General features: G+C 40.7%; 1 protein-coding gene across 2 annotated transcripts; it reads right to left on the reverse strand.

The window, feature by feature from the left end:
• Window positions 1-249: 249 nt before the first annotated feature.
• ATP1B3 (ATPase Na+/K+ transporting subunit beta 3) lies at window positions 250-47,021 on the reverse strand. 2 transcript variants are annotated; one of them, XM_054983700.1, is made up of 7 exons: window positions 46,717-47,021; window positions 29,570-29,698; window positions 23,011-23,118; window positions 16,747-16,931; window positions 15,131-15,181; window positions 2,080-2,166; window positions 250-1,359 (listed from the first exon to the last, which is right to left on the reverse strand). In XM_054983700.1, exons 1-7 carry the CDS (start codon window positions 46,823-46,825, stop codon window positions 1,189-1,191), a joined length of 840 nt encoding a protein of 279 aa, XP_054839675.1. In that variant the 5' UTR covers window positions 46,826-47,021; the 3' UTR covers window positions 250-1,188. The 2 variants fall into 2 exon arrangements, with proteins under 2 accessions (XP_054839675.1, XP_054839674.1); XM_054983699.1 differs by lacking the exon at window positions 46,717-47,021 and adding an exon at window positions 41,168-41,351.
• Between the last annotated feature and the right edge of the window lie 3,981 nt (window positions 47,022-51,002).

The raw sequence follows: 51,002 nt of genomic DNA on the forward strand, positions 1-51,002 counted from the left end.
CAACAGAATTCTTAATTCCCATTAAAAAAAAACTTTTAGCAGAAAGTCTCTGGAACACGTGGAGTTCTTTCCAGATCAACTCTCTTTAAATTCTATGGCTAGTTAATGCTCTCACTGGGTTGAGCGCCATACATCATTTTCCAATATAGCTCAGTTTTAGGAACTACCAATTGTAGTATCATTAAAAACAAAATAATGTAACAGCATGATTTCATACACAAGTTACACAGAATAAAACTCATCTGAAACTTTATAAATTAAACAAAGGAATGTTTAATCAAGACAATCCTTACGGAGGTTTAAATTTTTAACAAGCATGTCTCCATTCAGGGTTTTTTTAATTGGAAAGTGTAAGTCTACTCCCACATAGTGAGGTCTTTTCATTCAAGCAGCTTTGTAGTAAAATTGTTACCATGTTTCTAAACCATAAACCAAGAAATTGTTTCATACTGATAGTTCTCAACTAAAAAATTAAAAAGTGACATTGTATTGGTTTTATCTGTGCTCCACATACAGTAAGCAGTTAACAATACAGCAACAGTCAATTCTTCAACTAAAATACCAAATCTAGACCAAACATTACATGTACACACAATACCTGCACAATGACAAGCACAATAGACTAGTTCAGTACTTAAATAATGTCAAATCAATACTAACACTTAAAATCCATTTTATATTTTCCTACTACCCTACCACCCAATACAGGAATTAAGGTGTCTCCACACAAATACAATTCACTATTTTGGGTCAGGTAGTTTTAATTCTCATATTTTACTCGTAAAAAGTGTGTTGGTACTGATATGAGAGTTAAACCAGTGTTAAACCAATACAATATTTACACAGCACAGCACATTACATTTGAGACACTCACTTGGGGATAAAGCCCACATTTTGGAACAGAACAAAGACCGCCATTACTACATTTCCAGAAGCTATTTACAGGTCCCTAAAACGACAGTGTGTCAGTACATTGATCCAACTGGGCAGGCAAACCCATGACAGGCAGTTACTTTGTGAAGGTTTAAAACATGATTTGGAAGCACATTATGCTACCCTGAATGCCTTGTTCCACCCCAAGCTTCTCCAAGGTGGTCTTGTCTCCCAGAATGGCAGGTCCCGCTGATACAAAACAAAACCCCAGATCAATTCCCCCAAAGGTTTACTTTGTGAAGATACTGATAACTTCTATTCAGATATCAGAAATTTGAAGGAAACTCGTCCCAGAAACTTGTCACGATCATCTTCGTTTCTTAAATTTTCTGATCCCATGATCTTGCAATCAACTGTCACATCATCTTTGGTACTGGTTGTGTTAAATGTTAGTTGGACAGCCACCAGTGGCTGTAAGTAGTCAGGCTAGTTTTAAAAAAGAGAAAAAACAGCATGTTTATTTATTTTTCAAGGTTCGTTTAACAACACGAGTGAAACAAATATAAATATGCAATCTACATATTTAGTTATAGGTAAGTCCCAGAATGTTTAATGAAACTGATTTCCAAGCAAGTCAGCATTAGGCTGACAAAAATAATGACCACATCTAAGACTACTATGTATCTGCTTAGGACTGCATTGTTTATGCTCTTGCTTAAAGATTTGCTTTAGAGAATATTGGTATAACACATGACACACTAGCTTAATTTTTTATTTATGTTTATACTGCTCAGTGGCCCACTGTGAACAGTTTACTGAACGCTATCCCCCTTGATCACTGTCTTTTGCCTCTTCTGTTTTGTCTGGCGCTCCCTTACTGACCCCTCCTTTTTGTTTTTAATTGCTGGTTTTGGTGCCTTAGTCTCTGTTTCATGCTCTGGCTGGGTTTTTAATGGTTTATGCTTGTTTCACTTTGTGAGCTGCCTCCAGTTGGTTATCTAGAAATAAATATATTCTTATGTTGCTAATACATTCAAAGAAGTATAGAGAAATTGTTACAGATTCTTCAAATTGCTTCATGGACAAATACAACAGATTTTCAAATGAAATGCAGTCTAGCAGACTGATTAATGAATAATGTTCACTTTTTAAATTTTTCTAAAACTAATGTGATAAGAGTTCGTAAGAAATGGCAAGAATACTCACGTGTAAGCGTTTCCCGTAGTATGGGAAATACATTAGATCAATTCTTCCTCCAGAAGGAAAATAAGCTATCTGAGCTTTGTTTTCTTCCTACAGATGAATAGGCAACACAAATTAGGTTCTTTTAAAAAAATACTATGACAGGATTCTAAGAACAGAAATCTTGAGTTTTAAAGCACAAAAAACTTTCCATGTAACTATCCATGTAACAAAACTCCATTTGTCTAGCCAGACATCAACTTTTAAAGGTTTAAGGTGTTACTAATTTCAAAGTTATTGAAATTGATGCATGGATTCTTATGAATGAATGGAATGCTTCTTCCATATCCATTGAAATCCAAATTATTCATTATATACTGTCTTTTTGCTCTTGAGAGAGCATTAAAGGCATCTGGTAGTTCATATATTTGATCCTACTCTTCCACTTTCTGGGGCAGTTATCACCCTTCTCCCACTGTAAAGCTCCATGTCACACTCAACACTGTTCCTGGGAGTTCCCTGAATCCCCCAGGGCAACTAGGAAAGTTCTGTTCTTTGAGCAAAGGGTGCTCAAAGATCATTGGTGCAATCCATGGTCATATATAAATTATATGTATGTGCCATCAAGTCACAATTGACTTACAAGGACCCCAGCAAGAGGCTTTCAAGGCAAGTGAGAAGCAGAGGTGGATTACCAGTGCCTTCCTCTCCTCTGCAGAGTCTTCCTTGGCAGCCACCGATCCAACTACAGACCCTGCTTAGAATCGGAGATCTGACGAGATCAGGCTATACCACACCACCTTCCCACATGTATATAAATATCATGGCCTGTTTTGAAGGTGTTTTTCCATTTACAGCCTTTATTAGAATTTGTGAATACTTAGTACCTTTAACAGGCTGTCATATGTTACAAGGATACTTGTGACACAAAAATAATGACCGCATTTCAAGTGAAATGTAGAATATCAATGCAGACAAGAGAATATGACACATTTCAACTAAAGCATGGTTTTAGATGCACACATTTTACTATGCTGAAACAGGATTAGCAAGGACACTGCTCTTGACAGTTTCTCTTGAACATCCAGTCACAAAATTCACACTTTGTGACAAGAGTACACTATTCTTAGCAACAGAAAACTGCAATCTTAGAGATACAAGTGGGGGACCAGCAAAGACTTGTGGGGGACATCTCATTTTCCCCTCTCCAACCATGTCCTCTTTCCTTTGCCTGCACCTCATAACCTCTCCCCCTTTTCCCGCTTTTTTCTCCTTCCCACCCATTGTTGTCTGCCCTGCCTTCATAATCTCCCACTATGGCCCAGTTGCATGGGTTGAGTCTGACCTAGTTGCATAGTGGAGAACCTGCAAGGACTTGCTTAGGAACCTCACTTTTCCCTGTACCCCCTCCCCCACACTGTTTCCTCTTTCCCTCCTGTTTGCAGCATCTGTATGCTCACATTTCCTTGTGTCCTTCTCTCCTTCAAACCCATCAAAACACTTTTTTGCTGTCTCCCATCTTCACCAATACTTCTTTATTTATATATTGCCTTTCTCCACCAAGGAGAACTAAAGCAGCTTACGTATTTCTCCTTGCCTCCAATATTATCCTCACAACAACCCAGAAAGTAGGCTCAGCTGAGCGAATGACTGGATCAAAGTCAACCAGTGATCTGCCACATCTGAGTGGTGATTTTAACTTGGGTCTCCCAGATCCTACTCTGAAACTTTAAACATTAGCATTTTTGTTGGGGAGGGGGCTGCTGTTGAACAGCAGCAAGCAGCCAGGCCCAAGTGAGTCATGCACATCATGTGGTATCAAGCCACTTAGGGGTTGCTGGAGGACCTGACCCCATGAGTTGTCATTCAAAGGCCAAAACAGCCCAGGAAAGGGCCCTGCCCCCTTCCACTGCCTTTCTGTGTTTTCACATTTTTCTGCAAACCTGGGGCATTTTTCAGGTATATAGGAAGATCTGTTGTGTCTGTTGATGGCTCCCTCTCTTGATTTATGTATCCACAGATTAGGGCCACTTGGTTATCAGTATATAAAACAAGTGGGGACACACAAGGGCTTGGAGACATCTCCTTTCCCTCTCCCCCACCATGCCCTCTTTCCCTTCCCTGCTCCCCACAGGGTCTCCCCTTTTCCTCCTTCCTTCTCTCCTTCCCACCCACCTTTATCTGCATCCCTGTCTTTACCTTTTCTCCTCCCCCTCGTTAACCTCTCCCATATGGCTCAATTGCATGGTGGGGAACCTGCAAGGACTTGGGGGTACTTCCTTTTCCCCTGTATTCCCTTTCCTACACAATTTCTTCTTTCCCTCCTCCATATGATCACCTTTCCCTACTTCCTTCTCTCCTTCAAACCCACGAAACAACTTATCTTTCATCTGCCCCCATCTTCACCTGTATTTCTTAATTTACTTCATTTTTATACTGCCTTTCTCCACAATGGGAACAAAGCAGCTTCTATCATTATCTTGGCTATTAGTATATGATATTTAATACTGAAGAAATTGCCACTGTAGAGATTCATGAGTTCTCAATTAACACACACAGATTCCTCCCACAATTTGGTAGTTCTCTGTGGCAATGTGTTATTCTTTAATTCACACAGATGTAACCAATGAGATTTTTTAAAATACTTTGCTAAGATGATTTTGTTAGCATATTATCAAGAGTGAGCAGATCCATGAATATCACTCCTATCCTGCAGTCCCTCCATTTGCTACTTAACAGTTACCATGCTCAGTTCAAGGTATTGGCTATGACATACTAGGCTCTTCACAGCTTTGGTCCGGCATACCTACAGGATAACCTTTCTCCCTATGTTTCTCCAAGGCAGCTTCGCTCATCTGAACATTCTCCTGCAGATGCCACCCTGCCCTTGGGTGAAATCAACAGCTGCCCATACACGTGCGTTCTCTGTGGTGGCCCCTGCCCTATAGAATGCCCTGCCTGAGGAAGTCAGGAGAGCCCCCACTCTCCAGGCCTTCTGCAATGATGCAAAACTGAATTATTCAAAAGGGCTTTTTACTCAGATAGGAAGGCTGTATTGTAGGGAGGTGGTCTCAAAGAGATGCTTCACTAAGGGACCACAGACTTCACCACTATGTTGCCTTATGTACTATCTGTTGCTTTAAGTATGGCCCTACTGGGTAATTCTATGTTGTCTAATGTCCGTCCTAGACTTGCTCATGCTCTGTTTCAGAATTTCTTCTGTATCATATTTTTGTGAATATTATGTCTTGGTAAACTTGCATTTATTTACCCTATGGCATTGTTTATTGAAATGTCCTTGAGACTGTACTAATTTCACACTATGTAATCTGCCTTGAGGCTTAGTGAGAAAGGCGGACTATAAAGGACATAAATAAAATACATTTAAAAGAACTGGCACTGTTTCACCTTTCCAGAGATCTTAAAGGGTTATCATTATATCTGTCAATCTATATTTTAGATCAAACTACAGAGGGAAAAATGTGGTTCCAAGAAGTTAACATCTAGCATACAGTATTAAATGTTTGGAAATAATTTACTGACAAAAAACACTCAATCCATCTGCAGCAGCTGTTCTGTATAAAGATCCTAACTGTAAAGCCAAGGTTCCTGCAGGGATGGCAGTGGCACAAGGAGATGAAGTCAACATTATTAGGTCATACAAGGAGCTGCATAAGCTGCCAAAGGAAAAGTACCCAACAGAATTAGCTCAAAGACTTTGCCATGGGAGAATGCATTGCAGTTGTAATGGCCATTCCCATACTTAAATGCTCTGACAGCCAGTTTGGTGTAGTGGTTAAAAGCGTGGGACTTTAATCTGGAGAACCGGGTTTGATTCCCTACTCCTCCACTTGAAGCCAGCTGAGTGACCTTGGGTCAGTCACAGCTTATAGGAACTCTCTCAGCCCCACCCACTTCACAGGGTGTTTTGCTGTGGGGATAACAGTGACATACTTTGTAAACCGCTCTGAGTGGGCATTAATTTGTCCTAAAGGGCTATTATTATTATTATTATTATTATTATTATTATTATTATTATTATTATTATTATTAAAATGACTTTAAAAATACCAAGCTCTTAATAGGTTCTTAGCTTATTTCTTCATGTACATGAGAGTGTATTAAACTGCTTTCTTCTGATCCCTGCCCAAATAAACAAGCTGTTTTGTAGCAAGCTGACCTAATTAAAGAACCTTGTGTGCTTTTGAATATACAATCTTTTGTACACAACGGGTTTCCTGTAATTTCAGGGAACAATATGCATAGAGACATGTACTCACAGATAGGGTTCCTCTGTCAAAATGAAAGAACAACCCATTCTAGGGTGGGAACTCCACATATGCATCGATCAATGCTCCCGCAACTGGAGCAGATTGCTAGATTGAGGGGGCGGGGGACTGTGTGTGGACATTTTACAAACCCATAATTACAGCTGGTGTAGTATAGTGATTAACAGTGCAATCCTATGCAGAGTTACTCTAGTCTAAGCCCATTAAAGTCAATGGACTTAGACTTAAGTAACTCTGCATAAGATTGCACTGTAAGAGCATCAATGAAGAAGCCAGATGGTTGGTTCAAACAGAAAATTGATGACCAGTCTTGGGTAAGCAACTTTCTTACTCCTCAGTGCTCTGTCTTCTTCCCCCATTAATTTGAAAAACGGTGTTGATCTGCCTGAACAGAGTTCTTTTATGGATAAGAATGAGAGCAAGAACACATTTATGTATCACTTTTCTTAAGTTTTATTAAACCACAGCTCTCCTACCATTTACTCTGAATATCAAGAACACAAGTAAATAAAAAGTAGTCATGTGCAACTTATCCATTAACAACTATCTAGAAGTATAAATGGAATACTTCCCCTAAAAATTAGAAGCCTGCATTATTCATGAAAATTAAGAAATCAGACTGAAGAAGAGTGTGTAAGATAAGTAATAACAAGAACATATATTATTGGCAAAGGAAAGCTTAGCAGCCCCTAATGTTGACTGATTAACTCCTACACTAGGTAGTTATATAAAGGAAGTTTTTGAAAGTAATAAAACTGCCATATCAAAAAGGGTTAAGACACCCACCTTTTTGTTGTTATTGTGAAAAAGGCATTTGATAGGATAGAATGGCCATTCTTAAAGAATAATTAAAGATAATTGGCTACTGTTGTCAACCACAACAGATCTAACATAAATATGTCGCTGCTACTTATATGATGATTAATGACAAAATGTTTATATTTTCAAAAGAAGCTGAGCAAGGTTGCCACTTTCTGCCTCAAACGTGTGTATAGAAATCCTAACAACAGTAGCATGAACATAAAAGGGTTCAAGGGACAAGAAAATGTATATAAGCTGACACTGTGGGGGATGATAGCTTTAAAAAAAAAGGACACATCTTCAGTGAGCAAGTTAACTGCCATTAATTTAGAAAGACAGCATAAATTAACAAGTCAAACAAAGTAAATTAATTAGGTATTAACACAGAGCCTGGAGGATAAATATGAAATTACTAAGCTGTATAGTGCTAAATGAAAGAAGAAAATCACACCTAGGGGTGTGCACCAAAAAAAATTTCCGTAAATCTGAAACATTTTTTACTGAATCAGAGAAAAAATTCAGAGTTCCCTGAATTCTGAATTGATTCTCTAATTTGGTTCAGGTATTTCTGAAAACATTGGCCATTGTAATGATATGCAGAAGGGAAATAAGAATTTTTTCTTTCTTCTTGTTCAAGATAAGGAATAGAAATAGGTTAGAATCCTCTATAGTATTTTATATTTATATTAAGGGCCATGTTAATCAGTTATATTGTTAATAATTGTTATTGTTAAAAATGGGAAGGATAATTTGGAGTAATAATAGACACTGAAGTAACATAGACATTGTGGGCATTACAGAAACTTGGTGGGATGAGGAAAACCAGTGGGATATGGCAATTCCTGGATATAAATTATATCATAAGGATAAAAAGGAAGGGTTGGAGGTAGGGTGGCTCTGTATGTCAGAGAGTGTATATAGTCCTGTAAGATTGAGAAGGTAAGAGAATTAGATTCGCTTCTGGAAATGCTATGGATTAAAATAATGGGCCCAAAAGGAAACTTAATCCTAGGAGTTTGTTATTGCCCACTGGATCAAAAGATAGAGGATGATTATAACATGATGAAAGAAATAAGGATAGTGGCTAGACAAAATAACTGTGTAGTAATAGGTGATTTCAATTACCCACACACTGATTGGGTCAACGTGTGTTCAAGTCAGGAGAAAGAGACTGAGTTTCTAGACACTCTCAATGACTGTGCTATGGAGCAGATGGCTGCAGAACCTACCAGGGGAGAGGTGATCCTGGACTTGGTCCTAAGTAATGCCCAAGATTTGGTGAGAGATGTAAAAGTGGTTGCACTGCTTGGGAACAGTGACCATGTTACTGAGTTCAGCATTTGCATAAATAGGGAGTTGCCCAAAAAGACCAACACAACCACTTTTAACTTTAATAGAGGTAACTTCTCTGAGATGAGGGGGCATGTGAAGAAGAAATTGAAAGGAAAGGTCAAAAGGGTCAAAACCCTGGGGTAAGCTTGGAGACTATTTAAAACTACAACCCTAGAAGCTCAGATAAAATATATACCACAGGTTAGGAAAGGCACAAATAGGTATTAAAAAAAGGCATGCATGGTTAACAAACAAAGTAAAGGAAGCTATAAAAGGTAAGGTTTCCTTTAAAAGGTGGAAAGCTAGTTGGAGTGAAGTATATAAAAGGGAACACGGGCTGTGGCAAAGAAAATGCAAGTCTGTGATCAGGCAGGCAAAAAGGGACTATGAGGAACACATTGCAAAAAAACATAAAGACCAACGATAAACATCATACATACAAAAGCAGGAAACCAGCCAAGGAGGCAGTGGGGGCCCTGGATGATCAAGGGGTAAAAGGATTACTGAAGGATGATAGGGAAATGGCCGAGAAGCTAAATGCATTTTTTGCCTCTGTCTTCACTGCAGAAGATGAGAGGTGTTGGCCCACTCCAGAGCCACTGATTTCGGAAGGAGTATTGAAAGACCTGAGTCAGATTGAGGTGACAAGAGAGGAGATCCTATGACTGATAGACAATTTAAAAACTAACAAATCACCAGGCCCGGATGGCATACAACTAAGAGTTCTAAAAGAACACAAATGTAAACTTGTGGATCTCCTAACAAAGATATGTAACCTTTCATGAACATCTGCCTCCATTCCTGAGGACTGGAAGGTAGCTAATGTCACCCCCATCTTTAAAAAGGGTTCCAGAGGAGATCCAGGAAATTACAGGCCAGTCAGTCTAACGTCAATACCGGGTAAGTTGATGGAAACCATTATTAAAGAAAGAATTAGTAGGCACATTGATGAACAAAAGCTTTTGAGGAAGGGTCAGCATGGGTTCTGTGAGGGAAGATCTTGTCTCACGAACCTGTTAGAGTTCTTTGAGGGAGTGAACAAACATGTAGACAAGGGGAAACCAATAGATGTTGTCTACCTGGACTTCCAGAAAGCTTTTGATAAAAGTTCCTCATCAAAGGCTACTAAGTAAGCTCAATAGTCATGGGATAAAAGGACAAGTCCTCTCGTAGATCAAAAACTGGCTAATGAATAGGAAACAGATAGTGAGTATAAATGGGCAATATTCACAGTGGAGGATGCTAAGCAGTGGGGTACTGCAGGGCTCAGTATTGGGTCTCGTGCTTTTTTACTTGTTCATTAATGATTTGGAGTTGGGAGTAAGCTGTGAAGTGGCTAAGTTTGCTGATGACACTAAATTGTTCAGGGTGGTGAGAACCAGGGAGGATTGTGAGGCACTCCAAAGGGATCTGTCGAGGCTGGGCGAGTGGGCGTCAATGTGGCAAATGAGGTTCAACGTGGCCAAGTGCGAAGTAATGCACATTGGGGCCAATCCCAAATATAAATACACAATGATGGGATCCAAACTGGCAGAGACTGACCAAGAGAGAGAGATCTTGGAGTCGTGGTGGATAACTCACTGAAAATGTCGATACAGTGTGCGACAGCAATAAAAAAGGCCAATGCTATGCTGGGGATTATTAGGAAGGGAATGGAAAACAAATTAGCTAGTATCATAATGCCCCTGGAAAAAGTGCAGAAAAGGGCAACTAGAATGATTAAAGGGATGGAACACTTCCCCTATGAAGAAACGTTAAAGCGCTTGGGGCTCTTTTGCTTGGAGAAATGACAACTGAGGGGTGACATGATAGAGGTTTACAAGATTATGCATGGGACTGAGAAGGTAGAGAAGTATTTTTCTCCCTTTTTCACAATACAAGAACTTGTGGGCACTCAATGAAATTGCTGAGCAGTCGGGTTAGAACAGATAAAAGGAAGTATTTCTTCACCCAAAGGGTGATTAACACATGGAATTCACTGCCACAGGAGGTGGTGGCAGCTTCAAGCATAGACGCCTTCAAGAGGGGATTGGATAAACATATGGAGCAGAGGTCCATCAGTGGCTATTAGCCACAAGGAATAGATGGAACTCTCTGTCTACGGCAGTGATGCTCTGTATTCTTGGTGTTTGGGGAGGCAATCAGTGGGAGGGCTTCTAGTGTCCCTTCCCCACTGGCAGACCTCCTGAGGACACCTGGTTTTGGGCCACTGTGTGACACAGAGTGTTGGACTGGATGGGCCATTGGCTTGATCCAACATGGCTTCTCTTATGTTCTTACGTTCTTAATAATGAGGGTTTTTTTACTATTAAATAACATGCAGGAACAGGTTTGAATTCTGTTTGTGTTGTACAGATGGGAAAATATATACTAGTTAGGCTTAATAATTATATTAATTTCTATTTTAATATTTATAAAGGTTATGTTTTTTGAACTCTGTATTTTAACAACGCTTGTAGCACACAATCTTCTAATTGTTTTGATTTCCCACCTTCTTCCCCCTCCTTACTGTACCCCTTTTTTTGCTTTAATAAAATTAAAAATTAATTTTTAAAAATAAACTTCAGCCATTGTTTTCCATTGGAAAATAGCTCTGGGAGATCCGGTGGGCTGGAAGGGTAATTTTTCAACCAAACATCACCAAATGTGTAGGGGACCTACTCTTGATTGTTTTCTAAAGATCCCCCAAGTTTCATGACGATTTGCCACTGAGGGCCAATTTTATGGGCCCCCAAAGAATGTTCCCCCACCCAACTCTCCATTATTCCCTATGGAGAAAATATCTGGAAGTTATCCGGGGGGGCTAGGAATGGCATTTTTCAGGCAAATTCCATCACATTTTCAGAGGATCTACTCCTTACTGTCCTTTAATGAATCCGCAAGTTTCAGGAATACTGACCCTGGGGACCAATTTTATGAGCCCCTGAACAAGGTGCCTCCAGCCACTCCATTGTTCAATATGGGAAAATAGTCAAAGCTGATTTTCATTGCAGAAACACATTGGGGCAAGGCTGCCATGGCTAAGGCATGCTCCCAAATGCAAGCTGAGCTCATCCCAGAGTAAACCCAACAAAAGCAAACTGAAGCACAAAAATGAATCCCTTCAGAACCAAAGTGAAGCAAGGGGACCAACACCACATCAGAGAATCATATCCATTCCTCCCAAAGAAGAGGCATGTCTTCTTTGGGGACCCATAAAATTGGTCCCCAGGGTCCAATCTTCATGAAACTTGAGAGGGGGGCTTTAGAGAACAGTTAAGGGTAGGTTTGCACCAAATTTGGTGGTTTGGTTGTAAAATGGTCTCTCCAGCCCACCAGAAAGCTCCCAGAGTGATTTTCCTATGGAAAACAATGACCAAATTTTAATAATTTTTTTTTGAAAATTTGGTAATCATTTGGGAAACCTGATTTTTGATTCGGAATACCTGGATTTTAACTAAATCAGCCAAAATTCAGTATTTTAATTCAAATTCCAAACGAACTGCACACCCCTAATATCACCTTATTGTGGAACTGTCTTTATACAGACTCACTGATAACTGAAGAATTCAGTAAGTTAAAGACACTAAATGGTCAAGACTGCAGTGACCATTTTATATGCAATAATAAGATTCCAAGAATCCAAAAAAAAATTATGACGCGGAAGGCATTAGAGTGGTCTCACAGAAATCTTTTATAGATACCTATGTACAGATTTACTAACAGTGTTTTTGTAGCCAGCACTGTTTGCTTTTTGCTTTTTTTTCTTTTGTTTTGCACTAATATAATTTTTAAAAAAATTTAAATAAAGTATGTGGTAAGTGTGAGTGGTTGCCATCTTAAGGATACAATCCTTAGCTGGAGAACAACAACAGAACTATTTGTTTGAAAGACTGGGCCATATCAGAAAGTATAGACATTAGAGATGGGCAGAAAACGAACCACGGAACATAATTCCGTTCGCAACAGCTGGTTCGTTTTTAAAGAAACACGTTCCGAGCAGCCACATTTTTAAGGAACAAACGAACTTTCCTACTGTTCCGTTTTCCTGGTTTTAGCAGCAACACACATTCATTCCATCACCCAGGCAACGGTGGCAGTATTCAGGTTGCCCTCAATCTGAAGCCTCCACGTTTGATTGGCAGTTGTCCTTAGCAAGTAGAGAGCTCTCAATCCAGCCAGGGAAAGGAGGGGAGGGTTAGGATCTCTAAGGCAACTGAGGAGATGGGTCTTCAGCAGCCATGGTAACACCAATCTCTTCCTCCAAAACCATGTTAGGCACCTTTTTCTCCCAACCAGAGTGCTCCTGTGTTGTTCTAATCTTGGCTTTTTCTATAAGTATGGAAAGCCATGTGACCTGGTTTCATTTTTCTCCTGAGTGGGTTGTAGAGAGCTTGCTGGCTGCCTGGCTGGCTGTTTTGCTAGGAGAGGATCTGTGGCCACTTCTTGCTTCTTGGGAAGGCACTAAAAATCCTCTTTTCTCTTTCTTCCTTTTCTTACTGGGGACTGGGGGAGGTTCTTGGAAAAGGGTGCTTTTTTCCCTTTCTTTCCCCACCCCATTCCAATGCTAGCTTTTCACACACACACCCAGCCTAGTCCTAGGCCTTCGAGTGGGACTGGGTTCTTGCTTTTCTAAGTGAGTTTTATTTGCTTTTTCTCTGTTTCTCCCCCTCTGCTTTTTTGAGCTCCAATCTTCTGGTTTGGTTTCTGGGGGTTTGTGGCCCCCCTTCCCTAAGGAGGCCTTCTTTTATTTGCTTTTCTTTCTTCCTCTGCTTATTGGAGGGTCTGTCTTCTGTTTTGTGTGCCCCCCCTCCAAGGAGCCTCACTTGGAGGGGGGCACACTGCGCAGCAGCCAGACCCCCCGCCCCAAGTTGGGAGGTGGCCGGCTGCCTCCCAACACCCGCTTGCAAGGAGGGGGTGGCTGCCTACATGACCCACACACTAGGTGTGCAGTCACTTGTAGGGCCATGCAGGTCGGCACAGGGTGCCGCCAGCCAGCAGCAGAACCCCGAACTTGAACTGGTGTGTGTGGTTCGGAAGTGGTGTGGTTCGGAAGTTCGTGGTTCGTGTTCCGGCAAAATGAGTGAACCTCAAACCAAGTGGTTCGGTTTTTTTCTGTTCCATGCCCATCTCTAATAGACATAGCTTTGGCTAAGAGGTAATGTCATAGATATTGCAGAAACATACTTTATATGCCCCTTCTTGAGGATTTTTCTGATGGCATCCAATAGTTAGCTATTAGATGTAGTAAGTAGAATTGGGGTCCTGGTTTCCTCTGATCTACTTAAAAGAATTTTTGTGGCAAGAAGTGTAATTTCAGGATAGGGGAAAATGTTGATCTTTGTTCTAGTATTATTCAGTAAGAGTAATGGTTAACATTTGATTTGAAGAAGGTAAGGGCAAAATTGGGCATCACCTTTCCTATGATAATAATTGTCAAGTCCAGAACTGGTGGCAATGTAGTTTAACAATCAAATTAAGATAATTTTATCGCAGTGTAATAGATTTAAAGGATTATCAAATTTGTACAGTATCTTCATGGGTATAGTTCCTCAAGATGATACCTTCAGGAACGATAGGAAAGCAGTTTGCAAAATTAGCATACCAGACAAAAAGACTGAAATTATATTTGTAGGACAAGATCAACTGAAATGCTAAATGTGACGATTAAAGGAAAACTCCTGATCATTTTATTGCATTTTTTGTTCAAATATAAATAGTGCCACTAATACATATATCTACTTTTTGTATTTGTTTTAAATTAATACTACACATTTAAAACAGCTCTGAGGTCTGGTTCAGACTTAATTCTGGTTTGGGAATTGGGATAAGTTATGCTCACCCTCTTCTGGCCAGGTTGCCTATGCGTGAGAGACCACCCACCAACTCAGTTTACAATGAAACCAGGTATACATCTAAACCTATTTCAAGAATCCATTTTTTAACAAAAGCTCTCCAAATGAGTTGAGGACATACATGGTTTCATTTTAATTTAGGTTGGGAGTAAATCACTGGTAATGACAAAACTGCACATCTGTGGAAGAAGGCAGTATTTGCTTGAGAGAAGGCAAAGTGAACATGTAAGTGGTTTCCAAAATCAGAAATAATTTGCTAAGTCTGAACTTGGACCTCTGCATTTAGTTTCTCATTTAAATGTACAGCTACAACAGAAGATAGATCTGCTTATAGAGAAACAATGCAAACATTAAGATTTTTTAATATTTCAAACTATTTCAATGCTCATTTCTTACCCATCATTTATAAATTGTCTAAGGTGCATTTGCAGCATGGAGAAAAACAAAACAAAATGTTTGTTATGAAATGGAGCAAAACAAAACTTAGATTAAAATAAAACAAAAGTAATTATGAAAAATGCAACTTATTGGTGAACTGATCTACTGATGAAAGGTGCTGTTTCTTTTTAATACACTAATAAGTACTCACAAATATAGCATGTTTTTATTGGCTGGACTGATTTCTTTTTACTGTCTGGTGTTATTTTATTGGGTTCTTTGGTGTTACTTTATTGTTTTAAGTTTTCTGAAACACGTCTGGAGAGGCAGCATACAAATTTTCAAAATAAATAAGTAACAATTTTTTGTTAATGTTATGCTTGCATTTCCTTCCCTTTTAAAGAAGCAAGTATATCTGCTTATATATTTTCAAGTGCTCACCTTAGATTTGCACTCAATGTATGGGTTTCCTTGAGGCTTTAATCCAATTATCTGAAACACAGAAAAGAATCACTATTAAAACTTTTCTAGGCAAATGGAATTTTATGCATTTTCAACAAAATACAATTACTCTGTAAATTATATTAGAAATCTTAAGAACACTTTCTGTACTTAACAGTTGAGTATTTTTATAATTCACTTTTAGTTTGCACAAAAAGTGACTTTCCTGACTTGCAAGCTTGTACATATATTCAGAGTTGGAAGAAGTGGAATGAATAGCCACTTTACATGGGCAACCATGCCAAACTTTTTTACTTTCTAGTAGGCATGGTAGGCATTAAATCCAATAATGCACATATTAAAATATCATTTTGAATACATGTAGAAGGAACACTTCCCATTCCTTAGCATCACTGCCAGTAAGATTTGAAAATGTGAAAATTTTGTTTGATACAATCTCATTCAGGGATCGGACAGTTTCTCAAGATATTCAGCGTATTCAGACCTTAATTATTAGCTGCCTTGAGTCTGCACTGATTTTTTTTCTTTCAATGGCATGGCTCCAACCATTTTTGTGCTTGTAAAAAAGGAAGACCTTTTTGGCCACCAAAAAAAGCTATGATGGGAAGTATGGGACTTGCCTATACAAAACCCATGTGGGATGAGGGCTGTAGTATGCAGCAGAATTGGGTGAGACTGAGCAAAAAAAGTTGGCTGAACAGTTTCACTCTCACTCTTATTGAGAGATCAAGTAGCAATTGGCAGGTTCAGGGATTTTAATATTGTCCTATTTTGAAATGCAGTCACAACAGCACCCAAAGGGATCTATTTCCACATGACATTTTGAACAGCAGCAGTTCATTACTTCAAATTAGGCATGTAACGTTAATGGCTGAATCCAGATGGCATATGCAGACAACATGTCACATAACATGCAGTCAACTACTGAATAAGGAAATACTTTGACTGCAGCATGATTTTCAAAACTCAGCTTATAGGTTTCACCTTCTTTTCTGGACAGACACAGTAAGGAGAGACTATGCATTTTTGTGAAAAATACTGCACGCCAAGTTGCAGGTTATTATTATTAGTCCACTTTTCTCACTGAGATCCAAGGCGGATTATACTGTGCAAATGAAAACACAATATAATCAACAGCTAGGACATTCACTGTGCAAAGTGTCTGTGTAATGCTGGCAGGCCTCTTGCTCTATAAAGCAGTAGTATTGGCATGTAACCAAAACACAAACTGTTTGTAATGTTTGAAGCACAAAAACTACATAGTTTCTTATGCAGGAAGGGACAGGAAAGTAGAACTTGAACAAGATGCAACTCTTCTATGCAATAAAGTCTTAATATAATCATTCTGACTCAGGGGCTCTAATGTAAAAAGTAGAAGCAAGCAAAGTCTTTAACAGTGATTTAAAGTTAAGGGCAGCTCCATGGATGCTTGACTGTTGCATCTGCAGAGCACCCCACCGAAAGAATCTATGGGAATGCTCTGCTCACTGAATGGCTTGGAGTTATCCACTGTGAGAAAAGCCATCCAGTTATTTCAAGCTCTTATTCACTTCAAGTGTGGAAGTCTTAGGAAGCAAAAAAGTTATCATACTTACTCTGTTCATTTTTATAACAACACATGGTGTTCCTTTGGCATAACCAAAAGTTTCATCTTCTAGTCCAGAGCATGGTCCCAAGCTACTGCGATTAAAATAGCATGCTTTTTTGACAGTCTCCTCCTGATCAAAGAGTTGTCCTGGTATACACGGAATGTTTTTAGATTGTGCTGAATCATTATAGACTGGGGGGGAAATGAAAGGGATCACATTATGTCCTAATTCAATTAAGTAAATACATAAACCACATAATCATTACTCAGATTAAGAACCTCATTGGTTTCTAAGAAGAAAATGCTTTGCAGAATTTGAGATAAACAAGTTACATAATAAATTACACACATTCTTCCACATTTATTACTAAGTACTATTTCCCAATGTTAAAGATTCAAGTCCAGTCGCACCTTAGAGACCAACTAGATTTCCAGGATATGAGCTTTAGAGTCAAAGCCCCCCTCTTCAGATTTCTGAGGAAGGGACCTTTGACTCTCAAGAGCTCATACTCTGGAAATCTAGTTGGTCTCTAAGGTGCAACTGGACTCTAATCTTGCTCTTTTACTGCAGGCCAACATGGCTACCCAGCTAAAACTATTCCCAATGTCAAGTGAAGGATGGAAGAAAACAGGAAGAGGTATTACACACAGATGCTTTTCAACGCTATTGGAAACATACGTTACGAGAGACTGGGTTAATGTTTTTCAGCTTCAAGAAATAACATTTCTAAAATAGACGGATACTTGAAAGAAATCTGACCCTAGTGACGTCCAGAGAGTCACATATAAGCCTCAGTGTTGATGGGACTTAGAACAGACTGAATATTCAGCACTATAAAGTTGGATCTGCATGTCTAGACAGTCACAACGCAAGATCTTTGCTTTATCTCTCACAAACTCATATACTGTCCAGTTGCTGTTACAGAATTTGTCAATGATAACAAAAGCAAAGCAAAAATATATACAATTCCTTATCTGCACATCTCAGGCATTTTTTGTATTTGGAACTTAAGAAAGCAAGTATGCAGGCAAAGGCAACAGAAAAGAGGGCTATTGGTAAATGATATGATAAAATCTTTCTACTAGAAACAGACAATTCTTCACATCCTCACAATCTGTAAAGTTATACATGACTTCACCAAGGATATGAAACTGCTGAAACTGATGTTATTGACATGTTTTACAGTTCAAGGTAGAATTTTTCAGTTTTGACTCATACTTGAGATTCTTTTGAAAAAGATGTTATTCACTTTCAGTTTGTAGTTCTGCTGTTTTCTCTGGAGAATTTGCCTCTCTCTGCTGCTGGTGAATGGCAAATTGCAATTGTATCCTGGCCTGTCCTCCCTCCACTCATCTCCAATTATGTTGCCGTAGCTATCCCAGATGCCTGTTTTAAAGCTGCAGCTGGTGGTATGAATGTCACTAATACAGCTTTCCTCTCTAAATTAAGCCACAGAAACATGTCTGTCACACACACCATTCCTTCTCCACCTTCAGTATAAACAGCCAATAGTTATTTAAGGCAGAAGTACCCAAATGGCAGTCCCTAAGACAGACCTAATGCTTGAAGCACAGTTATCTAGCTGTATTTTAAATTATGGTATATCATTATTCCCTATGGGGGGAAATATCTACTGAACACTGCCCCCCCCTCAGCATTATCTCAAAGCTTGGCTTGTAGCCTTGCAAAAGGCAGAACTGTGGCTATGGCATTACCAAGGCAAGGCAGCGGGGGCAGACATTCCTGAAACTTGGAGGTCATTGGAGGACAGTCAGGAATAGGTCCCCTGAAAATTTGGTGGAGTTTGCTTGAAAAATGCCACCCCCAGCCTCCCAGATAGCCCCCAGATATTTTCCTCATAGGGAATAATGGAGAGTGGGCGGGGCACCTTCTTTGGGGACCCATAAAATTGGCCCTGGGGTCCAATCGTCATGAAACTTCGGGGATCTTTAGAGAACAGTCAGTATTAGGTTTCCTCCAAATTTGGTGACATTTGGTTGGAAAATGACCCCCCCCAGCTCACCAGATAGCCCCCTAGAGTGATTTTCCTATAGAAAATAATGGCTGAATTTTTTAGAAATATCCTAACTGAATTAGAGAATCCAAAATTCAGGGAATTCTGATTTTTTCCTCAGATTTGGTGAAAAAAAAATTGGATTTACCAGGAAAAAAATTGTGCACACCATTACTCCAGGCTACTATCTGGATAATACAGTATCCCAAGAAATACAGAAGCTGCCCCTCTTGATTTAATGTTAAAAGAGAAAGTGACAGAGAGCTATACAAGTAGTTAATATAGCCCAGGGGTGCCCAAGTGCAGCTCGCAAGCTGCATGCTCTTCTAGTCTTATCATGTGGTTCCCAGAAGTCTCTGAGTGTTGCTGTGGCTGTAGTTTATTTTAGCAGGGAAGGAGGGGGGAAATAGGCAAGTTTGCAAGTTCCTCCCCTCCACCAGAGGTTGCGGGGGTGGGGGAGTAAAAGGAGAGTGCACAGCCACACAGATCAGCAAGGCTCCACCTGCCCAGCTGCAGCATCAGCAGAAGCAACAGGAGAGCCGGGAAGCCAGACAGCCGGCCAAGGCACACACATGCTCACTCCTTCCCCTTCCCTTGCCCGGGCTGGGCAGCTGGACTGGAGACATGGCTGTGGCATGCGCCAGAAGGCAGCAAGCGGGCAGCAATGTGTGTGTGAATGAGTGAGTGTGGAGGGGAGAGTCTGATACGTTTTCAGAACAAGGTGGGGTTGGTGTGTGTTTCTTTCCCTTCGCTTGGGGAAATGCTATGAGGTCGAGTTGGTGACTAAGCTGCTTTTTTAGGAACTCATCCGAGATTTCTGTGTTGCTCCTCCTAGCTTTTATATCCCCCGCCAACTATGCCTTTTGATCTTCTTTTCGCTCCCATTTCCAAGCCTTTTAAAACCTCTTTTCTCCTCCTCCCGCCACACATGCTTTTTAATATCTTTCTTTCTTTCCATGTCTTTCATATTTTCAATAAAAACATTAAGGTTGCCAGGTCCGACTTTGGGGGAGGAGTGCCTAGCAAGGATGTGACATCACTTTTGTGATATTTCCAGGTCAAAGGTCAAGTGATGGCAGTTCCCAAGCTCCACCCTGTTCCAATGATGTCACTTCCAGCATACTGCACCAAAACCCCACCCCTTCCTGTGATGCCTTGTGACTCTCAAACATCTGATGTTTATTCTTTGTGGCTCTTACATTAAGCAAGTTTGGCCACCCCTGATCTAGCCCCACTGTTTATCCCAATTAAAGGGAGAAAGTCAGAATCTCTCTCTCTCTCCTTCTCTCACACATCCCTGAGATGATACCTGACATTATTTCTAGATTGGAATGTGAAGAATGGAGCTATTCCAGCTTCCAGTTTCAGATTTAAATGATCAAGCCAGAGTCCTTGGACAGAGCAAAATGCTAGCAAGAAAATAGTAGGATCTGAGTAGCAAACACAAAGAACAGGCGTTTGTGTGGTTGTTATGTTAGCAAAACCTTGCAACAGATCATGAATACTATAAAAGTTAACCTGGACATCTAGTCTAATAAGGGCACTTCATTTTTAGTTTCACTTTCCTTTATTTAACTGTGAGAACTGCAGTTAAATAAAGGTGCAAAGGTGTGTAACGGGGCCTTGGTAACTCCAAAGCCACAACTCTGCCTTTTGCAAGGCTATCAGACAATGCTTTGGAATAATGCTTTGGCGGGGGGCAGTAAAAAGGAAGTGAGAAGGTTGCTCTTCCTTCTTTTCCACTCCATCAACAATAATGGTATGGGGTGATCGGCCTATAGCCTTTGTAAGGCTATTTTGTATTTCACCATAGTACTTTTGTCAACATGGATTGGGGGAGGCAAGAAGCTTATTCTTTGTACCACTAACTTTGTACCACTAAGTCACAGCCAAATTACATGCACAATGGCAGCTCGCTCAATGGCGTTATGTGCCATTACTTTGATTCACCTTTTTGTAACTGCCAGGAAGAAGGGGATACCAGAAACGGGATTCCTCGCTAGCAAACCCGTTGCGGTTACATTTCACTGAATTTTGATAAAATACTTTGGCTTCTAAGCTTACTATTTGGTCAGTCACCTTGTATAAGCCATGCAATTGCTGTATATGAATTTTTGAATGTAACCTTTTATAGCTACTGTTTATTTTTTGTTCATGTACTCTGTGGTTGTTGAAGGTAGCTTTGTGTTGTTTGCGAGCAATTGGTTTTCAAAGCGTTGCTGGTTGTAGCTCATTCTCACATTGCACCTATTAGCATTTTGTACCAGCTCTGACACCACTCAGAGTTCACTTTATTTTCATTTAACTTTGTGATAAAGTAGATTTTGTATCTGTCTGAAGATGCAATTGTTTATTCACTTTTAGTTAGTTGGTCACGGCTATTTTTGTGTTTGGTTACCAAATCTTTACACAGCATACCTAAGCCGGCCAATAAGCAATTTCTAAAGCAGCTCGCCACTTTGGAAATTGCTTATTTTTGACTTTTTTCCCCACTTCAGAAATTCCAAAGCACACAAATCGAATGTTTTTTTCTTGCACACCCCTAATAAGCACCCAACAAAGTTATAAAGATCCATATAACAGATGGTATAAACATATGAATAAACTAAAGGGTAGCATCTAGGAGAAAGAATAATATGGTGTCAAGTGCTTTCCAAAACTCATCTTACAACTGCTACCAACAACCATATTATTAGCCTTTCAGATAAAGTTAGCAAAGGATTAAACCAGGCAGTGGATGAGTAATGAGTATGCAGCCTACTCAATAATAGCCCTGTGTATTATCAGCCATATACAACTGAAGAAATGGTTATAACTTCAGCAGATAGCAGCCAGAAGCCTGGTTTTTCTTCCCAAGGAATGCCAGCACAACAGAGAACAGGGGATTTGGAGGAAGCAAAACCTGTACTGAACGACAGGATCAGAATAGTTAGCAGTGCTAGTATTGGCAGGAACCAAAAGACCCAAACTATATATACAAGCTTCCTAGCTAGAAAATGTTGTTTATTATCCTGAGCAGCTTGGTACAAAAGATGCTCATAAGATGTTTTAGAGATGAAGCATGTATCAATTAATTCTAACATTTTATGCCATATAATACATTGTAGACCAGTTAGGCAACCCATTGGCACATGTGCCAACAGCAGACCATTTTACTTGGTACCCAGGGCCAGGTCTCTGCTCAAGCAACCAAGGCATTGGCAGCATTGCTGGGGCCATAGGTGTGGAATAAGACAACAGTTACGGCTTATGCCCATCATCACCTCCCAGTGCAAGCCAAATCCCTGAGATGCTGGTAGCACTGACGGTGTTGGCTTGGTCCAAACACATCTAACTAAGTACAATCTCTTATCTCTCCCCCATTTTGTTTGCTAGCCCACCAACAGCTTCACAAGTAGACACTGCATTTTTACCAGCACTTGGGCCAGAAAGGTTGCCTGTTCCTGTTTTTAGCCCATTCCTCATCAGACTCCATTATGGTAACCTTACAAGTGCATTTGTAGATGCTTGATTATCTGTCATACATGATCCAAGGCCTCTTTCTCCTGCATCATCCTTCATAATGCAACACCAAGACCATGGCACTGTATACATTCCAACCTCCCTGCAACAGCTAGGAGGTGGGTAGTATTCCATATCAATTAGGGTTTAAGAACCATTTAAGGATAGTCCCACAAAGAGTGGGCAACTCTCAAACCTGTAAGAGCCTCATTCCTAAAGAATGGTTGCAGTGAACATAGCTAATGAGGTATGTTCTAAAAGCTGGGCAAGGTCCAAGAGCAATTCTAGGTATGAAATTTAGGAGGCCATACAGAGAATTTGAGTTTTCAGCACAGAGTTAACACAACTTTGATTATTGCCTTCGAACTTGTAACACATGCAGAATTTTCCTAATGAACAAAAAGTCATGCAGGTTGTGGGGGAGGGCTTATATCCTGCAATTTCAAACATAATCCTTCTGACTATCACAAGGGACTCCTTGGGGAAGAGGAACCTGCAGAATATCTGTGTCTGCCAGTGTCTTCTGCTGGGGTTTGGACAGATACAAACTTATGTGTAGACTGACTCAAAGAAAACTTGGTACACAAACTGGCAAGAGTTCTCAAAAGCCCTTCAAAAATAATTTATGATTTTAGAGACAGAAAAATATATTCTATCATCTGCCAACCTCCAACAGATGGAAGGAAGTTACTAGGGTTTTTTTGTTACATAGTAGTTTAAATAAGTTACTTGTTGGACAGATTATTTGCACATACCTCCAAGAAATTTCTTAAGGGATTCCACATAGCGTTCATAACTTTGGGAGTTATTTTTGTTTAACAAAAATTCCAGCGCTGTTTCTGGCTTCGGTGAAATCATAAGCCCTATCAAAAGATAAAGTTAGCCAATTAGTCCATATATTTCTCGGGAAGAATTATTTCTATTACATAAACAGAGGGATTTAACCTTTATCAAATATCATACAATCACACAGAAATAATATATGGCAATTCGTAATACATACCAAATCTTATAAGCAAATATTGATGATTAATCAATATCAAATAACTGTAAAATCGCAAAATTAGCTTTTTTATTTCAAGTTATGTTTCATTGTGCACATTTAAATTGTGCCTTAGTCTCATATTTTATGCAGGAGTGATAACAGAGCCACCAATGGACAGTTTTCATTCATGTTATGAGTACGCACAACTATTCAGTCCAGCAGAGCTTATCTACTGGTGCAAATCTGGTTCCAACTGTAAGACTTCAGCATCACAAGGTCCCACTAAAAGGGATTAATTATGGGGGGGAGAGGGAAAATATGGTCACATAAGATGTTAAGAACTAGTTTATCACATTATCTATGCAAGAGTAGGAAAGTCCTAGCCCCAGACTTACGTGGGGCCTCAGTTTTCTGCCTGTGAGGAGAGGGGCATGGAACATGGTAATTAATCTGGTCCTGGTGGCTCCCAGCAGCCTCTAAGAGGTGGTGTAGGACAGCCTGACATTTAAAACGCCTGGCCAGCCAATTGGCAAAAGATTGGTCAGGCATACATTGGTGAGGACTCCTCAGCTGGTAGACCTGGAAGATGCAGTCTTCCCTGTGGTCTGCCAGCTGCAGTAAAACTGCAGAGCCAACCAGGCTTTCAGCACTCTGCTCCCAAACTGACTTCCCACCCATCCCACTCTTGTTCTAAGGATTGTTGGGTTTAAAAAAATCTCTGCTTGACGGTTGACTTTGGGATCTATAAAGTCTTGGTGTCAATGTGGTTTTATGTTCTGGGGGATTTTATTTCTGTCACCACTTCAATACGAGCTGTTGGACATGGATCCTTTTGGGGGGAAAGATGGCTACTAGTCCAGTCCTGGCATGTAAATTGTGGTATTTGGATTTACATCTAATATCTTCCAGCCTTTTATTTTTGTTACAATAGGATCATATCAGTTACTGACACAGTCTGCATTCAACTTCACGTCAGTGAAAAACAGCTCAAATTTCTGGGTTGTGGGTGGGGTGGAAATAAGACATTCTTATCAAGAACAATTCACATATGCTAAAACACAAAAAGGCAAAGCATTTAGCCAGTGATGTGTTTTTTCCAGAAAAAAATATGAATAGAAAATTTTCCAAAACCCTAAACAGAGCGTGATCTAATTTAGCATATTTATATTGACCTACATTTAGTAAACAAAAGGTACCCTGTGTTCATTTTATGACCCAACATAAAAAATACTTTAACTGAAATATTTGATTATGGAGAGTGATTTAAATGTTATATTCAAAGAAATGCAAAACTTTATATGGAAATTATTTTCATTAGAACAATAGTTAGAAGACAATATAGCTCTTATATTGTTTAGATTTAAGGAACATGTACTTCTCTTATATTGTTTAGTTTAAGGGAAAAAACCAAAGGAACTGAGAACAGTAACAGTGCAATCCTAGGAAATCAATGGACTCAGGATTACAATGTAACTTTAAGCATACTCAAAGTGCATAATATGCCACAGACATAGTTGCCCATTCATCTATTTCAACAGAATTTAACTCTTCCACTGAGACACAGTTTAACCATTACCATCCATGGCATCACTTTCAGCACTTGTTAGCTTCATATTAGATTGGTGACTAATTTAAAAATTTATATTAATAACCAAAAGTGCTAGGGATGGATCCAGATGGATGTTGGCCTGTATAATTTTGCTAATGTTTTAAATAAATAAATAGTTTGCAAAAATACTTCTTTCCAAATATCTAAGATCTATGAGCCAAAGGTGCTTAAAATAAGATTTGATGCATTTGTAATCATGCTGATCTGATGTACTAAGTTCTGAATTTCATTTTTTCTCAGATTAATTGTTGATTATGCAGAAGAATGGCTAAAGCTGGACTTTTGCTTTCCACACTCTTCTGTTTAGGCACTGTGGAGGCAGATACCCACTGTAAAACTAGCTTCCTCTCATGCTAGGCACATTGGGACTCATTGAAAGAACTGGAATTGAGCAAACTGAAGTGCCTCGTGTGAGATGAAGCAAGCTCTGAAGCAGAGAACTGCTTCTGCATTGTCCAGAGAGAAGCATGAATGCAGGAAAGTATAGAATCCAAGCCTAAACCTGTATAATTCTAGTTTTTAAAACATTGTTTATTCTGATTATAAAAAGCAGGAGGATTTAGGGTGATTAGGAATAAAAAGTGTACCTTTTTTACAGCTGATGGTAGAAACAAGATATATTAGGGGTATAGAAGAGTAGATGTTGTTGTTTCCACTGAGATCCATAAATAATCTTTCATTTTTATTAAATAGATGGATTGCTTTAACAAAAATGATTCAAAACAATCGTAAAATTGGTATTCTGAGCCTCCATTTTTGATTTAATAAATTTAACACCTTTTCTGAGTCTTGTTTTTTTCCTGTATGAATAAATTAGTTTCTGTTGCCCTTTCTTAAAATGATTTAACCCAATAACAATGGCAATAGTCTGGGGAAAAGCTGGATTTTTATAATATTACAATCATCATCACCAAATCTATCTAACCATGATAATTAACCATTTTGCCAGTTGGTTAAGTCTTCTTTTCATGGTTGTCACTATGGGATTAAATTCTAATTTCCTCAGCTGCAACAATACTTCTACAAATTTTTACCCTTAGGTATCTATTATGGATACTCAAGCTACACGACTTTTGAAATTCTAGTTGTGTGAGTTTTTTGCAGGGTGGGGAAGTGTTCATTGAAAAAATTTCTGACTTTCCATAGCTGACTTCTAATCTTAACATATTTTTAAAATCAGATAAAATCTGAGCTCTGGCCAGGATGCCCTAGGATCCATGAATTAAAAAACCATGCCATCCAGAAAGATATTTATGTAGATTGTTGATGGTTAAATCTTGGATTTGGTCTTTTTCTGGACTGATACAGTGAATGAGACTACAATAACAGTAATAAGAGGCATCCTTGTTTAGTGTGAATAACAACTGGGATTATTTGTAGTGACTGTAGTCCAAAAGATAATATAAATCTTTCTGATTTGCCCCCCATATTCATGTTAAGTCAGCAAGGTAGTTACCAGGCCATTCAAAAGTATCAAATACTTTATGAGCATCTACTGAACCAACTTGAAATTGTGATGTGGGTAATGAATGCATTAGTCCAAAAGTTCAACTTTAGTTCAACTAAAAGCTTTTTTCTCAACCGGCAGCTGTCACAGTAAGGGCAAACTTCTTCCTCCTTTTCCTCACACAGAGGAACTTCAGTCTGACCCTCCCTGGTCAGATTCCAAGTTTACACTCTCTTGTGACAATCTTGTCAGCGCCACTTTGTTACCTTCTTGCTGGCCAATCACAGAGAGGTGGGAGCAGCATGCCAATCATCCTCCCTTCAGGCAGTTGTTTTAATCCTCTACCTGTCTCTCTCTGGAGGCAGCATTTGGTAATTCTTGCATTTAATGCCCATGCCGTAACAGTAGCACACACCCTTGAAGATAGGGATAGAATTCAACAAGATCTGAACACACAGGAAAAGTGAGCAGATTCGAATAAGATGTGATTTAACATAGATAAGTGCTGGGTTCTCCACCTGGGTAACAAAAATGCAAAGCATGCATACTGGGTGAGGGATACACTTCTGAATAGGAGTGTGGTGAACAAGATTTTTGGACATGGGTCAATGGGAAGCTAAATATGATGCCGCAGCAAGAAAGGCAAAGGCAATCTTGGAGTGTATCAACAAAGGCATAACATCCAAATCACAGGATGTCATTGTCTCACTATATCCCATGTTGGTCAGGCCCCACCAGGAGTATTGTATGCAGTTCTGCAGGCCTTATTTCAAAAAAGATATGGACAAATGGGAACAGGTGCAGACAGCAACCAGGTTCATCGGGGCCTAGAGACCAAGCCTTACGAGGGAAGACTGAGGGACCTGGGAATATTCAGTTTGGAGAAGAGCAGGTTGAAAGGAGACATGATTGCTCTCTTTAAATATTTAAAAGGCTGTCACTTAGGGGAGGAAAGGGAATAGAGGACAGGATTTGCAATAATGGGTTTAAACTACAAGAAGGAAGGTACTAACAGGACATTAGAAAAAACTTCATGTTAAGAGTAATTCAACAGTGAAATTGGCTGCCTAGGGATGTGGTGGGTTCCCCCTCATTGGCACTCTTCAAGGAACAACTGGACAAATACTTGTTGGGGATGCTTTTGGCTGTTCCTAAATTGGGTAGGGGGTTGGAATAGATGGTCTGTAACACCCCTTCCAATTCTATGATTCCAGCCAACTTGAGTCGAAAAAGCTGAACCACTAACATTACAGCAATTCCTAGAGAAGGAATGGGGAGAATCTCACTTTAAAGTGAACATTCTAATGCTAAAAATTCGTATCTCTAATACCTCAAAGATCAGCTCCACATTTCATGTACTTATTACTGAAAAGCTATGCAAAGCCTTCATTCTGCCTGAAATTAGCAATATAAGATACATTCCACCTATCCTTTCTAAAATTGTTTCTACGACAGGACGGTGTGGATGACAAATTTCTTCCTCTGTGTTTGGTTTGCAGTTCATGCATGTGAAACGCAGCTCAGGAATTATTTACCAGGAAATTCAACAGCCTGCTATATCAAGCAACTAGCTAGGTGCATATTCATGAGTAGATTCACTAGCAAGAAGGGCTAGGAGGAACTCTTTCTCAAAAACAGATCCTAGCAGCAATGTACTTGATTAGCCAATTTCACACACAACACCAAGTGAAATAGTATTTTGTTTCTTCAATGAACAACTTATTTCACAGCACCAAACCAATCTTAAATAAGCCATTGTCTAGGATTCACTGTAATTTTTCAATGGCTATCGTTGAGACATATCCTGACAAAAGCAGCATAGAGCAGTTGTACTAACTAATCTATACTGAACATTTTTGAAATCTTTCAAGTAACATTTGAAGAATTCTTCAGCTGATTCAGGGAAGCAGATTTTTAATACATGCAAAGATATTCAATTAATCCAAGTGAAATTGTACAAATTATTTTGAAAGGATTCATGCAGTAAAATATCACATGCCTATGGTGGAGTAATTGTTCTATATAAATGAGCCAGAATTTTAATAAGCTGTTAAAAAAACCCTTAAGCTCTCAAGACTGAACTTGCTGTTCTCCAAACACACTTCCAGATCTTTAATGTATTAAGGCCAAACTATAAGATATGGGGTTTTTTAATGACTTTCCCCATGTCCATACAACAACTGCAGAGAACATCATTTGGAGCATCTGCAGGGGCCTGATTCAGACTGGAACTGAGGTGTGGGGGAAGGAGGGGCTCCTGCCTTCCCCCATGCACAATTTTTCTGAGGCAACAGCTCCAGAAGTTAGTTACCTGCCACATTTTGTTGCTCCACATGCAGCAGCTGGAACATGGGGCAAATAATTCCCCCTGGCCATTTTTGCTGACCAAAATAGCACAAAGAGGAAGGCAAGAGCTCCTCTCAATCCATACTGCAGTCCTGAGTTCAAATTGGGCTGCAGACTTTTAATATGACATTCCCCAAAGCTGGTGTGTGCTTACTGGGAAAGTGAATCTGTTCCAGTTTCGTTAAAAAAATGTATCATGAGGTTTCACTCTTAGATGCACCTTTCAACTACAGAACCTAAATGATCAAACCATACAACGTACACAAAAAGCACAAGGTAGCATGTAAAGAGTCATTTCTATGTTAGCACAAGATTCAAAACACATACTGATACAAACATGAGATTTCTTCCATTAATTCTATTTCCTTCATTTATGTAAGATTATCACATCTTCTCTCTGTATGTAAAATGTACCATGAGAAATTCATACAAATTCCATACTCTTAATTTTGTACAGACTTTAATCACTATGTGACTAAAAGCTTTCCTTACAACTAACTTTTTGGATCAAAAGACATAGAATTGGTTACCAGCTATAGAAACACCAATTCTATTTATGAAAATTGAAAACCTGAATTACAAAAACAAAGAAATTCTCAGTTCATTGTTCTTTATACCACTTGTTTACTCAGATCTTTTTCACCTTTAACTTGTATCACTGCATGAAAAACACAGCCCATTAATTTCCTGCATTTCTTTGCTATTGAGATGCATTAGAGGAGATTAAATGTTTACTGTGTAGCTCAACCTTCCCTCAGATGCAGATACTTTAAAATGACAAGAACTAGAAAACTGACATGCTCATAGTAATGATGACAACTGTTAACACTGCTAATTTAAGATTAAGAAAACTGCCTGTTGTCACAAACCTATATTGTTATTTTGTTTGGAACTGAGTTTTATTTGAGAAGAACACCATGTACTTACCTGGACTAGAGATCCGATCACGATATTTGGGTATATCACTACTCAACGTCTGCAGCATAACCCACATTGTGAATGTGAAGAGTGCAGCTAAGAATCCATAGAATACGAGATAAAACAGCAAAATTAAACCTGGAAAACAATTGAACATCAAATTAACAATGTATTTTCAGGGAAGCAGATGGAAGAGAATCATAATTTGATTATTTATGTTTGAAAGAAAAACATTTGAAACTTTATCCTACAACACTGAAACCAGTAGATCGACACACAATATTAAACACACAGTATTATGCAAGTTAACTTCCGGTATTCTTATTCTTGAACATTTTTACTAATTACATTGTTTAGAATGGAAACAGAGAAGTGTTAGTTGGACCTTTTGGTCTGCTATAGTAACATCCTTACGTACTGTGCTCAACAACAATTCTATCCCCAAGTTACACCTGCTGGGTGGTAAGGACACAATGAAATTCCTCTACATCTGTAATACACTAAATGATGGCAGCCTACCAATACAGTTTCTGTAGTGGAACTCTTATGCCAATGCTATAGTGTTGGACCAATAAGGAAAAATGGATGGAGTGTGGTGAGAAAACAGCAGGACCCATCTTATACCATCTAAGAGGTCACTCCCACTCCCCGTACAAATAGGTGGAAAATATTATGCTATAATATTAAACACAATGGTGTAAGTTTTGAAACTCCCACTGGAGTCAATGAAGAACTCTGGTGGGGGGGTTCTCCCCACCATTGCACTTGGTTAATTTATTTCATTATTGTTTTGTATGTTGATGTTAGTATTGTTGTTTTCTTGTTTTTATTGATTTTAACTTGTTCACCACCCAGAGCCCGAGGATGGGAGGTATATAAATTGAAATATAAAATAAATATAAAAATATCCTCCCATCTATTGCACATCAGAAGACTAGTTATTGATTAGTAAGTACCCTACTGGAACACAGAGTCAGGAGCATATAAGAACCATGAAGGGAACACAACTCACACATCAAGATATATGTTTATAGTGCTACTTCACTCTGTCTCCACGTTTAAAAAACTCTGAGACTTTGGTAAATAATTGGTTCTGCAACATTTCATTAGCATTCTTGGTATATGCAAAGTAAGATGAGCAGATGAGTAACACTTGTAACTTCAGACCCCACCTTAGGACTTCAAATACCACACATCTATTTTAAAAAAACTCCACTAGAAAAATGCAATTGGAACTACACGAAAGGTAACCCTGTTACACACAGGTAAGCAAGATGGCTCCACACTAGAGATGGGCACGAACCAGTAAAAAACCGAACCATGCGTTTCATGGTTCGTCAAATTTCACGAACCATGAACTTTCATGAACCGGCTCGTTTGGTTTGTGAAACCACCACAACCAGCTCAGAAAATCATCACTTCCAGGTCAGCAGAAGGTCTGCAGGAAGTCCATCCCCTGTTGCCTAGGAAACTGACTGACTGGCACCAGGCTGTCTGCAGTCACGAATCAAAAAACGAACCAAACAAACCAGCCTAAAGATCATGGCGGTTCGCAAGAAATGGAATCTGACGAACTGCAGTTCGCAAACCACAAACCGGCGTGGTTTGCACTTAATTTTGGTTCGTATTTCGGTTCGTGCCCATCTCTACTCCACACCTCAAAGTATGACTCTTGTATGTTTTCCATCTCTCTCAGAAGCAACCCCTAAAATGGCCAGAGTACTGCTGCCATCCCAATATAAAGAACATGTTACTCTTACTTAGGTTGTAGCAGGGAGATCGACCAAGGCAACAGAGGATAAATATCTCAGTTTTCCAATCTGCAGTAAGGTTTCCTTTGCTGGCCATACACAAACCCCAGGAATGCAAGGTGGAACACAATCACTACCGATGATAGCAAACCCCAAGCATTCCTCTTTGGTCATTGCTATGGTTTGATAAACATTGCAGACTCATGTTTGATTGCAAGGTCACAGCCACAGCATGTAGAGCATAAGTAACAGTAACCAGACACAATGGTTGGGAAAGCATTGCATCAATGACATTACTCTCTCAACAGGAAACCCCCTAAAAATCAACATGAAGGTGATCAGCAGATGAGCACACACCCACTAGAAAGGCAAAGGAGCTGGGCTGGACTATATGGAATGAAAACTGCACCCTCTCTCAGTTGCTCAAAGACCACCTGTTCACAGTAGAGTTTGCTGCAAAATAAGCTTTTGTGCATCACTAGCCCTGTCTTTCATAGGCTACTCCACAGGCAAACAAGCAGCAACTAGCATCGTGTACAGAAAATAAGGATATGCTGCATCATAGCATCAGCAGTGCCCAATGAAAAATTACCTGGTTCTATGATGGCTTGCCACATCTTTTTCTCCCCTAGCTGCTGTGCCATTCAAAAGTACATGGCATATGGAAATACAAGAGTTATAACTTCATCCCTGTTCAAAGGACTGAAAAACTGGCAACCCTCATTCATCTGTGATGCTATCAAAACTTATTATCAAAAAAACTTAGTCTGCCATTATTGCTGTTCAACACAAGACTATTTCACCTGTTTGCTCTCATAATAGTTGGCTAATACCCATACACATATACCTGCAGCCTGACACAAATATGATCCTGGAGAGCAAGAAAAATGCACTGTCATGATCTCGCATGTGTCCACTGCCTCATTTCAAGTGTGCTGCTATGCATGCAATATTGCTACACCTACAAAATTTACATAGGTGGATGATCTCCAGCATGCTAAGCGTGCACGTAATCACTGGGAGCCTTTTTTTAAAAAAAGAGATGCTGGGCATATGAAAGACCATACAGGTGAATTCTTGCCTGCCAGCACCATACTTAAATCAGACTTAAGATGTCTCTATAACTGGACACTCAAAGGAACCAAGGACAGTGCAGTATGTTCCCCATCACAACATCCTAGCAGAACTCCCTACATCTTGCCCACAGCTTTGCTTCTAGAGCACAAGCAAAGATGAGGGAGCAGGCCCTCACAGCTCAATGCCTCCATCATCCCACCCCAGTTACTACTGCTATGATACATCAAGCAATGGTGCTGCAAGGAAATGAGGTGGGGAGAGAGAAAACTAAACAGGTATACTATGGAAATAACCAACAGCAGAGGAAAATGTGGCTACATAGGATGAAGGGGGCTATGCAAAATGAGACAGAACCTGGGATATAAGTCAGTTTACCCAAGAAAAACATGAGCCACTCATTCTGAATCTTCCAAAAGGTAAGCTTTGCCTTTTTGATGCTATATTTAAATCTCTCCAGAACAGGACTTGAACCTCTATCTCCCATTGCTTTATGCTCTCCTACTGAACTACCAGGCTGTTCACTGTCTCTAAAGCCCTAACTATTAAAGCTCTCTCATAAATGGTTTTATCCCATGACACAGTAATCAATATAAACCTGCTATGGGAAAGCTTATAAACAGCTATCTGGAATCACTGGTAGCATAAGGGGGCTAAGATACTTTTCCTTGGGAGCCTGTAATTTTTAGGATCAGCATGAACACCCTTTAACCACCAGGTGAGGGACATCTTTTGAGCAGGAAATGAGGGTTCTTCCTGTCAACTCTTTTTTCCATTAAGAAAAGAGTACCTGAAGAACTGCTTATTGAAGCTGCGATCACCTATGTAACTAATCTAGGAGGAGCTGTCAGGGGAAAACCTGCTACCAAAGCAGCGTGACTGTATGTTGATCAGTACCCTCCATACTTCTGCAGTGTGGCGGAAGTCACAGTGTGTGCTAGGGATATCATGGGAGAGAGAGCACTAATCTCTACAGATATTACTGTTTTTACTGCACTGATAGGAGTAGATAGAATTCTGACTATTTAGTTGGATCCAACATTTCCACTAATGGAAAGCCCTTCTGTCAGTGGCACAGACTGTTCCTGCCTTCTCCATCCAGCTGCAACTCACTGATCTCCCTGAAGTGATGATACTGTGGAAAAGGGGACCTCAGGAACAGCTTAAAAAGCAAATCAGGGAACTTGGGTCGGGGGGGGGGGGGGGTTCAGCAAAAAAATACTCTCCTCTAATTCTGTTAATGGAAAACTTAGGATTCAACCCAACAAATGAAAGAGCTTTCTTTTTCTTTCCTAGCATGAGAAGCTAGGGGTGTCCCAATTAATGGACAATAATTTCAGGACAGATTCCCCAAACACAACATTACAATATAAAGTTTTCTACTGAAAGATGTTTCAGTAGAAAATTTTAAAAGGGATTTTAAAAGGGATTTAATTTTATTGTATTTACTACTGCTTACTCTTCCATCCTTGAATTATTATGCTTTTTTTACTTAACTTCCAGGAATACATAGTTGTACATAATCAGGTATTACCATAATACAGATTGAAATTTGACTATTACAAAATGCACTTGATTGACTGACTAGACAAATACCAGTCAAACATTTAAAGCATTAATTTATTGGAACAAACAATTACATTTCTTCAACAAAACTGTAGGACCCAGACCAGGGATAGGCAGCTCTTTTGTCCTGAGTGTCAAAAGCCACAACATTTACCTGTGAAGACATTGGTGTACTAGCAAGGGGAGGGGAGTGACAAGGGTTGGACTTGGCCAAGCACAAGGCATATGTTGTTTTTGTTTCTATATGGGAGTCAGGGTCTAAAATAAGACCGCTTTATATAAGTGCCTGTATGAAATGTCAGGAATGTCTAGTCCTGAAAGATGCTTGGTAGGCAAGGGTCTAGTGAGATCTTAGGATGCTGACAATCAACTTTTCATTCTTAGAATTTGCACACTCTGAACTGGTTATTGCTGTTCCAGAGAAAGGAATCCCATCTCACGAAACTACCTTTCGAAAAGGAAATGGCAGTAGCACTAACAAACCCCGTGCTTGTTTCTTTACATTAATTATATTATTCCTAATATACTAAGGGCCGTGTTATTCTATTACTCCTTTCTTACCCTTCTCTGAGTATGTTCCGTTCTGGCTCTCTAACTCACTATTTGGCATGTTAGAGTCTGAGCCAGTCCTGATTCTGGCCGGAAAAAACATCCTCCGTGATCACTGTGGTCAAGACCAGCAACTGTTCCCCTATATTCCTAGCCTTAGCCATTACATTTCGGTCTCTTCCTCCTCCCCACATCTGCCTTGGGCCCTCCATGTGCACAAAGCTTAGCCAGAAAAGACCACCAGGCAACACAGGCCCTGCTGCATGCTCCCTCCCTTCAGCAGGGGGGAATGTGTCATGGATACCTTTTCTCCCACAGCTGATCTGAATTGGGCCAGATAACCAACAGTGGCCCTTCCTGGGGCAGGACCAAAAAACACCAACAGAGACCACTGCTCCAGCAAAGGAAGTCATAAACCTGTGCTCAAATACACTCTGCTTTGGGATAAAGTAAGGAACTTACTCTGTCAGGAAAAATGCTCTGGTACCTTGAAGGTTGTCTTCTGGCAGCTCAGATCCTCCCAAAGACACATAGCCAGACTCCACTATGGGAATTTATAACTGACTTAGAGTTGCTACTTTTATCTACAAAAACTTTGAGTTGAGGACTGCTGGACATTTGTAGAATTATACAAAAAGGGGCAAGATTTTTTTTTAATGGACATTCAAGCAAAATGATCCTAAGCATGTGCTTTCATTTTTGTGAAGGCATTCTTGCCTCTAGACATTGTGGGTTGTAGTCTCCTGCCATGTGTCTGCTTACTGAAAATGGCAATGACCCCACAGATGATGTGTTGCCTTGAGAAGTAGCCTAAACACATATACAGGTCTGCACACACACTCCTTACCAAAAGCACCGTTCAAATTGGTTCCAGCAACTTTATTAGTTCTCAAGGGCAAAACTGCATAAGGCACACAGTAGATGATGTGCAACAGAAGCATGAACCCTTTAGAGAACAGACAATGTGTATTACATACAATCTGCCTTCCTAATATCAAAATTTGGATAGTTTTATTCCCAAATTATTAACTTAACAAAAGATACATTTTATTAGCTTTGTCTGTGAGCTAGTAGTAGCTGTTTCCGGGAGAAAAAAAACAGACCCAGCCATTATCACACCTCCTTTAATACATAGATTATCCATGCACTACATCTCCATAGGTAAACATGTCAAGTGATGAAAAATGCAGCAGCTAGAGGTGTCTACCACTGTGAACATGTTCAAACAATGAACGTATATAATAGTTTGTCAACTAAGTTGTGTATGTGTTTGTTTGTTTGTTTGTTTGTTTGTTTGTTTGTTTGTTTGTTTGTTTGTTTGTTTGTTAAACTTCTATCCCGCCCTCCCCGCAAGCGGGCTCAGGGCCTGTTACAACAGTAAAACATAATTTACATAAAAACTTCAATAAAACCACAGAATTAAAACCACCCCTAGACAGCAACCTTATACACCATCCCTGCCAATAATGCACAAACAGGTGGGCAAAAAGGAGGGTGAACAGGTATTTCAGTCAGCTCTAACTCATATGGGGCGGCCAGATGATTTTATGGCCCCCTGACAGAAGGCTGGTTGGGAGGCTTTCCAATGACTATTGGACCAGCCTCAACCATATACCTGGTGGAACATCTCAGTCTTCCAGGCCCACCGGAAAGATAGAAGATCCCAGCGGGTAGGAACTGATAGAAGATCCTGATGGGCAGTAAACAATTTACACACGGGATGTTAACTTGACTTGTATTTTCATTGCAGAAATCAAAAGCTTGGCTACAGAGATCACAATTCTTTGGTTGACCTCCACCAATAGCACTCCAAGCACCCTCTGTTCTGAGAACTATTTTTTTATCACCCAGCACCAGTTCCAGAAAATTTGTGTATGCTCAGACATAAAACCTACAGTGATATGAACTAATGACTCAACTAGGTTATTGGAACAGGGGGAAATCTATTATTAGAAGTAATATTTTAATACCTCCCTGTCAACAACGCAGTGAGAAACACATTAAATCTGGCTAGTGTAAAAGTGGTATCTTGGGAAAGTTAATATTGATAAGTAACACGTGTGTTGGTGTGGGATCACTGGGGCTAAATCAAAAAGGAGAACACACAGCACAAGCTTTAGTGTTTCTTGGGAATCAGTATCCTTCACATGAAGGATACTGGTTTTCAAAATCACAATTATTTTAAAAAGGAAACTGAAAAGTCTAAGGAGGTAAATTTCTTACCTATTGGGTTAAACCAGAATAGAGTATGAGACCCATCATTAGGCTATAAAGAAAATTGTTCTGATCATTAATATATAATAGACAGGTTCTGTATCTGAAGGCTGCTAACTGCACCGAATTTGTAAACGACATAAGGCCAGTTTCTAAACTAAGGCCCATAGAAGGTATATATCTAGGCACTTTTAAAACTGTTCTCAAGAATTTTAATTTAATTCAATTGAACGAGTAATTGCTTGCACCCAAACTGGTGCTGAATATAAAAACTGTTTTAGTATCTTGGTAATACACACTTGAAGCATCATAGGAATATACTGTGCGCCTGCTAAAAAGTAGAATATTACACTTGCCCCAATTGCCCCTTTGGCTTTAGCTACAATTGCTTCAATATGCAACTTCCAGCTTTATTTATCATCAAAAATAACCCTTTGATATTTATATGACTGAACTCGTTCCAATTTTTATATTACCTGTCATCCAGCTATTTAGAAGGTACGTAGCAGTTCCAAAGGAATTCATTTTAGTTATATTGTAGATCATAGATCTACAATGGATTGTAGATAAATATGTATTAAGTGTTCAATTTATTTCAATGTAGATCCAAAATCACCACCATATCCATTGTTCCACCTTGAAATACGTGCTTTTCACAACAGTCATGTTACCACTGTAGCATTTTACAAAAAAAACCCCCTAAAATCTTTAGGCTTAAAAACGTTTACATAAAAAGTATATACCTAAAAAATAGATGCTCTAATCCAACAGGGAATTAATGAAGCAATTACAAAATTGTGAAAGTGCAGCTGAGTCACTCACATAGCATCAGTTTAAAGACACAATTCTGAATGTTAAGGTTTTTTATGCTCTAAAACGTGAATACACATTAACAGGTTACATTTTCTATCATGAACTTTATTCATGCCAGACTTCTACATGTCAAAAAAGTATGAGACTGCTTTTCCTAAAGCAATCCATTCCCACCCCCTCCATCTTTTAAATGTTGAGCAGACTTTGAGATAATGACATTTTACTGCCAGAACAAACTCTTGTAGAAAAGTTCCTCTTACAGGATTTCTTTGTAGCTCCATGATAGGTTATCAGAGCTTCTACAAAACAGAAAAAAGTTGTACTTTCTGCCATTTCTTTCCTGAAGAGGCTGACATCACTTTAAAGTTTCAACACAAATATGATGTTGCAGTTTAGTGCAGTTACAATGTACTTTAGGCCATGAATGCCGTTTTCATTCCCCGCTCGGGGAAACCCAGTGACTCTGATGAACCTTTTTCCACTACAACATCTTCATGAAAAGAGAAATGAAAGGAAGTCGAGAGCTTGGGGGCAAGAGGAGGTACAAGTCATGATGGTAAGAAAAGGTGTCACAAATAGTTTCTATCCAAACAGTATGCCCACCAGAACAGAGTGAGAGGGGCTTTCAAAAGATCTTATTTCTCTTGGAAGCCACAAGTTATTTGAGGGCACAAAATCTTGGAACCTTCACTTCTATATAAAGCATAATCTTATGTTCATCTTTAGGACAGTTAACTTTCTGATTCACAGCCATAAATATCTTGAAGAGTTTAAGGTGGGTACTTGAGAGGTGGGTTCCGGAAATAACCCCCTCTCTTCCCTGCTGAGCACACTTAGATACCCCAGGAAAGGGTTATCAATTGACACTTTAGTTGGGTAGCACAGGCAGCAGAAATCACCAGAAGTTTTGAAGTCACAGGGAATAGTTTTTTTTTCCGTTAAACCCCCCCCCCCCCAGAAATATGCAGTACTTTCTTATCAAGAAAGCCTAAACTTATTTTATCACCAACTCTGCTCACCAACTAGCAGCCACTAGTTGGGGGTGACTATCTCTACAAATAAGCTAAGTGTCAAATCTTGGGCGCTTATTTTATTAACTAGACTTATATCCTGTCTTTCTGCCCTCACAAGGCCACCAAGGCAACTATCAAATTAAAACATACAAATTAAAGCCTCATCGTAAAAGCCATTAAAACTAACACAAACAGATCATTAAAACAATTCAAAACTAGACTTAGAATAAATACAAAATATAAAAAGAACAGTTAAAACACTGAGGAGATGGAATCGCTGACCACACTGCCATGTATTTCTGTATTTAAATCTTACTTTTAAAAGCTTTGTTTTCTGACTTTTTTGGGAAGCTAAATGAGATCTACCTAACAAACATTTCCTAATTTATACACTTATGTTTCATCTGAGTGTCCTACTCTAGTCTCACTTTAAAGGGGTGGGTGGGTTCCATGAGCCTAACATACTATTTATATTAAGGGATCCCAATTAGTAGTTTTAGGTTAAGGATTTTGTAAAACAGCAACAGAACAAATTATTGATTAGCTTGTTATTAAGTCCCAGGATTGAAATTAAACTAAGAAAAGGATAGAGTACATGATGTACGTGAGAGGAGAATTAGGAATGAATGTATATGGATAACTGGAATGAGAATCTTTTTAACTTGGTGCTTTGCACAAATGTAACTAGCACAATATTATCAATTCTCTACAGTATAGAAAGTAAAGCCTACTAAGTCTTTTTCGCATGCTTTTTGTATTTACGGGTACAAAAAAATTTAAACTGAACTCATTTATCTGTCCTCCATTAGTCTATTTTGTTGCTTTGCATCTTGGTTTCTTTGTTTACTCTTAACCTCAGCATATGCATTTCATAGAATGCTCTCTTTTCAATTATTCTCTCATAAAAGACAAAAGCTACTGAACATTTGTTTTACTGGCAAAGGCACAGGTTTTATGCATGCTTCTTGAGAATCAAAAGCAGAAAAGAATATATAACAACCAATGAAAAAGAAACGAAGAACAAGAATACTGGGTCAGACCTCTGGTCTACTCTGACTGGCAGCAGCTCTTCGGGGTTTCAGGCAGAGAGCTTTTACATCACCTACTTCCTGATACTTTCAACTGGGGATTCAACCTGGGGCCTTCTGAGTGCAGAGCAGATGCTCAAAGCACTGAGAAACAGCCCCATAACATTAAAACAGAAAAGAAGAATAACTTGTTCAGGACACAGCACCAATTTAGACCCACACAATCCCAGGAGCCTCCCTGATACTCCCTGGTCTGAGGATTTCATGTTCATTACTGCAAGCAGGAAATATGTTATCCAGATATACATTGCACTGTTTCAGTATTTATGTTTAAATGAAAATGATTACATTGACTAAAGTGCCAAAATTTTGACATTAAGCATCTTATTTTTCTCCCACAGAAGGGCACACACGTTCATATGAAACCACTAAACTCCAATTAAATTTTGTCCAATCAAATATACTATCAACTTCCTTTGTTTGCACTGTTTAAACTTAAGAAAAAAATAAAAGGCACTGAAAACCAGCACCCTAAATGCTCATGACACGCTGTAAACTCATCTGTTTCAACAGAACTTAAATTTCTTCTAGAGGTCACAGGGACACTCACTGTCACACTCCATAGGATCAGTTTCAAGTTCCATAGCAGATTGGCAGGTACACTATCCCTTCCAAAATGTGAAGGGAAACCTACAAATACAGTAACAATTTTAGCTTCAGTGTCATCCAGAACAATGAGCCAGCTGATGTCTCCATACAGCACATTCATATGTATGTACTGCAGCAAGAAGTTCCCTAGACGGGACAGCATTTTACTTTTAGACGCCTTGGCTGTTTCACATTAGCCTAAATGTAGCATGTTCACAAGCACAACAGTACTGCTACTGTCACTGCAAATGAACATATGTAAAGAGCTCTGAGCTAGTGTACCAAGCCTACAGCAGGGACAACTTGAAGTGAACATGTGGGTTGGTTGTATCCTCTACCAATTTCAAAATAAGTACCATTTAAGACAACAACACACTAAATTAGATAATGTAAATTATAACTAGAAATATACAACAGAATGTACAACTGTATACTCACTATAAGACTTCTAATGGCAAACAACTGAAGCGCATGTATAGAATTGTTATTTAAACCTAAATCCAGCTCCCTGCATTCTGAGAGTCTCTTCCTATATGCTATCACATCATAGCACATACTGTTCATCACCAAGGAACAGAATCCTAAACATTAAGAACTGAAACCTGCAGGTTTCAATTCTTAATGGTGGAGGTAAATAGGAACAGATGTAGTATCTACCCCAATGGAGTTTACAAGTGGACAAAACTGCCACTTTCATAATGGGGACAAAAGTCCACTCACAACTCCAGCAACTTCTGACAGGTCCATGGAGATAACAGCTCTACTTGCCTCTTGGTTCCAAGCTGTTTTAAAGGGTAAAACTTGTTCCCGATATTTGCCTTCCAAAGTGGGTTTCTCACACAGGATAAGCCAAATAAAGCTTCTAAAAAAAGAGCATTCCTAGAGTCAGTTCAAGGGAACAGTGACATGGATCCTACAGAAGGTATGCATGAAGAAACAATCCTTTCCCACCTGGCCCCTGATATCCAAAATGCTGGTGCTGGAAGTTGTGGGACTCATGTATACAAAAACCAATACAGCTGAGGGAGCTCACACCTCCTTCTTCTGTCCATGGTACTTCTGGTGATGCAGGAGTGATTCCAGCCTTGTTTACTCTCCTCACGGCTTCTGTTGTCCACATGACTCTCACACAGTCTTCAGCAGTAGTGATTTTGTGCTCTGCTCAAAATGAATGTACTGCATGGATGAGGAAAAATAATTCTCTATCCTATCCCTACTTGTCAAATTTGATGGTCCATTGGGTGACACAATAAGAGAATAACTATGTAACCTTCTCAAGATTGGTTTACTCGTATCTTGGAATAAATAGAAACATGAAAGTTGCTAGAATGCACTATCCCCTGCCCTCTTGCCCACAGGAAAGCCATGCCCATCAGTGTTCAGTATCAGTACCGGGATTTATATTTGCATATATTATGCATTTGCATTAATTATGCATTAAAGACACCTATGATCACTAGGTCAGGATCTGCTGCACTTTCTTTCACATTCTCACTTGGTATGCTGCATACTCTCAGGTATTGCTGTGACTCAGTGGTAGAGCATCTCCCTTGCATGGTTCCAGGTTCAATTCCTGGCATCTGCAGTTAAAAGAACCAGGCAGTAAATGATGGAAAGAACTCTGAGACCCTGAAGACCCACTGCCAGTCATTGTAGAAAATACTGACCTTGAAGGAACAATGGTCTGATTAAGTATGGCAGTTTCATGCATTTATTATTATCCCAAAGAATCAGAACTAGCAGATAACTACTTCAGCTAGCCTAAGTCATGTGAGATCGTTGAAAGTCCGGCACTCAGAATTCTACAATATGTTTAGGAATCTGGTTTCCCTTTTTCAAGTGGAGTTGAACTGAGACTCTTCAGCCTCAGGCAACAGTAATTAGAATACTTTCTCTAAGATTTCAAAAGCTCAGCAGTGAATAGTCCTGGAGCCTTTCCAGATGATGGTTCTACTGTACAGGGAATGTGCAATCTTTACTTAGTTGATAATACAAGTGTCCCTCCCCCAGCCTTTTAGTTGTGGGGAAATCATTTTCCCACACTCTGCAGTATGAATCATGAGAGAAGCTCTGCTGCATCAGACAGAAGATCAATGAAGCAAAGACATTTTTCGTATGTCTATCAGCCTATCAATTTCTTTCATGCCTTTCTTCTGAGAAGCTCAGGATGGCATACAGGGTCCTCCCCTCCACCTGTTTATTCTAATAACCACCCTGTGAGGTAGTTTAGGCTCATAGAATGTATGGGACAAGGTCACCCAGCTAACTTTATGGATAAGTGGATATTTGAAACTGGGCCTTCTCAAATCTTAATCCAACACTCTAACCACTACATCAATAACTGACAAGCAAATTCCTCTGAGCAATCCACAAGATGTTTCATCTAGCAAATCACAAATGATAATAAATCACCTAGAATTCAGCTACTTCCCTTTCACAGATATCCAAGCTAGCAATCATCTTGTGGCAGTGAATTTGGTAAAGTAATTATGCATTATATGAAGAATTAATCTAATCCAAGTTCAATTCAAAGTGCTAGTTATAACCTTTGAAGCTACTCATACCTATAATTCATGTGTCTGAAGGACCACACCTCCCTGTATAACCCTGTATGCCATCTGAGGACTTCTGATTGACAGAATTGCTCTAATACTCCGGGGGGGGGGGGCTGCTTGGCATCTGCTAGAGCCCACTCCTTCTCTATAGTGGCTCCTACCTTTCAGAAAAAACACCCTGAAGTTCTGAGGAGGACACCGTCTTTAGGCCAATTTGCAAGGGTTTTTAATGGTGTTTCATCTGTTTTTTCACAGGGAAGGATGTTACTCAGGTTTCACAGTATTTGATATATATTTGGAACTGTAAGCTACAAAGGAAAGGCAAGTTATGTTTTAATAAAATAAAATAATAAAAGAATTTTAAACCAGCAGTTTAAGTAACCGGGGGTGGAGGGAGAGAACAGTGCAAGTCACTGATTGAAGTCTACGTCCCCATTTTGTAAATTACCTCTCCTAACCAAAGTACATGCTAATTGATTGATACCACCATCAATCCCTTTTGCTCATTCAAAATCTGCCTTTTCCCTTGTAGCATCCTCTGTTTAAACAAGAGGAAAGCATGAAGCACAATCCTAACATTATACCCTTCTTAGCACATCAAAGTCATTATGCTTGAAAGGATGTCACTTTCCTTAGGATGCCACTGTAAATTGCTAGAAGAAAGTGGTGTTATTTATTGGAGAGATCAGTGTTTTTCCATGAAGCGGAAAACAGATGTTCACTATTAACTGTCCACTAATGCTAAGAGGTGGTTGTTACAATTTTCCTTTTAAACAGTGTTGGTACTTTCTTTGGTATATGTTTTCTTTGGCATATGTTTTCAAGGTCAGTTTCTCTCACATGATTTAGGCTGTCAGTAGTTAAACTACAGTCCTCTTCTACAGCAAAATAAAGTTTGTCAAAAGCTATGATAGAGACTCTTCTTCCATCCCGCCCTTCCCTAACTCTTCTCACATAACAATAAATGAGCTATTCCTAAAACCTGGCCTAAAAGGAACACGGAAAACGTTTAGCCATTGATTAAGATAAAAAATAAGTTTACCTTTCATTTCAAACTAGACTTTTTAAAGGCAAAACTATAATTGAAGCAGTTAAAAAAAATAAAGTTATCTTATTTGATGTCATATGGAATGAGGTTGCAAGAAAGGCACCTACTGATAAATGCCTGTGTCATCACTACAACACACTTCTTCCCAGTCCTAGATAGCAGAATGTTCTGAGACGGTATGTGTTCAAAAAAAGTTAATTCACAGAAGTAGCATTCATGATGCCTCTAATATTGCAGGGTGCGGACTCTACAGACCAGCAAAAGTATCCCTTTTTCTTCAACATCTATTACCTTTGTTTATTGTTCATTGGATTTTTTAAAAAGGCAAATTCAACTGTACATTCTCCTTAAGCAATGGAGTATACGTGTCTAAAATAAGCAGGGCAGCAAGTGAGTGACACACACCCTATAGCACATTTATAGCAAAGCAAGCTGCAGTTGAAAAGACAGAGCCAGAAAAAGCGGAGACACAACTAGAGGACTACTCTCAGTGCCACATCAGTCACACATCCGCAATCAGCTATTAGCCACTTCTGCCTCGTGTCTTCAACTGCAAACCTCTAATACTGGGATAGGGAAGGAATAGTTCCATGATCTAAGAATTCTTCACCTCAGTGCTGTCACAAAGGGAAATATTGCCTCCCAGTTTGTCCCTTGAGCCAATTTCCCCCTCAGCTACCTTCTCAGTCAGGAATACCCAATGTAGCAAGTCATATTCCAAAAGAAATTCCAAAAGGAACCAGTGGGACATAGCAGATTAAGGGGGTTTGGAGAAAGAAACAATGCTGTGCAATAAATAACTCTCAGCATAGTTTTTAAAATTTGCATGGTGTAGGGGGAGTGTGTCCTCCTTATTTGTTCGAAAGCAATTATATTCAAAGCCTCACTATGTTACAAGTTTGCTAGTGATAACACGATGATCAAAAGACAGGGGACTGAGAGTTTTACATCTGGATAATACCTGATGGAGAACTGTATTTAGTCATACAAGCAACATTGTTGCTCATAAGATGTATCAGTAACTTTGTTTTCAACAGTATGCTATCTTTCATTCGTCTCATATATGAAAAAAATCTATTTAAATACCAATTGAAAAGATTATCTCACATTTGGGTTTTATCCAACCACCTGAAATTTAGCACATACAGACAGGAGAGGCAAAATCTATTTTAGCTAGTGCATGCCATGTATCATGTTGAGCTATTCAGATACCTTATCACTGAAAAGTTTCATTTTTACATGTACAACGTAATTTAAGCATGAACAGCAGCACCCAGAACAGATATGTAAAGTTTCCCAATACTAATCTATGTTAACACAGAGCTATTACTGACTGAACAGGCGTTAAGCACAATGTTAAAAGCAGTTTACTGATTTTACTCATTAAATGGCAAATCATCCTTTTACCAAATCAAGAAGTTACATACAGCTTTGTAATATTTAGAGAGTATCAGACAACCACAATCTCCAGGAAAACTATCCAGTATTTCTTCCAAACATACTATTCATGACTCTTGCAAAGCGTTTTAAATGTTCTTAAGCAACTTTCACAGTATACATCCCTCCATATTCCTGTGCAATAACTTCCTCATTTGTTCAAGTCACACAGTTTAAGAAACCCTAGTGACTGGATCACTTGCCTGAGAACATAAGTCATAATATGACAGCAGAATGGAAATTTCCTCTCTTGACTTCAAGTTGCAAAGTAGGAGGACCTTATTACCAAGTGAATGAAAAAACCCACATTACAACCAAGGCCCCCATCTGACATACGAGCGGCCTTGGTGACACAAAATACACATGTCCTCTAATCATCGTCTCTAGTTTGTATTTGTCCCCAAATTGCCATATTCAGTGCACTGTAGCCAACAGTAGAACACCCACTAATTCTGGTCTGGATTATGTTTCAAACGTCACAGTTCTAAAAGCAGTTTTCTGTAACTCACCCAAGATGCATGTGTTCAACCTCAGAGAACCACACAAGATAAAAGCAATAGGGGGAAGAGAGAGGAGACTTACAACCTAGTGGCAATCTGGATACAAATTGTAAGAACGGCTATAGCAAACGTGACTGGAGGTTTCAAAGTATTGAGTGCTTGGGGGGAGGGGGCTGTAGAGGTACTTGAGGAATAATAAGGAGAAACATCCTTCCCGGACCACCAGGCAGTTACTACATGGTGGATGAAGCTACATCCTGACAGAAAGAGAGGCAGAAATGAAAACGAAGTCTGCTTTTAAAGCTTCTGCCTCCCTCCGAGCAGCCTGCCAACAAGAAAGGCACTTCGCTGTCAGCCGACAGCAACAGGGCGAGCAAAAAAAGAGCAGCAGCAGCCCCGAGGCGAAGACGACCCGGGAGGAGATGGGGAGGGAGGAAAGATCTTTCTGTCTCTCTGTCTCTCATTGCTCCCCTCGCAGGGGGACTCCCCAGCGGGACCCTGCCCCATCCAACACTGACGCGGCCGCCGCGAGGAGGAGGAGCCTGCGGGTGGCTCTAGGGGGTCCCTCGCCAACCCTGACGAGCAGGAGGAGGAGGAAACTGGGAGGCGAGTCAGACGGGGACACGCGTCAAGAAAGCAGACCCCCCCCCCATACACACACCCCTCCCCACGACAGGCTTCCCCATTTACTCAACGGCGCTCCGCGCACGCAGAAAGCGAGATAGTGGAGGGCAGCCGAGGAGCCCTCTCCGGCGGCTCCCTCCCTCTCTCCCTCCCTCGGTCTCCTCTCCTCCCGCCTCCTACTGTCATCGCCGCTCTATTTTTAGCCGCGAACGCGCCGCGCCTCAGAGCGCTCCTGGCCCCGCCAGCAGCCTCGTGGCCCCGGGGCCGTGAGGGGGACCCCGCTCAGGCCGAGCCGGGCCGGCCGCCTCCCGCCCCGTCCTCCTTCCGCCGCCTTACCCCAGCTCTTGGCCGTGCGCCCCAGGAACTCGCCGCTGTTGGGGTTGTAGATGAACCGCCGCCACTCGGCCATGGAGTCGCGGAAAGGCTTCTTCTCCTCCTTGGCCATGGCTGGATGGCTGGCTGGTTGGCTGGCGGAGGGAGGGAGGCGGAGCGCGGAGAAGAGGGGCTGCGGATTCCCGGGCGGGGGGCTCTCCGGCCGAAACAGCGGCGGCTCCTCAGAACCGCTAAGTAACTGTCCCTCAGGCGCCCGGCGGGAGAGAGAGGCGAGCGAAGGGGCAGGGCCAGTCACACGGCCTCGGCGCCTCTCTCGCGCACCGCCTCCTCCACCCCGCCGGCCTACGTCAGCGCCCACCGTAGCCAATGGGGCGCCGGCGGCCACCGCTGCCACCTGTCGGAGGGCCGCGGGAAGGCGAGGCGAGACTGGTGGCTTCAAAGCGCGCCCTGTTCTCACGGCCGCCGGTAGTCCGCGTCTCCTCAGGGAAGCCGTCGGAGAACCCGCCGCCCTCCTCCCATCCGCTCTTCCAATCGGGACTCGCCCAAGGCAGGGCTGTCTCGCTTTAAAGGGGGTGGGGTGGCGGCTCTTGGTCCCTGGCTACCGTTTGGGTCAGGAGGAGGGTAGAGGCGGGAGAGGACACGCTTTCTTTCAGGTTCATCATTTGCGGGACGGTTTTGTTTTTACCATGTAAGGCATGAAATGTTAGAATGGTTTTGCTGGGGTGAGGGGGGGGGGCTGTGGGGCTGCAGTTAGGAATCTACAAATTCGCCGGGGTTGCCAAATTTCAGAACGTTCTGCCATGCCACAGCTTGAATAAAATTGTGTAAAAGGAACCCACAGATTTGTCCTGCAGTCATTTCGTACACAGGCTATATGTTTCTGCAAGTTCGAATTGTGCATTGATAGAGATCTCGACTTTTTGTTTGTTTGGTTGGTTTGTACCTTAAATAAAACGCTCCTGAGGGGGGGGGGGAATGCCTGTGGCATAGATATTCAGCAGCAGAATCTCTTCCTCATATGGAGATGTGGAATTATCCAGCCTGTTGAGCTGGAGTCTGACTCCCTCTGCCAAACACACACAGACACATTTGGTGGTCACTTGTGTTCCACGTGCCAGAATGAAAAAGAGGGATTGGGGTCCACAGAGATCCAAGGAAACAGGCATTCCCCTTTCCCACCAATTAAGTCACAAAACCTAGAAGTTAAAGGAAGCTAATTCCTCCCACAGAGCCTTCCTGAGGAGGTCCATCTCTGTCTTTGTAGATGTAATAGAAATTGAGCATTAATGGGTTTCAGTAAGACCCATGTTTATCACAAAGTGTTTGTAAAATAAATATATTGCTTGAAAATATATACTTGAATCCATCCCATGAAAGTTTGCTAAAGGAGCACAAACAAAATGGCAGTTTAAAAAGGAGCAAAAGTAAAATTTTATCTATGCTATGTGGGACAGAACTGCATGGCTCTATCCTTCTCCATCCACTCGCACACCTGACTCAAGTCAAGCTTATTAAATTAAACTGCCAGCCTGTGAACCACCTTGAGCACAAAAAAAACCAAACCGATGACATCTCCCCAGTCTACGTTTTCATATACCATGAAGATTGTTAACAATGGTCCTACACTAGCGCATCATAAGGATAAAGGGGCACCAGGCATGGGAGCTGCACAACATTGCCAGAGACTTCGTGCAACACCAGTAAGTCACTAGGAGTTACAGTTTTACATTGGTGAGAAACAGATTCCACTTGAACGTAGATTCTTTGGGCTGAGGCACTGAATGAAAAGATTGGGCCTGAAGGCCAAGAATAGAACTGATGGCAGTAATTAAAAATTCCAGTCTCCAAACTGGAATGCAAGTTGTGGTAACTACTCACTCAGGGATTGCCTAGAGATCTCTGAATGAGATAAACTGGCATCAGAATACCTAGATGTTATCTGTCACGGAAATAATGCTTTCATGGAGGGGGGGGGGTGAAGGATCTACAGCAGAGAACTCTCAGCATCACCATGAACCATTTCCAGGTTTCCCTAAGGGAGATCATGGCAGTTGAACAAAAGTAGTTTATGCTGGTGGTGTAGATGTGCAGTTAGGATCCAACAGTTCAGAACTGGTTGGCTACATGCACTGTGGAAATGTTAAGCAAGTGATCCCATGAGGGTGCAACGCATTTTCAGACAGGCTACAGACAATACTATGATCATATGCAAGATGCTTGAAATTGTGTTCGTGTGGCAACAGGTGTGCTGTTCTTTGTGTGTATTAACTTGTTAAATGTGTTGGCCACAAGGCATTAGTGGAGTGATGGTGTGTTGAGCTGTTTTATGTGTATCAACTTGCCATGAGCAATACATTAGCCTCGCAGGGCATCACTAGCAACAGTGTGGAGAAAATAACACAGTGATAGAACACCTACATGGCAAACTGACATATGCAAAGGAGCTTGCCTAACATAGCAGCCACCACTGGAAGACAAATGCAGCTTTCTGTGTGAGGGATGGGCAGTGCAATCCTGAGACCTGCTGTGCAGCCAGCACCCATACAGCAGGCAAGGCTCAGATGATAACCAAGAAGGATCGCTGAGGGCTAGAATAAACACGTGCCCTGTCCTCCCTGATGGGTCATGACTAGCCTGAAAGGGAAACAGACACACATGTAGTGAGGGGCTGGATCTTGCACAGGGAAGTTGTCCATGGCTGGGGACAACGACAGCAGCTCTGTCATCACAGGTGCTGCTGGCAACCAGACGAGGGATGTCCCTCCAGCAGGAAAATACTCCTTGTCCACATCTGGCTGTTCTGCTCCCATGGCTGCTTGGAGTTCTGATCTTGGGAGGGAGACAGTCATGGGATTGCTTGCCTGCCATCACAGGGGAGTTACGAAAGCAAGCACCCAGTCACCGTGGCCCACAACCGCTCTCCTCTGCCCAAGGGTGGTGCCCAGCCGAGGAAATCTGAGCAGAACTCCGACATGGGCTGCTGGAACCCCCCCCCAAAAAAACAGCTGTGTCAAGCATGGCTCCCTGGACAACTGCCCCTGTGGCAGGCATGGGCCGTGCTGGCTCACAGGCAGAGGCCACGCTCCCCCAATGAGCCTCAACAGCAGAGGTCAGTGTTTGGGGGGCATGGGTGAGGGGAGAAGGGAGGCTAGTGTGAATGAGTGAACCACGGCAGCCACCTCCCCAGCTCCGTCTTACCTTGCCCCTCTCTGAGCCAGGACAGAGGAGACAGGTAGCCTGCAAGGGAACTCAGGTGGTAGCTGTTACTCAGACATTCTGGATGTGGCTCTCCTCCCACATGTCAGTGTGAGGCATGCCCTGGATTTCAAACCGTTGCCCCTGTGCACTCTTGCCCCACCACTGTGAGCACACTCTCTCACCTCATGCTCTAAATTCCCATGGCAAGGGGCTCTCAGGCAGAGCCTCCAGCTGCCTCCTTGCTTACCTGAGGTCATGATGAGTGCCCTTGCTGGGTGTTATGCAGAGTGCCCAGCGAGCTGATTGGGCATGGGGAAGGGGGCTTGGTCACTGCAGGGGTGCAAGTGAATTGGTTCTCATGGTTGTTGGCATCCTATGCTCCACCAGGACATTTGGGTGGGGCCAAGCATGGGGGGGGTGTCTGATTGACTTTTTCAGTACAATGGGCGCCTATGGGCTACATGTTTTTCATGGTGTAACTTTCCTCCACTGCTGGGGGCATTCTTGTGCCTGAAATGGCTTTGGGAGCCAACTAAGTCACACCTCCCACCCCTTCATCTTGCCTATGCCCCAGTTACGCCCCAGTTACGCCCATGCCCAGCTGCCAAGTCTGGGCACTGGCAGAGGACCTGGGCAGAGGATTATGCTGGCTTATGTCCAAGATACGCCGGCATAACTCCTAGTCAGCTCCCAACCCCGAGATTGTTCTGTCAGAAAGGCCTATGTGAGAAAGTTTGCGTATGAAATAAATAGATCAAGAAAGAGAACTACAGCAATTGAACATGGTAGCATAGCAACAATAAAAAAAGTTAAATTTGTTTGACTGACAGTAAAAAATGCAGAGCAGGAACTGAAATCCTTCTGAGAAAGAAGAGCTTTGTTTATAGTTTTGTAGAGGACAGAAGGGGCATTATTAGACTAGAGTACCTGAAGATGTTTACTTGAATCTATATTTATGTTCCTAAATAACCTGGATGCTGAAATTACAAGAGTGAGATGTTCTAACTACTACTACTGTGCTGTATTTGAAACTCATAAGATATTAACAAGTTGGTTGTTCTGTTTCTTTATTCCATAATCATATATCTTTT

This window comes from Eublepharis macularius, chromosome 6, assembly GCF_028583425.1.
Source record: "Eublepharis macularius isolate TG4126 chromosome 6, MPM_Emac_v1.0, whole genome shotgun sequence".
NCBI classification, from domain to species: domain Eukaryota; kingdom Metazoa; phylum Chordata; class Lepidosauria; order Squamata; family Eublepharidae; genus Eublepharis; species Eublepharis macularius.

What these genes read in the sequence shown, in the direction of transcription:
- ATP1B3 (XM_054983699.1), bottom strand. Translation starts at nt 41,336, where the DNA reads ATGTGGACAACAGAAGCCGTGAGGAGAGTAAACAAGGCTGGAATCACT. An exon ending in TTTTGGATATCAGGGGCCAG is followed by an intron (nt 29,699 to 41,167) that starts GTGGGAAAGGAT and finishes ATTGTTTTCCAG; the next exon opens with GTTTAATTTTGCTGTTTTAT. An exon ending in CCTTAAGAAATTTCTTGGAG is followed by an intron (nt 16,932 to 23,010) that starts GTATGTGCAAAT and finishes TTTCCCCCCCAG; the next exon opens with TCTATAATGATTCAGCACAA.